The sequence below is a fragment of the Pseudophryne corroboree genome, chromosome 2 (genome assembly GCF_028390025.1).
Source record: "Pseudophryne corroboree isolate aPseCor3 chromosome 2, aPseCor3.hap2, whole genome shotgun sequence".
Lineage (NCBI taxonomy): Eukaryota > Metazoa > Chordata > Amphibia > Anura > Myobatrachidae > Pseudophryne > Pseudophryne corroboree.
The window spans coordinates 816,266,479-816,338,567 of NC_086445.1; positions in this window are offsets into that span (position 1 = coordinate 816,266,479).

Genomic DNA, 72,089 nt, shown 5'->3' on the forward strand with positions numbered 1-72,089 from the left:
GAACGTTCTCATGGCGATCCTCGCAAGCACCGAGTTATGCCTCAAGTACAACCTTCTCCCTCCACTTCTGATGAGCCTATGCAAGTAAATAGGTTCCGCTCAACTCCTGAGGAGCAGTCAAGAAGATTACGGGAAAGACTGTGTCTGTACTGTGCTACTGCTGGTCACATGATTGGTTCCTGCCATCGCGTTCGGGAAACACCAGATCCTAACTTGTAAGGGAGGAGTCAAGTTAGGATCCTTATACAAAGCTCCTTCTTGAGAACTTATCCTGCCAGTAACTTTGGAAACACAGAGTGGATTACATGCCTTCTCAGCTTTTATTGACTGTGGTGCTGCTGGGAACTTTATTACACAGGCTGCAGTCAACAAGATCCATCTTCCTGTCTCCAGATTATCTCGCCCAGTCTATCTTACCACTGTGGATGGTAGCCGTATTGTTGAGGGGTCCATCAGTCAGCAAACTAAGCCTGTGGTCTTAGGGTTGGGCTTTCTTCATTCTGAGATCATTGACCTGTTGGTCATTCCTAAAGCCACCTATGAGATAGTGTTGGGTATGCCTTGGCTTCAACTTCATAACCCTCAAATTGACTGGTCTACACTACAACTAACAGCATGGAGTTCCTCCTGTTTCCATTCCTGTTTAGCTCAAGTTCGTCCCGTGAGATCTTGGGGGTTGAAACCCCAGTGTGAGATTCCTGAGGCCTACAAAGAATTTTCTGACGTCTTCAGTGAAAAGGCCGCTGATGTTCTGCCTCCCCATCGGAAATGGGATTGTCCCATCGATCTGATCCTGGGGAGAATGCCTACTAGAGGACGGACATATCCTCTTTCCGTTCCAGAAACTCAAGCCATGAGTGAATATATTAAAGAGAATCTACAAAAAGGATTCATTCGTCCTTCTTCATCTCCAGCAGGACCAGGGTTTTAATTCGTGAAAAATAAAGACGGAGGACTACGTCCCTGCATTGACTATAGAGCTTTTAATGAGATTACCATCAAAAACACAGAACTGTTTGACAGAATTAAAGGAGCCAGTATCTTTACCAAATTAGATCTTCGTGGGGCATATAATCTCATTAGAATCCGGAGTGGCGATGAGTGGAAGACCGCTTTTAACACCCGTGACGGCCACTATGAGTATCTCGTGATGCCCTTTGGATTAAGTAATGCCCCAGCTGTGTTTCAGAACTTTGTCAACAAAATTCTTTGAGATGTTCTGTATAAATACGTGGTAATTTATACCTTGACAACATTCTGATTTTCTCCCAAGATTTAGCCTCTCATCGTCAACAGGTAAAAGAGGTCCTTCAACACCTACGTCAGAATCATCTTTATGGAAAGTTGTCTAAGTGTACCTTTGAAGCTCCTTCAATGCCCTTCATCGGGTATATAATCTCTGGTTCAGATCTCCGAATGGACATTGTTAAATTGGAAGCAATAGAGAACTGGTCTCTTCCTACTTCGCTCAAGTTTGTTCAACGTTTTATTGGCTTTGCCAATTATTATAGAAAATTCATTAGAGGATTCTCTACCCTGATAGCCCCAATTACTTGCCTCACACGGAAAGGCACAAATCCTTCTCAGTGGTCAGAAGAAGCTCTGGCTGCTTTCCAAAAGATCAAACAAGCTTTCATTTCAGATCCTGTGTTACAGCAACCAGATATCAACAGACCCTTCGAGTTGGAAGTGGATGCCTCAACACTTGGCATTGGCGCGGTGTTGTCCCAAACCAGCGACGATGGTAAGACTCACCCTGTGGGTTTTTTCCCATAGATTTCTACCTGCTGAGATAAACTATGCCATCGGTGACCAGGAGCTCATGGCAATAAAGCTGGCCCTGGAAGAGTGGAGGTATCTTCTGGAGGGCGCAAAGTTTCCTATTACCATCTTCACCGACCATAAGAACCTTCTTTATTTGAAAGCAGCGCAGTGTTTAAATCCTCGTCAAGCAAGGTGGGCTTTATTCTTTTCTCGTTTTAATTTCAAGTTACAGTTCCGCCCTGGTTCTCAGAATGTTAAGGCAGATGCCTTGTCATGCTCCATGAGTTCCATGGAGGAATCTTCTGAACCAGAATCTCATCCAGTTCTCGACCCCGTAGTGTTTGCTTCCACAGAAGTGTTTCCTGTTCTGCCTCCTGGCAAGATGTTTGTTTCTCCTGAGCTTCACCCAAATCTCCTTTCATGGGCTCATATTTCAAAGTTTACTGGACATCCTGGGGTCCTAAAGACTTACAAGTTTTTATCTCAGTCCTATTGGTGGCCTCATATGAAAGCTGATATTCAGGATTTCGTGGCTTTGTGTACCAAGTGTGCCCAGCACAAAGTTCCTCGTCAGTCTCCTGCTGGTCAACTGTTACCTTACTCCATGCCAAGTCGTCCCTGGTCTCACCTATCAATGGATTTCATCTCAGACTTACCTCCCTCCAAAGGGTATGATACCATCTGGGTAGTGGTTGACAGGTTTTCAAAGATGGCCCATTTTGCTCCACCTATGGGGTTGCCTTCTGCTCCAAAGCTCGCACAAATATTCCTATGTGAAATCTTCAGGTTACATGGACTCCCAACGGAAATTATATCTGACCGTGGTGTTCAGTTTGTGGCAAGATTTTGGAAGGCCTTATGCTCTGCTTTACAAGTTAAACTCAAATTCTCTACAGCATATCACCCTCAAACAAATGGGCAGACTGAAAAGGTAAACCAAGAGCTTGAAACCTTCTTGAGACTTTATATTTCCTCATCACAGGATGAATGGGTAGATTTATTGCCTTGGGCAGAGTTTGCTCATAACTTTCGTTACCATACAGCCACCAATACTACTCCTTTCTTTGCAATTTACGGTCAACATCCAAGAGTTCCAGATTTCCAAGACCTTCCAGTTGTCGATGTTCCTGCAGCCACTTCAGCTCTTCTGCAGTTCTCTCAGGTTTGGGCAAAGATTCATCTTTCTCTCAAGAAAGCATCTCAACAGTACAAGGTCTTTGCTGATCGGAAAAGACGAGCAGTTCCCAGTCTAAAGTCAGGTGATAAAGTCTGGCTATCTACTCGTAATCTCCACCTCAGAGTTCCCTCTATGAAGTTTTCTCCGCGGTTCATTGGTCTGTTTCCAGTTGAACGAGTGATTAACCCAGTGGCTTATAAGCTGAAATTGCCTCCTTATTTGAAAATACCAAACTCATTTCCTATTTCTCTCCTTAGACCCCTGATTCTTAACCGTTTTCAGAAAGCTCTTCCAGCAGCTCCGAGAATCCAAACTCATCGGGGTGTTGAGTACGAGGTTGAGAGGATACTGGACTTACGTTGTCTGTATGGTCGTCTACAGTACCTGATTGACTGGTCCGGGTATGGTCCTGAGGGGAAGAGTTGGGTTAACACCACTGATGTCCATGCTCCATGGTTAGTCCAAGCTTTTCAGAGACTGTTTCCTTCCAAGCCTCGTGGGTGTTTGGTGCCCACCCATAAAAGGGGGGGACTGTCAGGAACCAGCATTCAGTGATGTCTGACTTACCGGTGCGCTGGTGTGCAGGCCTCTGGAGATCACTGCCCCAGTCTGTGGCCATATGAGCATCCTGTCTGCGGTGCGCAGTACCCACTGTTGTGTTGCACCCCTGAAGTCCATTCTGCGGGTGTCCTCCTGTGTACCGGCCATCTGTTCAGTATGGACTCCACCATGACACTTGCGGTCAGCTGACCGGAGAGCACCCAATCCTGTGCTGTGATTGCTCACATGATCCAAGTATCCAATGACTGCCGACCAGGGGGTATAAGTCCAGAGCACTGGCTCAGTGTCATCACCTTGGACAACGCGTCACATTGCTGCATAGCGTCTCCTGGTCTCCGTTCCTGTTTCCAGTTTCCAGTCTTCAATTCCTGTTTCCAGTTTCCAGTCTTCAACTCCTGTTTCCTGTTTCCAGTCATCTCCAAGTGATCTCCCGGTTCCAGCATTCCTGTAGAACTACAGGTCCCAGCATTACATCAGCTCCAGCTTCTGCTACAGTCAGCTTCCACCGTTTGCAGTAGAGACTTCTCTCCAGGTGCTATCCATTGTTTTCACCTGCATTGTGCTTTGATATCTGGCACTCAAATAGCATCTCTTCATATGCATTTCATGCCGTCTCCTGCTTAAACCTTGCTTGGTTATGGACTTGCATTACTATTGACTGTGTGGAGAATTATTGCTGGGTTTTAATCAAACTGTGGGAGTGATCACCATCAGATTGCTAATTCAGTTTCCAGACTGATTCATCGCATGTGTTTCTGCACTGGTTCCCAGACCAGCTGAATATCAGTGACTGTATTATTGTTGTCAGCATTCCTGTACCCATCATTTCAAATTCATCTGTTATAATCCGTGAGCATTTAATAAACATCATTGTGCACATGCGCAGGAATTATTTACAGCCTCCCAGGTTTCTCCATCGCACTACCACTGTCCCACTAGTGCTCCCTCCGGGGACAGACAAAACCATAGATCTGACACAAGGGAATCTGTAGGAGAATGTGCTGCACAAATCCAGAAACTGACATTTGGAGTTAAGTTGGAATAAAGAGGCATTATTGTCCACCTTTGGAAAAGTGTTGATGACAAGAAAAACTTGCAGTACTCTACAGACTTGCCCTCAGCACTTGATGGCATTATTTTCTAAAAGCTGTTATTTGCTTTTTTCAAAGGGATAATTTATTAACTCCTGCAATTCCTCCAGAGGACAAGCAAATAGGTCACTCCAAATATTTTCCACTGGAATGAGAAAATTGCTTGCAAAACTATCTCTGCCTATATTACAGTCCTCCATGTCATTTAGTAGCCAGTTGTCTCAACTTTCCTGGAAAGGTCAGTACCTACAGTAGTTAGTATATGGGAACCTAGGCTAGGTTCTCTTTGTCCCACCCCAGAACTTTATTTTTTCATAAGATATTCTCACAAAATCTTTCTGTCACTATTCTCTCATGGTCATAAATGGAAAACAGAGAAATGATGGTCAAATCTGGTTCAGTCTAGCAAAATACCATCATGGGTGCAGTTAGGAGTGCTGCAATATTTTTTCTTTCTGGTGGCCATCCCAAAAATTAGCCCCCTTATTCCAAGGTTATGCTTGTTAAAACTAAATGGTCCTGTCCTAAATGAGTACATGGGATACTTGTAAGCCTGGGAAACTACTTGATATAACAGGTAGTTCCAGTAGAAACATTTTCTGCTTTCTTGAAGTACAGTATAAGAAGAATTGCTGTTAAATACACTACCTTTTCGATTGTCAAGTTTCAAGTGGAGAAGCTGTCACAATACAAAGCATAGAACTGTGCTATATATTTTATTCAGGTAAAGACTATACGATGAGATCAGTTCTGTAAGCTAACTGTTCCTTAAATCTAGGCTACATCAAAATGATTCAAAAGAACCTCAAAATTGTTTAATTCAGAATTAATTTTTCTTCATCAGAAGTTGGCTTTTTTTTCATAGAGATAAATATTGAAGAGTCTGTCTGTCCATGTATTGATTGAGGGCTTATTAAAATTTTGTGCAAGAGAAAGTATCAACTTCCTTGATTGCATAAAGGGTGCTGCAATATTCTGCAAGCTTGATTTGTAAGGGGTATATAACTTAATACAATTTAAGTCAGGTGACATGGAAAATCAACTAAATCAATAGGGATGGTCATTTTGATTACTTTTTAATGGCCAGTGGTCTGCCTCAGACCATTAACAAGTAGGAGTGCTCTGCAGCTTAATTAATGAGATCCTCAGAGAATTTCTGTATAATGTGTATCATATATTAAAGCAACATCATTATGTATTCTTTAACTCTTTCCATCATAAACATGGCTTCAAGTTTTCACTTGACTTAGATAACCATCTCTACTGGAAATTGAAAAGTGTGTTTAAACGGAATTCTATTTCTTCTTGGATTATATACAATGGAAAAGTAAAAGACATATAAAATTGTCCACATACTGCTTGCCAACATTTACAAACAATTTATTATGGTATACCTCTCTGTCTGACTTTACTTGCTCACCCCCCCCCCCCCTCCCCACCTGCTTATCTGTTACCTACTTGGCTGTTGTATGGCAAACCGAGGATGAATTCCTAGTATATGCAAGTATACCTGGCCAATAAAGCTGATTCTGATTATTCTTTACCCCTCATTGGTAGCCCCAACCATAGCTCTCACTCACAAGAATGCCAGCTCCAAACATTTGCCCTCTGAGCTGGTTTAAGCTTTTATTCTGTTAAACAGAATATTTCCCTTCTGCCCCAATCCTCAAAACCATTATTGTTAAAGTTGCTGCATTATTTTTTGGGGTTAGAGCTGTCTTATTCAATCAATTGTATATAGTGAGGCTTCATCTCTGTACTTCCTATATAAAAAGTACTCACACCAAGAAAATGTATGGGATAGGAGATAAAGTGCACCCTCTATTAAAATAACTTTGTAAGAGTGAAATAATCTATTAGAAGAATCTGTCTTTTCAGTTATGGTCTAGGCAGATCACAACTTGTTATACTTGCAGTCATTGCAGCCTCTTAACACGCACCAGGCTAGATGGTTTCTTTTCTTTCTCATTTTAATCTTGTGTTTACGTATTGTCTTGAATTAAAAAATAGTAACCCATCTAACATCAAAGCTTCTTCAGAACCAGTAACAGTTTTGGCCTAAACTGTTCAGTAATTGCCTACCCCTCAAATACTTCTCTGAATAATCCACTTGCCAAATCCTTGCATCAAATACATGAACAAGCAACTACCATATATTAAACATTGTTGTCATCACATAGATTTATCATTACTGGATATCTGACAAATCTCTAGCACAGTCTGTAAAGTGAGTTAATTGGTTAATAATTCATCTCTCTCTAGTTTATCTCTCTTCAGGATTTCATAAACACCCCCCCCCCCCCCCCCCCCCATGAATCAAATTACTATTCTATAATATTGTCATCTTGCAAGCAGGGCCCACTTATTGTCTGGCTCATAATACTTAGTCTTGTGTCATTGCTGTACTTTCCTAATTGTTGAGTTCTGTGTAAAATGCTAGACTAGTTACTATATTAATAGGTTAGGGTAATGTATTCAGCATTAGACTGTATTGAACATTAGCAGATCACTCACCTTTAGCAGTCATTACAAATTAATATAATGCATTACTGCCACTTCATTCAAGGTTTTATATTTCACTATTTTTTTTAAATCAAAATTAATAAAGGATATATTTTAAAATGTATTCTGCTAAATGTAAATGCTCCCCCTGAGAATACTTTCTACTTACCCCTAGCCTTTCCAGATAATACAATACAATTTGGGTGGCTGCACCTCCTTTTCCAACCTCTAATACAGTACTATCTATTCTGAGTTGCTTACAAATAAATAATGATGATCATTTTTTTTTCTAAACAACTTTGTTCATCAAATTCTACAATTTGCCAAATATGATGGCAAAAAATACTATAGGCAATTTGTATTACCTCCAAGGTCATAGACTGTGTGAAACATTGAGAGGTCAAAAGCTTGTACAGGTTGAGTATCCCTTATCCAAAATTCTAAATCCCACATTTTTGGGTCCCCTACTGAGATAATGACGTATATATTATATATTATGTGTATGTATAGATATATTATATAGATATATAATATAATATATCTATACACGTCTCATTATCTCAGTAGGGAAACCAAAAATGTGGGATTTTGAATTTTTGATAAGGGATACTCAACCTGTATCACATACTTTCCAAATATATTGCATATGGAGTCCATAAAACTTACAAAAGCCACCATCTCCTCTTCTGACCTAAAAAATAATAAAGTCACCTAGTTACACATTGAGACTGTTCTATAAACAAAACTGTGATACAGAAAATGAAAGTTGCTTATAATCAATGTATTGGCCAATCACAGCTGCATGTAAGGGAGAGCTTCATCTAGACATGGAAATACAACAAAGAACTCCCCTGGCACACTGCAATGGGCCAGCAAAATAGACACCCATCCTACATGATAATAAAATACAGAGAGCTCAGTCACACATTTGCAAATATGTAACATGCCACTCACCACATCAAGGTGGAAGTTGCATCTTTCACTGACATACAGTAGTTAACATTTTGTAAACTTCAAGAATGTATATTTCTGCTAACGTTTTATTAAAATTATGTTGCTAAAAAATCATGTTGTTGACATTAACATTTTTGTAATGCAATTCTGCAAATCTTACATACAGTAACGAAATGTTCTCAGTTTTGTAGTGTTTTTGCAGCGGGAAATATTTCACAGCAAATACATACAATAACATTAAAACTACAGTTTATATGTGAAACTGCTTTGTGAATAAAATTGTGAAGCAGAGATGGGTGATGTCATATTATATGGAAAAGTTACCTGTAAATGGCTGTAAATATATCTTTTGACGATACCCCAAAAGCTCTTTCATACTGGATTTTTCCTTCTCTGAAACACAATAAACAGTTTTATTATTATTATTATTATTATTATTAGTAGTAGTAGTAGTATTACTATGGTTGCCAAAAAATTCCGTTCAATGTTTATGGTTACTCATTTTGTTATGCCAATTATGTAGCTTAACTAATATTTAACAAGCGCTACTTTAGCTTTCTTTCTTTTGCAACCAAAAGCGGTGTTTTTTTCTACAAAATGCGCATTTTATTGTCATGTGTCATCCAGTCCTCAAATTTTATTAGCAAAAGAAAGTATTGGGTCATTCCAAATTTAAAGTAAGCGAATTCTAAAGTAAAACTTTTTTTGTATTATTTAATCCCTTTTAGTTAACATTTTAAAGGGTCTATTTACTAAGCCTTGGATGTAGATAAAGTCGATGGAGATAAAGTCCCAGCCAATCATCTCCTAACTGCCATGCCACAGGCTGTGTTTGAAAAATGACAGGAGCCGATTGGCTGGTATTTTATCTCCAGCGACTTTATCTCCATCCAAGGCTTAGTAAATAGACCCCTAAATTCTTAATTATATTTTTACAATTTAAGATGTAGAATTAAATACCAGTTTGTAGTTATGAACTCAAGCATCCAGAGAGTTAGGGAAATGGTCGACAATAACAATATCAATACTCATAATGATGACACCACAATATCAACATTTATGATGATGACATTGTTAAAATGTCCATAGGCTATGTGTCAACATTCCCAGAATGTTGACAGGTGAAATACCGACATAGGGCCTCATTCAGACCTGGTCGCACGCATGCTGTTTTTTGCACTGCTGCGACCAGGTAATCGCCGCCTACAGGGGAGGGGGTTAAGGGCTTTGCAGGGGTGCGATGGGCTGTGCAGTGAGCTGCACAAACAAACGTTTGTGCAGTTTCTGCACAGCCAAAGGACTTACTCAGATGCTGCGATGATCAGGGCTGGCTGTGGCATCAGGAACCCTCCTCCAGAATGACTGGGCACACCTGCGTTTCTCCGGACACTCCCAGAAAATGGTGAGTTTCCACCCTGGAACACCTTCTGCCTGTCAATCTTCTTGCGATCGCCAGCGATCTCTTTCTTCATTAGCTTCGCTGCTGCCCGGTGACCCCCATTGCCGGCTAGCGACACGCCTGCACATTGCTACTCGTGTGCAGGTGCAGTACAGATCCAATCGCACGGCTGCAAAAAAATGCAGCATGCGATCGGGTCTGAATGACCCCCTTGGTCAGAATGTTGAAAATAGCAATGGGCTGTAGGAGAGAGGTTAGGCTCAGGCTGCAGGAAAGCATTGGGTGGGGTTTAGGGTTAGACTATGGAAGGAAGTTAGGGTTAGACACTAGATTGAGAGTTAGATTTAGAGGTTAGGGATAGAGGAGACATACTTACTGGAAGGCTGGAGAATTGGAAGTCTGACCCAGAAGTAGCGATCACATGAACTCTGAGACCCAGAAGACTCAGATGAACTGCTGCAGCCATTGGGAGCAGGTAAGTCACCACTGGGCCACCATGATGAATGTTGAGAATGGCAGTGTCGACATTATGACCATGTTGACATTCTCACGTTGACATGATGAATGTCAACATTATGACTGTCAACATATCCTACCAAACCATAGCTCATATCATTTAAGCTGCTTTCTGTTTATCTAATATTGAATGGAATAAATTCAGCTCAGACAAAAATTTGGCAGTTCTAACAGAGGTGTAGCACAGGGCTTGACAAAATTTTCTAAAATCTAGGAGCCAGGATGAAAGTGCAGGAGCCAGAACACCGTCCTCCCTAAAAAAAAACCTAAAAAAACGAAAAAATAACTGAAACCCAAGTAATCAAATCCCCGCACCCCACCCCGGAGCCACATCAATGAGCAGCTCCAGCCCCCAAAGGAAAACCAACCCCCATAGCCCTATAACAAAGGTTGTACCCCAAGGCAAAGTGTCCATCTGCAGACACAATGCTGTTCCGCTATCCCCCAGGCAAACAACAATGCCCTCCCCACAGCCACATTAATGATCAGCTAACCCCCACAGGCAACCAACCTCCACAGCCACACAACTAAGGGGGTTCCCCCAAGCAAACTATCCCTGGACAAACAATCCGCCACCCCCTTTAGCCACATCACTATCCCCTTTGAAGATGCAAATCTCCGGCCTCGCATAGACCCTCTTCGGCAGCCAGAGCTTGGAAACAGCAGACAGCGCAAACTGGGATGGACAGTCGGAGTATGGACAGACATGGCCAGTATAGACAGACCAAGTAGTCAGTGCAGGCCAGGATGGACACTCATCCCCTGTGCATGAAATTGCTGCCACAATACAGGCATGCCTACATATCTAGGCTGGGGCTGCCGAGGATCTGCTTCCTCCTTGCCTGGTAGCCAAGCAGCAAATCTAGAGGCCATGGCAACCTGGCCCCTGGGATTTGTCAAGCCCTGTCTTAGCATATATGAACATAGAACCAAACATCTGCATTAGCATTAGTTAAGGCTGTCAAAGGGGGACAGTTGAAACTTACTGTACTTTAGCTGTATCATTTATACAATTAAAATAATTTTTAAAAGTTAAAATGGATACTTACAAGCAAAATTGGCATGGTTTTGATTAATGCAAAAAATTTTTTTTTTAAACTGGTACACATTTTAAGAGGGTAGTCTTCAGTTTGCCGGCGGCCGGGCTCCCGACGACCATACCAGCGCTGGAATCCTGACCGCCAGTATACCGACAGCTTTTGTCCCTCTTGGGGGTCCACGACCCCCCTGGAGGGAGAATAGATAGCATGGCGCGTGTATCGCGCCACCGTGCCCGCAGCGTGGTGAGCGCAGCGAGCCTGCAAGGGGCTCATTTGCGCTTGCCCAGCTGTCGGGATTCTGGCGTCGGTATGCTGGCCGCCGGCATAACATACTACATCCACTTTAAGACAGTCAAAAATGTAACTTTGTAATTTTATTAAAGTTGTCATTGTAGTAGTAATATAAAAAAACAAACAATACCAGCTATATAAGTATATTGAATTAAAGAGATCTCTTGAGCAAAAGTGTGGCATTTCATCACTGAGCACCTTATATAACAATATTTTATTTTTCCAGATACCCCTGCCCTGCTTTTTGTGAGGGGGCATCTGCTTTTGCACTGAAGTAAACAAGGAAGAAAAATAATTTTGGTAATAGTGGGGCAGATGTATCAACCTGGATAAGGCATAAGGAAGTGATAAACCAGTGATAAATGCAAGGTGATACACGCACCAGCCAATCAGCTCCAGTATGTAAATTCATAGTTAGGAGCTGATTGGCTGGTTTGTTTATCACCTTGTATTTATCACTGGTTTATCACTTTTTTATGCCATCTCCAGGTGAATACATCTGCCCCAATATTCTCTGTATAAATCTATAGCTCTGGAGCAAATACTGTGGGGATGACACAAAAAAACAAAAATGTGGCCACTAAAGTATAATTTTTGCAGCATCTACTGCATATTGTAGTTTGGAAGCATATACAGTAGAAGAGGGGTATAGGATCTACAGCAATACTGAATTTCCCTAGTAAAAATAATTGACCATCAGTATAAGGGGTTAGATAATGAAACAATTTATCAAAAGATTTTCTGATGCTCAGAACGGACATTAGCAGTGGCAAAGTGATTATACAATTGCCCCATCACCAGGCCCGGCGCTACCCGCTCAGCAAAGGGATGCAAAGCAGGTAGGCGCCAGGCAGGAGAGGTGCTCTGCCTGCTTTGCATCCCTGTGCTGCACTTGTGACCGTGCTGCTGCCGGCTGCTGTGCCTGTCACATCGTTTGAAAGGCAGCGGCGCCGGCTGCTTGAGCCTCCTCCTACACTGCCCCCTCCTGCAGTGTCCATGTCTTGTCTGAAAAGGGGGCGGAGCTAGAAGGCGCTGAGGGGCAGAGCTACACGGGACCAGGCTTCAATGCAGAGGAGGACAGAAACTGCTTGTGCTACTATAAATCCTGCCAGCCAGCAAGATGGTATGTTGAGGGAGAGAGTGAGTGAGTGAGAAAGTGTGTGTGTGTGTGTGTGTGTATATCTATGTGTGTGTGTGTATCTACAGTGTGTGTGTGTGTGTACTGTATCTATGTGTGTGTATCTACAATGTGTGTGTGTGTATCTGTGTGCGTGTGTGTGTATCTACAGTGTGTGTGCGCGTGTGTGTGTGCAGGGCTGGATTAAGGCAGATGGGAGTCCAGGACAATGAAGGTTGTGGGGGCTCCCACTATTGCTGGCAAAGCCTCTCAAACCCCCCCCACCTAATCCGTAACATGCACCCCTTCTATTAATCCTGCCATGACCCCATAAAAGTTTGGGGGTAAATGCTTCGGTCTGCTCCACATTTTACCAGTGAGTCTTACTGGCATGTGGTGCCCCTGATGATCTGGAGGAATAGGTAGGGAAGTAGCCTCCCCCCACAAGTGGATGGGTCCCCCTATTCTGTGCGTGGCAGGTACTACTGTGTGAGTGTGAAGGAGGTTGCGCCGCCCTGGCATATCCCTATAGCCGGGAGAGGGGGGACGCTCAGCACCAGAGCATGCAGCAGCAGAGGAGAGTGAGATGAGCGGCGCTGCTCTCACTGCTGCCAGGGAGAAGCCACCGCTTCTGCAGCAGGATACAGTCATATATAGGGAGCAGGCAGGCAGCCAGGGATGGCACTCCCCTCTGCACAGGACTCTTATAAGGCAAGTGGGACACTGGGACAAGCAGAGGGAAACTCCTCCGATTCCAAACGCGCTGTGTCTTGGGGCCCCTGGATGGCCACCGCTGTTACCCCTCCCTTAATCCGGCCATGTGTGTGTATCTATGTGTGTGTGTGTGTGTGTTAGGGAGGCATAATTTGTATTAATGGCACTTCTGAGGGCATTATATGTAACCAACGCTACTACAGGGGCTATTATGTGTATAAGCGCCACTACACTGGGCCTATTGTGTGTATCAGTGGCGCTACTACAGAGGCTATTATGCGTATAAGCGGTAATACTACTACAGGGGCTATTATGTGTATAAACAACACTTCTACACGCGGGGTAATGTGAATAAGATTGTGCTACTGTGTGGCGTAATTTGAAATGGGAGTACTATTGTGTGGTACCACCCCTTCCTTGTGAGAACACACCCCTTTTTTGCCACACGCTGTCCCTTTGTAAACTATGGGAGGGCGCAAATATATTATAAAATGTTCTTTTGTTTTTGCTGTGGTGCGCTCCCTGGGTTAAGATGGATATTCTTACTTATCGGTCAGTCTCTAGGGTCATATATGTTCATTGGCGCTTAGAGATAAACGGATCAATAAATCACAGTCTCCGCTTTTCCACAAAAACACTTCAACAGTTCCCCAATATAGGGATTTTATCAATCAGTGTGTGGGGTTATATAAGTTCATCAGCCTTAGGAGATGGGACGAAACTAACAAATCACAGATTCCTCTTCTCCATCTAACATCAGGGTCCCAAAAAATATAAAGAGAAGGTTCGCATATGGTGAAGTACAGTAATTTTATTCGACAGATGTGCAAATATGCTAAAAATTCTTCAGTGCAAATGTGCTACCAATAATATGGTTATCTAATGTGCAAAATATGCTGAAACAAATTCTTGGTTGCTGCAAATCCCGGGAAGTAACCTTCCATGCGCTTCTGGGTGGGCTATCTGACACCCACACAATCTGGTACGCAGGTCCACATAATTTGTGGTGGATTCTTTTCATTATTTATACAGTATGCTGCTCTATTCATATGCTGCTATATGAGTTATATGTTTTGCCTATTTGCACATTGGATAACCATATTACCTGTAGCACATTTGGATTGAAGAATTTGTTGAATTTATATAACCCCACACACTGATTGATAAAATCCCTATATTGGGGAACTGTTGAAGTGTTTTTGTGGAAAAGCGGAGACTGCGATTTATTGATCCGTTTATCTCTAAGCGCCGATGAACATACATGACCCTAGAGACTGACCGATAAGTAAGAATATCCATCTTAACCCAGGGAGCGCACCACAGCAAAAACAAAAGAACATTTTAAAGCTATTCAAGGGACTGAGGTGACCGTCCTGTCTGTTAGGTTGCTGCACCGTTGTATTGAAGCGCCATCTGTACATTTGTTTTTTATGCAAATATATTATAGTTTGCAGGGGGGCGCCGAACATCCTAGCACCGACCCTGCCCATCACACACAAATATAAACCATGTATTCCTAACTTTGGCCCTCAAGGCACAATAACAGTCCAGGTTTTAGAGATATCCATGCTTAAGCACAGGTGACTTATTTAGTGCTTCCGTTATTTTGATTTAACCATCTGTGTGCCTTGAGGACAGAGGTTGGGAATGCCTGGTCTAGACCATGAAATGCATTGGCTATAGGAAGCATATTTTGATTCTGTTTAGTTGCATATATACAGTGTTTAAAAAAATAAGTTAGAGTACTATTTATCAAAGTGAGTCGAGACCTTGAAATGTGTCTTTTTAAAAACAAATGATTTTGTCCCCATATTGTAATAATCTTTTAAAGCCACAAAACAACTCCTAAACATCCAAGGTGGAAAGATTAAGGGGCTACTTCAGACCTTATCGCTGCTGTGCATTTTTGCACAGTGGGCGATCACATCTGAACTGCGCATGTGCCGCAGATTGACATAATATTTTATACAGTTCTTTCATTATACCTTTCATCTATGGGCTGACATGCTCTAGGGGTGCCACATGTATTGTTTAGAATGCAATTCCACCAGGAAATGCCCCCCTTTATTGACTAGGCTGGGACTGGCATCACAATATGAATGGGGTACCCTAGATTACAAATGTTCCTGTTTTAGTGTGAGCAGCCAGGAGGACCCCACTCTCATTGTCACCCTGTATTGGTGGTAAGCAGCCCAGGATATAGCCCTGGAGATGATGACTAATCATTTTAGAGTAGTAGACAAGCTTTTCTTATTTATTTATGTATTTATTTATGTATTCTTCTTTTTATACTATACAGCAGTAACCAGTAAAGACATGTGTTGATGATGATGATGATAATGATGATTTATCTAATCTTTACCTTCCAGAGTGATATCATTTACAATATCGCCCAGTGTGTATACTGTAGACCTATCATTTTTTCATATCAAGTGGCCATTCCAAGGAACTGCGATGGGTGCAGTTTGTACCCCAATGTATGCAAATATTTATTTAAGCTGGTGGATGAGAGAAATGGGGCAATATGTAATAGCCTGTGTGATGCAGGCTCTTTGGGAGTTTCTGAAAGTCTGCCCAAACCAGGTCGGTTTTGCCATGTAACTGATTGCCGCTTTAAAAATATGAGCAGACTCAAAGAAATTCCAAAACAGTCTGCATCTTGGAAGCTATTACATATTGCCTATGGTCTACAGAAAAGAGACATACTAGTTGTGCCAAGTGGTTCGTATCTGTCATCAAATCCTATGTTTCTATGTTTAGTGAAGCCAATGAGGGCTATATACTATATTTATCTATCTGTGCAGCTTTGCTATACAGGCATTGCCATCATTGTATGGGAAGACCCACAGGATATATTAGTGAAGTTTATTAAAATCTTACATTTAAATTATTTAAATGTTAAACTACAGTAACATACATGATCAGTGATCAAGAGGTTGAATTTCTTGATCTTAAAATTTACATTTGATGAACATCAGAACATCTATTTACATAGGAAGTCCACTGCTACAAATAGTGTTTAACATCATAGTAGTGCACACGTCCCACCAGTACAAAGATATCCCCAAAGGGGAGTTTTTAAGACTAAGGTGGAACTGTTCAAACAAATCAGATTACAATACCCAATCAGTCTTATTAAGTCAGCGGCTGACTTATAGAGGGTATATTAGACAAGCTATTAAACAAACTAAATATGAAGCCAGAAAAAAAAGATCATCAGGAACTGATTTATCCTAGTAGAAAGGAACTAAATGAAAAGCATAATAAAATGAGATGTGTTGGGAATTGTTGTAGAAAGTAGAGATGATCGGGTTTGGTTCCATGACACTAGCGCACGCAGGGGGGGTTTCCGAGTACCTAGAAACCCCCCCTGCCACCGCTCCATCAACATAAGTGACTGATTTTTTTGGGTGGTAGGGGGAGAGACAGAGAAGCTGGGTCAGTGCCAGTAGTGGAGCTAGCGGTGGGACCGCCCACCGATATGAAAGGACCCTCTGCCGGCAGCATTATAACGAGTCAAACTGACTCATTAGTACGCTGCCGCTCCACTCTGTGGTGGACGCCGAGGACAAATTTCCGGCCGGAGGAGGAGAGGGTGAAGGAGGAGGGACCTCATCTCTCCCCGACTCTGTGACAGTCGGGCTGGACCCACAAGTTGTCTGGCAGCCTGGCGCTCACCCTCTCCTGCCCCATCGGCACCATTAGCACAGTCTCTGCTAAATGGTGACACAGGCAGCAGTGCTTCGTAGGTAACTGCAGCATGGAGGGGGGAAGATTTGGTGCATAATGACGGATGGTGTGTACAGTGGGGGAATGAGATGCTCAGTGTGGGATGGGGGATGGTGTCCACAGTGTGGGTTGGGGAGCACAGTGAGGGATGATGTGCATAGTGTGTGTGTGTGTGTTTCCCAGACTGCAAGTTGCCAGCCAGATCCTGGGGACTGTGTAGGTGCTGTGGGGGAGGCAATGGCCCATCTCACCCACTATCTCATTGTCACCCTTTCACTCTCATCCACTGCCTTCTGCTGTTGCCCACTGCCTCTCCCTGCCTTACTCTGTCACTCAGTGCCTCCCAATGTCACGCTCTGCTTTTCATTGTCACCTTCTGCCCTCCTCTGTTACCCACTGCCATTCTGCTGTTACCCTCTGCCTCTCCTTGTCACCCTCTGCCTTCTGGTGTCACCCTCTGCCTGTCATCCACTGACTCCCCAGTCACCAAATTACTCCCCAGTCACTCACAGCCTCTCCCCTGTTACTCACTGCCTCTCTGTGTCACCTTCCCTGTGCCTACCTCTCCCTGTCACCCTCTATGTCACCCACTGACCCCCCAGTCACCACTTGCCTCTCCATCATCAACAGCCTCATCCGCTGTCATCCACTGCTATTCCTTAGTCCCCTACTGCCTCTCTCAATGGCGCAGAGGACGGAAGGTCCAGAGCATATTTTTGCACATGGGCCCACCACTTCCAAGTTAAGCCACTGAGTGATACTGCAGCTGCCTCTCTCTCATATCCACAGAGATGGCTGAGCTGGAAGCTGGCTGAATCACCCAGAAATGAAGACTCAGATACCTGCAGGCAGTCCAACATTTTTCTTTATAATAACATTCATCAGGAATACCCTGATGAAGGTTATTATAAAGTGAAATGTTGGAGTGGCCTGCGGGCACCTTTGAATCTTAATTTCTGGGTGATGATGAGTCTGTGAGTGCCACCTTTATTATACTGTATATTACATTACTGTTGGAAGGCCCCACGGCAGGTTACAGAGTGTGTACTTCCTTAGTATCTTCCCCCTTATGCTTGGCTCCACCTCCTCTTTGGAAACCCCCCTTAAGAAATCCTGCATTTGCCCCTGCATGAGATCCAAACCCCCTGAATTCCACACTCTGAGCCCAGATCCGAGCCCGGCTCTGGACTTCCCACTAGACTCAGAAACCAGAATGAGGCAAAACTTCATTATTCCGCTGTCGGATTCTCCCGGGATTTGGATCCCATATAAACAGCCGCGCGTCACCGCCATTTTCACTCTGGACTTGGAGAGCGAAGGAGACAGACCTCTGTCTCTCTCTGTGGGTGGTGGCATCGGGTGGGGTTAGTGAGTGCTCTGTAGGGTGCTGCTGCAGTCACTGTGGTGTACCTGTGCTGTGTTAGGGGTGCTGTCCTGGTTGTCCTGGCTGTCACTGGTGTTTCATGTGCTGCAGCTGTACATAGGTGTTGCTGTCCTGGCTGTCACTGTGTTTTATAGGGTGCAGGGGCACTGTCCTGATGTATGCTGGAAAATATAGAGGTGCTGCTGGCCCTGTGTGTTGTAAAAATTCAGGGGTGCAGTTGTTAAAAATAAAAAGCACACTGCTCCTGTATGCTTTAAAATACAGGATTACTAATGGCCCTGTATGTTGTAAAACATCAGAGGTGCAGTTAAAATGAAATGCTGTAAAATATAGGGGTGTTGCTGTTCAAATAACTATACTGGACCTGTATGTTGTAAAAATTGAGAGGTGCAGTTGTTAAAAATTAAAAGCACACTGCTATATGCTGTAAAATATAGGGGCGCCGCTGGCCCTGAATGTTGTAAAAATTCGGAGTGCTGTTAAAAATTAAAAGCACACTGCTGTATGCTGTAAAATATAGGGTTACTAATGGCCCTGTATGTTGTAAAAAATCAGAGGTGAAGTTGTTAAAACTGAAAATCACACTGCTATATGCTATACAACATAGGGGTTCTGCTGGCCCTGTATGTTGTAAAAATTCAGTGGTGCAGTTAAAAATGAAAAGCACACTGCTGTATGCTGTAAAATATAGTGGTGTTGCTGTTCAAATAACATTACACTGGCCCTGTATGCTATAAAAATTCAGGGGTGCAGTTGTTAAAAACTAAAAGCACACTGCTGTATGCTGTAAGATATAGGGGTGCTGCTGGCCCTGTATGTTGTAAAAATTCAGAGGTGCAGTTATTAAAAATTAAAAGCACACTGCTGTAAAATATAGGGGTTGTTGCGGTTCAAATAACATTACACTGGCCCTGTAGGTTGTAAAAATTCAGGGGTGCAGTTGTTAAAAACTAAAAGCACACTGCTGTATGCTGTCAAATATAGGGGTGCTGCTGGCCCTGTATGTTGTAAAAATTCAGAGGTGCAGTTGTCAAAAATTTAAAGCACACTGCCCTTGTATACTGTAAAATATAGGGGTGTTGCTTTTCAAATAACATTACACTGGCCCTGTATGTTGTAAAAATTCAGAGGTGCAATTGTTAAAAATTAAAAGCACACTGCTGTTTGCTGTAAAATATAGGGGTGCTGCTGTTCAAATAACATTACACTGGCCCTGTATGCTGTAAGGGGCACTGTTCTGTGTGCTGTAATAATAAGAGGGTGCTGTCCTGTAAAATGGAGAGCAACAATTTTTAGGAAAAAATGGAAGAAGATCAGAACCACTTCCAGTTCCTAGTACTAGTGCTGAAGCTGCTGCTGCCACCAGTCATGACGTTGATGATGCAATTCCATCAACGTCGTCTGCTAAGGCCGATGCTCAATGTCATAGAGGGCATGTAAAATCCAAGAAGCAAAAATTAATAATCAGAAAAAAAGAAATTATATGACGAGAAACATAAAATTGACAATATACAATTCACGACACGAAGTGGCAAAGAAATGCTAAGGCCTTGTCCTATGTTCTTGACTGGAAGCTTAGCTTCTCATGAGGATTGAAGCCCTCATCCCTCTTGAAAAATTAAAAAAGTTAAGCTTGTTAATTCACAGGAAAATACAACTGTGCGTTCAGAGATATCACAAATCCCCAAAGAGAGTCCATGTGTGTCCGCGGTTGCGATGTCTAAGCCTGAACTTCACAAGACTGTATGAAAAGAGGAGGCTCCTACCACCATTTGCATGCCCCCTGCAAGTGCTGGGAAGAGCACCGCCAGTCCAGTTGCTGATATCAGGATTTTGGTACATACCAATAAATCCCTTTCTCCGATTCCACAGGGGCCACTGGAGTGCAGATACAATTGGGAGATAGAAGGCAGTAACTGGGAGCTGGCACTTTAAATTTATAACCATGTGACTAGCTCCTCTCCTACTGTGTCCCCCCTCCAAACCAGTCTTAGTTACACCTGTGCCCGAGGAGAGCTGGAAAAGACCAACGTCAAAGTAGAGGAGGTTCGCTAAGCCAACGAAAACAAGATAATACCACGGAAACCTGGAAACATAGTGATAGGGTAACAGGAACAAAACGTGCCATCACACAGTGACACGAAACCCGATAGGTGTAGAAGTAGGAAACAGCGCTGGGTGGGTGTCCAGTGGCCCCTGTGGAATCGAAGGAAAGGGATTTATCGGTAAGTACCAAAATCCTGATTTCTCCTTCATCCACTAGGGGCCACTGGAGTGCAGATACAATGAGGACATCCCAGAGCTCCCAAGACGGGAGGGAGAGCACTGAGATTCCTGCAAAACTGGTAGGCCAAACTGTGACACAGAGGCCACAAAAATGTCAAATCCGGAAAATGTGACAAACGTATGATGTCCTAACTAAGCGGCATCGCAACATAAAGCATTCACGGAAACCCCATGGGCGGCCACCCCCGAAGGTCCACCAGAGTGCGTGGAGTGTGCCGAAATGGAAAACAGAGGCCCTCGAGCAACCGCCAAATAAGACTGTCTGATGGTCAGCCAAATCCAACGGCCCAATGACAGTTGGGACCCCGGCCATACAGGACGGGAGCATCGGACAAAACAAAGACGAAATCAAGTTGCCGATTCATATGAAAAGCGGACATCACCCCTGGAAGAAACGATAGCTGAGTCTGAAGCTCAGCCATAACCCAATTCGAAAGGGAGGTTGCTGGTAGAGAACTCCCTGCAAGAAAACCCGAACTTCTGGCCGCAAGACTAATTACCTTTGGAAGAAAACCGAAACAGTAGAGACCTGAAACTCAGGTCAACCGAGTCAAAGCGCAGCCGAGCAAACCACCCGGAGAAACCCAAGAAGGCGGTTAAATGAAAAACCGAAAGGAAAAACCCTCGTCATCCACATCAGGATACAAAAAGTTTCCAAAAGTGGCAAAAGTGAGACAATGTAACTGACTTCCGAAATCGGGGCCCAGTAAGTATAACCGAACTAGGTAACTCCTTCCTTCTGAGAAGGTCTTGTGAATGGCCACCCCATTAAACAAAACCTGTGGAATACCGAACAAAGAAAAGGACTCTGTTGAAGTAGACCATCCCGCAGAGGTAGGGGCCAAGGCTCCTCTACTGACAACAGGTGCAGGGTGGATTTCCAAGTCTTGTGTGGCTAACCCGGAGTACCGGGAGGACTAGCGCACATCCTCCCTTTATGCATTGCAGAAAGTGAGGTAGTAACAGAAAAGGAGGAAAGATAGACAAACCAGAAGCTCCAAGGAGCCATGAGGGCATCTCCGGCTACTGCAGCCCGAGCTCACGTCCAAGAGTAGTAAAGGGGCAGTTGAAGAATCAGTTGGAACGCCATGAGGTCGATCCGAGTTCTCCGCCAACAGCCGACCAGCTGACAAAACCCCAGGTAATGTCCACTCACCCGGGTGTTTGACCTGGAATGAAGATCGTTGTCCTTTGTTCAGAGGAGGATGCAGGTGACCTCTCTCAGCGCCGCACTTGGCTGAAGAGAGATAGAGAGAGAGAGAGAGAGAGGAACTAGTCCAGAGGAAGGAAAAATCCTCTGATGGACCGAGTTGAGAACAGTCCCTAAACACAGAAAAACAGTACGAGGAGCATAAATGGAACCCGTGTCGAATCAGAAGATCCTGGATCCTCCGGATATTCAGAAGCAACCTAATCTGCAGAGTGGGTTTCCAGCAGTAGATTATCCAGTTAGGGAACAAACGTCACTCCCTGCCTTCGAAGTAGGGCCAACCTGTGACCTTCATGAACACGGTGGGAGCGGAAGAGAGACCGAACAGAAAGGTCTGAAAGTGGAAATGAATATCCTGTACTACTAATCGGAGAAAAGCCCAATGAGGAAACTAGTAAACAGGCATCCCTGATGACTAAGGACGCCTAAACTCTCTTTGCTCCAAACTAGCAATTTTAAGTTCAGAATAGGCCTGGCCAAGCCATCTGGCTTCGGCACGGAAAAAAGAAAACAAAAAACAAAGGCCTGAGAAAGTGCCCCAATTCCAATGATGTTGGGAAACAGGGATCAGCACCCTTGCGGTGAGAAGCATCTGGAACGCCACCTGTAGTACGACTCTGTCGTCGGAAGCCGGCAGACCTGTGGTGAGGTACCACTGAGGCGGTTGGACTCCAAAGTCGAGTATGTATCCGCCCGTGATGACAAACCTAACCCAAGCATACCCAGGCTTCCCAGAAAAACAACCGACATGCGCCCACCCTGGGATCTCCCAGGTGGGAGGAAGGGCCGACCTGCAGTGGGTGTGTTGGAGGACCTACAATCTGACTAGTCCGAGGATGCTGAACCTCTGCCTCGGCCTCTTACTTCGAGATCCCTTGGTGACGGAGATACCGTCCTGTCATGGACTCGAAACCCGGAAGGGGTAGGGAAAGATCTAAAGGAAAGATCGGTATAGGTCCATCTTGGAGCTGGAGCAGCACTAGGGGAAAGAAAAGTGGACTTACCCAATGGCCTGAGAAATCCAGGCCGAAAGATCCTTCCCGACCAGGCCTGTGATGAACCACGCCACTGCTGCCCATTAGGATTCAATATCCGCCTGTCACTGTCGCAGCCCTAAAGGTCATCGGGTTAAGACAGACCGAGTGGAAATTCAGACTCCGAGCATAGAGACTTCCTTGGAGATCTCAAAAGAACCTAAAGCAGAATCGTAACTCTGATCCACCCAAGGAATCAGTTGATCCTGATGTAAACCTCCAGAGGATAATTGTTTTACAACCTACCTGCTCCGGACAAGGTAGAACTGCTGCTGCCGCATATTTCTCTCAGATGGCTCCCTCCGTAAGGTAGCCCCAGGAATTGGCAGCTTTGTGGACCGGCGATACATTGAGGGGTATACCCTTGGAGATGTCCGTTATAGTTTCCTGCTATCTGCGGGGAAAGGACAGGAAAACCAACCTTGTTTGATACCTGAAATTGTGTATTCGGATGTCTCCAGGCCGCCGACCAAAGCACAACCAGCTAATCCGAAACTGGACAAGTCGCTCCCGTCTCTTCATTGGCGCCTCCCCCAAGGGACATGAAGCGCTCCTTTACCTGCAGCACCAGACGAACTGCTGTACAATGCGCCTCGCATCCTGTACATCTCTCGCCTCCCCCAAGAGAGGCCTCTCATCCACAGAGTCGTCCTTTTAGAAACCTGGAGAAGAGAAATGACAGACAGGGTCTCTGGTTAACCGCGACATTACCTGCATAAGCTGAGCTGTTCAAACAGGAGCGTCCTGCAGCTGCATTGAGGGCTAAAGAGATGGTTCCACCGTACAATCCACACCTAACAGGGATTTCACTGCCTGTCCTGGGTGATACGTTCAGTAAAACGAAAAGAGAAAAGGTGGGTTAAAGCAGTGTAGCACTCTGTACTGTCTGCACCATAACGTGCAGTGACAGACACGTTTCCTTAAAGTTGTATTTTATTGGGATTCAAACCCGGGTCTCCGTGTACAGATGTCCCCGCTACTAGCGTACTAAGCCACAGCGACTATTTGTCTGATGCCACACACATTCCCCAAATTACAAACAGCATTAGTACCAAGTGAAACAAGGGAATAATAAAGGGAAGGCAACACCCGCCCTGTATGTAGTGTTCTGCTAAATCAGGAAGAACAGGTGCAATACATGTTTCTCGGAAGCTTCGCTGGCTGTCCCAAATGACGATTAGCCTGTGATAAAAGCTGGGGGAAAATGTTATGCGGCAAGTTGTTATTATAATAAATTTGTGCTGGAAGTTTATAGTTCTATCAACTATATACGTGAACCTATACAGTGAACCTAACTAGGTAGTCTATAAAGATGACTATGAAAAAACAACTCACTGCAAAGATTAGATGAGGTCTCCCCTGCAGGGAGGAAATGGCCGCCAGTGCATGCAGAGCCACAGGAGCAGCCGGGAGCTGAGGCCCCTGTCGGGAGTAAGCTCCGCTCCCCCAATGGCACCCAATATAAACTGATCAAACCTCAGTGCCAACCTAGCGGCAAGCACCTGCATCCCCCTCCCACAATACGAGCAGCGGCCGGGGAGCCCGCTGAGCAAAGAAGGATTAAGCTCCGCCCCCCTAATGAGCATTCTGAGAAAGAACCCCATTCTGAGCACCTCTGTCTGTTGGCGTGGCCGACTACCTGCGTTTCTGGGTACTCACCTTCACTGACCTTAGCACTAATGAAGAATCCTGCCCTCACCCGAGCCGCTCGGCGCTGAGATCCTCTTGACAGGCACGATGCGGGTGGTGGGGCTGGATTAGTGCATGCTGAGGGAGCGCGACGCACTCTCTACCCTGGGTCCGGCTTCTGCAACTGCAGCGGTAAGCGCCCTGCATCCCCCGCCGGCAAAGCATGCCGGGGAGCGGGGAGTGCTGTGCCCACTGCACAGAGCGGGAGTTAGCTACGCCCCCCCATAATGGTGCCAAATTTAAAATTAAAGAGCGCCACCAGCGGTTTCATGCGCTGGCTCGATGAGCCGTGCTGAGTGGGGAGCGAGCTAATGAGCGGGCTCAGGGGCGGATTGGGAACAAAAAGCGGCCCTGGAAAAATTTGTACTAGTGGCCCCAGATGGGCAGCACCAGAGGTGTAAGGGCTAGCCTTGGCAGCAGCACCCTCCCCCCAAGACTTTCCAGATAGTGGGCATGTCCAGCATCAAGGGGGAAGTTAAAAATAAATAAAATTAAATATTATGAGCACATTATTTGATACACCTTCAGAATTTAGGAAACTATATGATTCTTTAGAAAGATATATTTTCTTGCTTATTACACAAACCGTATCCCAATCACTATTCACTCAATCTTATATGTCAGCCAAGCAGGCAGACAGAGCATACACTAGATCATCTGCAATCACAGGTTAAGTGGCAAAGTCATTTTCATATATGCAAACATCTTATTCATTATGTCTATAAAAAGGACCACATGTCCTCAAACAAAACAGGCCCCGTGGGTGCATCGGCCCACCGGGAATCTTCCCTGTAAACCCTATGGCCAGTCCGCCTCTGAGCGGGCTAATGAGTGGGCAGGGGGGAAATAGTAATACATTTTAGTGAGCCCCACTGGGATCTGAACCCGTCAGTCTGTGTAGTAGCACAGGCCATTAGACCACTCAGCTATTTGCTTCCTCTATTGCTTAATAAATGAATATAGCAGCTTAAAATTTCTAAAGTCACCCTGCATCCCCCGCCGGCATGGAGAGCTAGGGGGTGGGGGGGAGCGAAGGGAGCTGAGCACGCTATGTAGAGCGGCATTAAGCTCCATCCCCCTGTAATTGCGCCGAATTTAAAACTGTAAGGGCGCCTCTGTGAAGCAGCGATCCGCACCAGGGACAGCGTTCAGAAATGGGAGGAGGAGGAGCGGGTGGACGAATTCAAAGTTTTTGTACTCACCGCTGCTGCTGCTTGATGATGGAGTGACCCCGACACACGCCGCATGCAGCGGTGTTCAGCCACTCATACTAACTGCTGCCTTGCTGCCAGAATCTTCTGCCGACGGAGCGGCCCCGACACGAGCCGCACCCAGCGGTGTCCGCCAGTCTCCGGAGAGCTCAGTGTCTCCTTCAGCCGGGGCTCATCCCGAGACGCATGCAGCTGCGATGGGACCCCGCTGGCAGCTCCCGCGGTGCAGACTGGCAGTGGCAGAGCTGCCAGTCTGTGAGTGTAAGAAAGAAAAAGAAAAATAATAAAAAATAATAAAAAACTCTTCAGAGAAGACCCAAGTGCTCCCTTGGGCACTAAACTAAGACTGGCTTGGAGGGGGGACACAGTAGGGGAGGAGCTAGTCACATGGTTTTAAAGTTAAAGTGGCAGCTCCCAGTTACTGCCTACTATCTCCCCATTGTATCTGCACTCCAGTGGATGAAGGAGAAATTGAGATTGAGGATGTCACTGTAGACATACACCAGGATGAGGAGGCTATAGGTGTAGCTGGTGCTGAGGAGGGAGTTGACGATGAGGATTCTGATGGTGATGTGGTGTGTTTGAATAAGGCACTAGTGGAGAAAGTTTATGTCCGTTGGATGAGAAAGCCCATTGTCATGTCTGGGCAAAATACCAAAAAAGCCACCTCTTCGGTGTGGAATCATTTCTCCACAAATCCGGACAACAGGTGTCAAGCTGTGCGTTGCCTTTGTCAATCCGTAAAAATAAGTAGGGGTAAGGATTAGTGATGAGCGGGTTCGGTTCCTCGGAAACCGAACCCCCCCGAACTTCACCCATTTTACACGGGTCCGAGGCATACTCGGATTCTCCCGTATGGCTCGGTTAACCCGAGCGCGCCCAAACGTCATCATCCCGCTGTCGGATTCTCGCGAGATTTGGATTCTATATAAGGAGCCGCGCGTCGCCGCCATTTTAACTCGTGCATTGGAAATGTTAGGGAGAGGACGTGGCTGGTGTCCTCTCCGTTTAGTAATGTTGCTGCAAATATTTGTGCTTATTGCTTAATTGTGGGGACTGGGGAGCAGCTGTATTATATAGGAGCTAGTACAGTGCAGAGTTTTGCTGATCAGTGACCACCAGTTTTATCCGTTCTCTGCCTGAAAAACGCTCCATATCTGTACTCAGTGTGCTGCATATATCTGTGCTCACACTGCTTTATTGTAGGGACTGGGGACCAGCAGTATTATATAGGAGGAGTACAGTGCAGAGTTTTGCTGACAGTGACCACCAGTATATATAGCAGTACGGTACGGAAGGCCACTGCTCTACCTACCTCTGTGTCGTCAAGTATACTATACATCTAGATTCTATATCTGTGGTGCATTTTAGTTTTGCAGTTTGCTGACAGTGACCACCAGTATATATAGCAGTACGGTACGGAAGGCCACTGCTCTACCTAACTCTGTGTCGTCAAGTATACTAGCCACCTAGATTCTATACCTGTGGTGAATTTTAGTTTTGCAGTTTGCTGACAGTGACCACCAGTATATATAGCAGTACGGTACGGAAGGCCACTGCTCTACCTACCTCTGTGTCATCAAGTATACTATCCATCTAGATTCTATACCTGTGATGCATTTTAGTTTTGCAGTTTGCTGACAGTGACCACCAGTATATATAGCAGTACGGTACGGAAGGCCACTGCTCTACCTACCTCTGTGTCGTCAAGTATACTATCCATCTAGATTCTATACCTGTGGTGCATTTTAGTTTTGCAGTTTGCTGACAGTGACCACCAGTATATATAGCAGTACGGTACGGAAGGCCACTGCTCTACCTACCTTTGTGTCGTCAAGTATACTATCCATCTAGATTCTATACCTGTGGTGCATTTTAGTTTTGCAGTTTGCTGACAGTGACCACCAGTATATATAGCAGTACGGTACGGAAGGCCACTGCTCTACCTACCTCTGTGTCGTCAAGTATACTATCCATCTAGATTCTATACCTGTGGTGCATTTTAGTTTTGCAGTTTGCTGACAGTGACCACCAGTATATATAGCAGTACGGTACGGAAGGCCACTGCTCTACCTACCTCTGTGTCGTCAAGTATACTATCCATCTAGATTCTATACCTGTGGTGCATTTTAGTTTTGCAGTTTGCTGACAGTGACCACCAGTATATATAGCAGTATGGTACGGAAGGCCACTGCTCTACCTACCTCTGTGTCGTCAAGTATACTATCCATCTAGATTCTATACCTGTGGTGCATTTTAGTTTTGCAGTTTGCTGACAGTGACCACCAGTATATATAGCAGTACGGTACGGAAGGCCACTGCTCTACCTACCTTTGTGTCGTCAAGTATACTATACATCTAGATTCTATACCTGTGGTGCATTTTAGTTTTGCAGTTTGCTGACAGTGACCACCAGTATATATAGCAGTACGGTACGGAAGGCCATTGCTCTACCTACCTCTGTGTCGTCAAGTATACTATCCATCTAGATTCTATACCTGTGGTGCATTTTAGTTTTGCAGTTTGCTGACAGTGACCACCAGTATATATAGCAGTACGGTACGGAAGGCCACTGCTCTACCTACCTCTGTGTCGTCAAGTATACTATCCATCTAGATTCTATACCTGTGGTGCATTTTAGTTTTGCAGTTTGCTGACAGTGACCACCAGTATATATAGCAGTACGGTACGGAAGGCCACTGCTCTACCTACCTCTGTGTCGTCAAGTATACTATCCATCTAGATTCTATACCTGTGGTGCATTTTAGTTTTGCAGTTTGCTGACAGTGACCACCAGTATATATAGCAGTATGGTACGGAAGGCCACTGCTCTACCTACCTATGTGTCGTCAAGTATACTATCCATCTAGATTCTATACCTGTGGTGCATTTCAGTTGCGCGCAGTATATATAGTAGTAGGCCATTGCTATTGATACTGGCATATAATTCCACACATTAAAAAATGGAGAACAAAAATGTGGAGGTTAAAATAGGGAAAGATCAAGATCCACTTCCACCTCGTGCTGAAGCTGCTGCCACTAGTCATGGCCGAGACGATGAAATGCCATCAACGTCGTCTGCCAAGGCCGATGCCCAATGTCATAGTAGAGAGCATATAAAATCCAAAAAACAAAAGTTTAGTAAAATGACCCAAAAATCTAAATTGAAAGCATCTGATGAGAAGCGTAAACTTGCCAATATGCCATTTACGACACGGAGTGGCAAGGAACGGCTGAGGCCCTGGCCTATGTTCATGGCTAGTGGTTCAGATTCACATAAGGATGGAAGCACCCATCCTCTTGCTAGAAAAATGAAAAGACTTAAGCTGGCAAAAGCACAGCAAAGAACTGTGCGTTCTTCTAAATCACAAATCCCCAAGGAGAGTCCAATTGTGTCGGTTGCGATGCCTGACCTTCCCAGCACTGGACGGGAAAAGCTTGCGCCTTCCACCATTTGCACGCCCCCTGCAAGTGCTGGAAGGAGCACCCGCAGTCCAGTTCCTGATAGTCAAATTGAAGATGTCACTGTTGAAGTACACCAGGATGAGGATATGGTTGTTGCTGGCGCTGGGGACAAGGAGAATTCTGATGGTGAGGTGGTTTGTTTAAGTCAGGCTCCCGGGGAGACAAATGTTGTCTGTGGGACGAATATGGCCATTGACATGCCTGGTCAAAATACAAAAAAAATCACCTCTTCGGTGTGGAATTATTTCAACACAAATGCGGACAACAGGTGTCAAGCCGTGTGTTGCCTTTGTCAAGCTGTAATAAGTAGGGGTGAGGACGTTAACCGCCTAGGAACATCCTCCCTTATACGTTACCTGGACCGCATTCATCAGAAGTCAGTGACAAGTTCAAAAACTTTGGATGACAGCGGAAGCAGTCCACTGACCACTAAATCCTTACCTCTTGTAACCAAGCTCCTGCAAACCACACCACCAACTCCCTCAGTGTCAATTTCCACCTTACACAGGAAAGCCAGTAGTCCTGCAGGCCTCATTGGCAAGTTTGACGAGTCCTCTCCTGCCTGGGATTCCTCCGATGCATCCTTGAGTGTAACGCCTACTGCTGCTGGCGCTGCTGTTGTTGCTGCTGGGAGTCGATCGTCATCCCAGAGGGGAAGTCGGAAGACCACTTGTACTACTTCCAGTAAGCAATTGACTGTCCAACAGTCCTTTGCGAGGAAGATTAAATATCACAGCAGTCATCCTGCTGCAAAGCGGATAACTCAGGTCTTGTCAGCCTGGGTGGTGAGAAACGTATGTCCGGTATCCACCGTTAATTCACAGGCAACTAGAGACTTGATTGAGGTACTGTGTCCCCGGTACCAAATACTATCTAGGTTCCATTTCTCTAGGCAGGCGATACCGAAAATGTACACAGACGTCAGAAAAAGAGTTACCAGTGTCCTAAAAAATGCAGTTGTACCCAATGTCCACTTAACCACGGACATGTGGACAAGTGGAGCAGGGCAGACTCAGGACTATATGACTGTGACAGCCCACTGGGTAGATGTATTGCCTCCCGCAGCAAGAACAGCAGCGGCGGCACCAGTAGCAGCATCTCGCAAACGCCAACTCGTTCCTAGGCAGGCTAAGCTTTGTATCACCGCTTTCCATAAGAGGCACACAGCTGACAACCTCTTATGGAAACTGAGGAACATCATCGCAGAATGGCTTACCCCAATTGGACTCTCCTGGGGATTTGTGACATCGGACAATGCCACCAATATTGTGCGTGCATTACATCTGGGCAAATTCCAGCACGTCCCATGTTTTGCACATACCTTGAATTTGGTGGTGCAGAATTATTTAAAAAACAACAGGGGCGTGCAAGAGATGCTGTGGGTGGCCCGAAGAATTGCGGGCCACTTTCGTCATTCAGCCACCGCGTGCCGAAGACTGGAGCACCAGCAAACAGTCCTGAACCTGCCCTGCCATCATCTGAAGCAAGAGGTGGTAACGAGGTGGAATTAAACCCTCTATATGCTTCAGAGGATGGAGGAGCAGCAAAAGGCCATTCAAGCCTATACATCTGCCCACGATATAGGCAAAGGAGGGGGAATGCACCTGACTCAAGCGCAGTGGAGAATGATTTCAACGTTGTGCAAGGTTCTGCAACCCTTTGAACTTGCCACACGTGAAGTCAGTTCAGACACTGCCAGCCTGAGTCAGGTCATTCCCCTCATCAGGCTTTTGCAGAAGAAGCTGGAGACATTGAAGGAGGAGCTAAAACAGAGCGATTCCGCTAGGCATGTGGGACCTGTGGATGGAGCCCTTAATTCGCTTAACCAGGATTCACAGGTGGTCAATCTGTTGAAATCAAAGCACTACATTTTGGCCACCGTGCTCGATCCTAGATTTAAAACCTACGTTGTATCTCTCTTTCCAGCAGACACAAGTCTGCAGAGGTTCAAAGACCTGCTGGTGAGAAAATTGTCAAGTCAAGCGGAACGTGACCCGTCAACATCTCCTCCTTCACATTCTCCCGCAACTGGGGGTACGAGGAAAAGGCTAAGAATTCCGAGCCCACCCGCTGGCGGTGATGCAGAGCAGTCTGGAGCGAGTGCTGACATCTGGTCCGGACTGAAGGACCTGCCAACGATTACTGACATGTCGTCTACTGTCACTGCATATGACTCTGTCACCATTGAAAGAATGGTGGAGGATTATATGAGTGACCGCATCCAAGTAGGCACGTGGGACAGTCCGTACGTATACTGGCAGGAAAAAGAGGCAATTTGGAGGCCCTTGCACAAACTGGCTTTATTCTACCTAAGTTGCCCTCCCTCCAGTGTGTACTCCGAAAGAGTGTATAGTGCAGCCGCTCACCTTGTCAGCAATCGGCGTACGAGGTTACTTCCAGAAAATGTGGAGAAGATGATGTTCATCAAAATGAATTATAATCAATTCCTCCGTGGAGACATTCACCAGCAAATGCCTCCAGAAAGTACACAGGGATCTGTGATGGTGGATTCCAGTGGGGACGAATTAATAATCTGTGAGGAGGGGGATGTACACAGTACACAGTGAAAGGGGTGAGGAATCGGAGGATGATTATGAGGTGGACATCTTGCCTCTGTAGAGCCAGTTTGTGCAAGGAGAGATTGATTGCTTCTTTTTTGGTGGGGGTCCAAACCAACCAGTCATTTCAGTCACAGTCGTGTGGCAGACCCTGTCTCTGAAATGATGGGTTCGTTAAAGTGTGCATGTCCTGTTTATACAACATAAGGGTGGGTGGGAGGGCCCAAGGACAATTCCATCTTACACCTCTTTTTTCTTTCATTTTTCTTTGCATCATGTGCTGCTTGGGGACAATTGTTTTGAAGTACCATCCTGTCTGACACTGCAGTGCCACTCCTAGATGGGCCAGGTGTTTGTGTCGGCCACTTGTGTCGCTTAGCTTAGTCACACAGCGACCTTGGTGCGCCTCTTTTTTTCTTTGCATCATGTGCTGTTTGGGGACACAGTGGCGCACCCAGGGGGGGTTTCCGAGCACCCAGAAACCCCCCTCCACTTTTTTTTTTTTTTTTAGCTGCATTAGTATTATTAATGGCTGTCTAGTGTCCTCTGCAGCCTGCTGTCTTCCTGGTGGCACTTGTAAGTGCAATAAAAGTTTACTTTATTTTAATTATAGTACATATATATCCATGTGCATACATATATACACATGTATATACATACATATAAACACACACACATATGATATATATACATGTGTATATATATGTGTACTGTATGTGTGTGTACATATATATATATATATATATATGCATGTTTAATATGCTATGTATATGTGTATATGTATGTGTGTGTGTGTGTGGATGTGTGTGTATATATATATATATATATATATATACATACACTCACACAGACACACTAGTTTTACGGACCCAGCATATACTGGGTCACCTCAGTCCGCACCCCCGTGATTGGCTCCGCCCAGTTTTGGAACCCCCCCCCATGCAAATCCTGCGTTTGCCACTGGGACAATTTTTTTGAAGTGCCATCTTGTCTGACACTGCAGTGCCACTCCTAGATGGGCCAGATGTTTGTGTCGGCCACTTGTGTCGCTTAGCTTAGTCACACAGCGACCTTGGTGCGCCTCTTTTTTTCTTTGCATCATGTGCTGTTTGGGGACTATTTTTTTGAAGTGCCATCCTGCCTGACACTGCAGTGCCACTCCTAGATGGGCCAGGTGTTTGTGTCGGCCACTTGTGTCGCTTAGCTTAGCCATCCAGCGACCTCGGTGCAAATTTTAGGACTAAAATAATATTGTGAGGTGTGAGGTGTTCAGAATAGACTGAAAATTAGTGTAAAATAAGAATTTACTTACCGATAATTCTATTTCTCATAGTCCGTAGTGGATGCTGGGGACTCCGTAAGGACCATGGGGAATAGCGGCTCCGCAGGAGACTGGGCACATCTAAAAGAAAGCTTTAGGACTATCTGGTGTGCACTGGCTCCTCCCCCTATGACCCTCCTCCTAGCCTCAGTTAGGATACTGTGCCCGGACGAGCGTACACAATAAGGAAGGATTTTGAATCCCGGGTAAGACTCATACCAGCCACACCAATCACACCGTACAACCTGTGATCTAAACCCAGTTAACAGCATGATAACAGAGGAGCCTCTGAAAGATGGCTCACAACAATAATAACCCGATTTTTGTAACAATAACTATGTACAAGTATTGCAGACAATCCGCACTTGGGATGGGCGCCCAGCATCCACTACGGACTATGAGAAATAGAATTATCGGTAAGTAAATTCTTATTTTCTCTAACGTCCTAAGTGGATGCTGGGGACTCCGTAAGGACCATGGGGATTATACCAAAGCTCCCAAACGGGCGGGAGAGTACGGATGACTCTGCAGCACCAAATGAGAGAACTCCAGGTCCTCCTCAGCCAGGATATCAATTTTGTAGAATTTTACAAACGTATTTGCTCCTGACCAAGTAGCTGCTCGGCAAAGTTGTAAAGCCGAGACCCCTCGGGCAGCCGCCCAAGATGAGCCCACCTTCCTTGTGGAGTGGGCATTTACAGATTTTTGGCTGTGGCAGGCCTGCCACAGAATGTGCAAGCTGAATTGTACTACAAATCCAACGAGCAATAGTCTGCTTAGAAGCAGGAGCACCCAGCTTGTTGGGTGCATACAGGATAAACAGCGAGTCAGATTTCCTGACTCCAGCCCTCCTGGAAACATATATTTTCAGGGCCCTGACAACGTCTAGCAACTTGGAGTCCTCCAAGTCCCTAGTAGCCGCAGGCACCACAAATAGGTTGGTTCAGGTGAAACGCTGAAACCACCTTAGGGAGAAACTGAGGACGAGTCCTCAATTCTGCCCTGTCCGAATGGAACATCAGATAAGGGCTTTTTCAGGATAAAGCCGCCAATTCTGACACGCGCCTGGCCCAGGCCAGGGCCAACAGCATGACCACTTTCCATGTGAGATATTTTAACTCCACAGATTTAAGTGGTTCAAACCAATGTGACTTTTGGAACCCAAAACTACATTGAGATCCCAAAGTGCCACTGGAGGCACAAAAGGAGGCTGTATATGCAGTACCCCTTTTTACAAACGTCTGAACTTCAGGGACTGAAGCTAGTTCTTTTTGGAAGAAAATTGACAGGGCCGAAATTTGAACCTTAATGGACCCCAATTTCAAGCCCATAGACACTCCTGTTTGCAGGAAATGTAGGAATCGACCCAGTTGAATTTCCACCGTCGGGCCTTACTGGCCTCGCACCACGCAACATATTTTCGCCAATTGCGGTGATAATGTTTTTGCGGTTACATCCTTCCTGGCTTTGATCAGGATAGGGATGACTTCATCCGGAATGCCTTTTTTTCCTTCAGGATCCGGCGTTCAACCGCCATGCCGTCAAACGCAGCCGCGGTAAGTCTTGGAACAGACAGGGTCCTTGCTGGAGCAGGTCCCTTCTTAGAGGTAGAGGCCACGGATCCTCCGTGAGCATCTCTTGAAGTTCCGGTTACCAAGTCCTTCTTGGCCAATCCGGAGCCACGAATATAGTGCTTACTCCTCTCCATCTTATCAATCTCAGTACCTTGGGTATGAGAGGCAGAGGAGGGAACACATACCCTGACTGGTACACCCACGGTGTTACCAGAGCGTCTACAGCTATTGCCTGAGGGTCCCTGGACCTGGCGCAATACCTGTCGAGTTTTTCCCAACGGTTTATAATCATGTGGAAGACTTCTGGGTGAAGTCCCCACTCTCCCGGGTGGAGGTCGTGCTGAGGAAGTCTGCTTCCCAGTTGTCCACTCCCGGAATGAATACTGCTGACAGTGCTATCACATGATTTTCCGCCCAGCGAAGAATCCTTGCAGCTTCTGCCATTGCCCTCCTGCTTCTTGTGCCACCCTGTCTGTTTACGTGGGTGACTGCCGTGATGTTGTCCGACTGGATCAACACCGGCTGACCTTGAAGCAGAGGTCTTGCTAAGCTTAGAGCATTGTAAATGTCCCTTAGCTTTATTTATGTGAAGTGATGTCTCCAGGCTTGACCATAAGTCCTGGATATTCCTTCCCTGTGTGACTGCTCCCCAGCCTCGCAGGCTGGCATCCGTGGTTACCAGGACCCAGTCCTGAATGCCGAATCTGCGGCCCTCTAGAAGATGAGCACTCTGCAACCACCACAGGAGGGACCCCTTGTCCTTGGTGACAGGGTTATCCGCTGATGCATCTGAAGATGCGACCCGGACAATTTGTCCAGCAGGTCCCACTGGAAAGTTCTTGCGTGGAATCTGCCGAATGGGATTGCTTCGTAGGAAGCCACCATTTTACCCAGAACCCTTGTGCATTGATGCACTGAGACTTGGCTCGGTTTTAGGAGGTTCCTGACTAGCTCGGATAACTCCCTGGCTTTCTCCTCCGGGAGAAACACCTTTTTCTGGACTGTGTCCAGGATCATCCCTAGGAACAGAAGACAAGTCGTCGGAACCAGCTGCGATTTTGGAATATTGAGAATCCAACCGTGCTGCAGCAACACTACCTGAGATAGTGCTACACCGACCTCCAACTGTTCCCTGGATCTTACCCTTATCAGGGAATTGTCCAAGTAAGGGATAACTAAAATTCCCTTCCTTTGAAGGAATATCATCATTTCGGCCATTACCTTGGTAAAGACCCAGGGTGCCGTGGACCATCCATACGGCAGCGTCTGAACTGATAGTGACAGTTCTGTACCATAAACCTGAGGTACCTTTGGTGAGAAGGGTAAATTTTGACATGAAGGTAAGCATCCTCGATGTCCCGAGACATCATGTAGTCCCCTTCTTCCAGGTTCGCAATCACTGCTCTGAGTGACTCAATCTTGAATTTGAACCTCTGTATGTAAGTGTTCAAAGATTTTAGATTTAGAATCGGTCTCACCGAGCCGTCCGGCTTCGGTACCACAACAGTGTGGAATAATACCCCGTTCCCTGTTGCAGGAGGGGTATCTTGATTATCACCTGCTGGGAATACAGCTTGTGAATGGCTTCCAAAACTGTCTCCCTGTCAGAAGGAGACATCGGTAAAGCCGACTTTAGGAAATGGCGAGGGGGAGACGTCTCGAATTCTAATTTGTACCCCTGAGATATCACCTGAAGGATCCAGGGGTCTACTTGCGAGTGAGCCCACTGCGCGCTGAAATTCATTGAGACGGGCCCCCCACCGTGCCTGATTCTGCTTGTAAAGCCCCAGCGTATACTGAGGGCTTGGCAGAGGCGGGAGAGGGTTTCTGTTCCTGGGAACTGGCTGATTTCTGCAGCCTTTTTCCTCTCCCTCTGTCACGGGGCAGAAATGAGGAACCTTTTGCCCGCTTATCCACGAAAAGACTGCGCCTGATAATACGGCGTCTTCTCATGTTGAGGGGCGACCTGGGGTACAAACGTGGATTTCCCAGCTGTTGCCGTGGCCACCAGGTCTGAAAGACCGACCCCAAATAACTCCTCCCCTTAATAAGGCAATACTTCCAAATGCCGTTTGGAATACGCATCACCTGACCACTGACGTGTCCATAACCCTCTACTGGTAGAAATGGACAACGCACTTAGACTTGATGCCAGTCGGCAAATATTCCGCTGTGCATCACACATACATAGAAATGCATCTTTCAAATGCTCTATAGGCAAAAATATACTGTCCCTATCTAGGGTATCAATATTTTCAGTCAGGGAATCCGACCACGCCAACCCAGCACTGCACATCCAGGCTGAGGCGATTGCTGGTCGCAGTATAACACCAGTATGTGTGTAAATACATTTTAGGATACCCTCCTGCTTTCTATCAGCAGGATCCTTAAGGGCGGCCATCTCTGGAGAGGATAGAGCCCTTACAAGCGTGTGAGCGCTTTATCCACCCTAGGGGGTGTTTCCCAACGCACCCTAACCTCTGGCGGGAAAGGATATAATGCCAATAACATTTTAGAAATTATCAGTTGTTATCGGGGGAAACCCACGCATCATCACACACCTCATTTAATTTCTCAGATTCAGGAAAACTACAGGTAGTTTTTCCTCACCGAACATAATACCCCTTTTTGGTGGTACTCGTATTATCAGAAATGTGTAAAACATTTTTCATTGCCTCAATCATGTAACGTGTGGCCCTACTGGAAGTCACATTTGTCTCTTCACCGTCGATACTGGAGTCAGTATCCGTGTCGGCGTCTATATCTGCCATCTGAGGTAACGGGCGCTTTAGAGCCCCTGACGGCCTATGAGACGTCTGGACAGGCACAAGCTGAGTAGCCGGCTGTCTCATGTCAACCACTGTCTTTTATACAGAGCTGACACTGTCACGTAATTTCTTCCAACAGTTCATCCACTCAGGTGTCGACCCCCTAGGGGGTGACATCACTATTACAGGCAATCTGCTCCGTCTCCACATCATTTTTCTCCTCATACATGTCGACACAAAAGTACCGACATACAGCACACACACAGGGAATGCTCTGATAGAGGACAGGACCCCACTAGCCCTTTGGGGAGACAGAGGGAGAGTTTGCCAGCACACACCAGAGCGCTATATATATACAGGGATAACCTTATATAAGTGTTTTTCCCCTTATAGCTGCTGTATATTTAATACTGCGCGTAATTAGTGCCCCCCCTCTCTTTTATAACCCTTTCTGTAGTGTAGTGACTGCAGGGGAGAGACAGGGAGCTTCCCTCCAACGGAGCTGTGAGGGAAAATGGCGCCAGTGTGCTGAGGAGATAGGCTCCGCCCCCTTATCGGCGGCCTTATCTCCCGTTTTTTTATGTATTTTGGCAGGGGTTAAATGCATCCATATAGCCCAGGAGCTATATGTGATGCATTTTTTGCCATCCAAGGTGTTTATTATTGCGTCTCAGGGCGCCCCCCCCAGCGCCCTGCACCCTCAGTGACCGGAGTGTGAAGTGTGCTGAGAGCAATGGCGCACAGCTGCAGTGCTGTGCGCTACCTTGTTGAAGACAGGACGTCTTCTGCCGCCGATTTTCCGGACCTCTTCTGCCTTCTGGCTCTGTAAGGGGGCCGGCGGCGCGGCTCTGGGACCCATCCAAGCTGGGCCTGTGATCGTCCCTCTGGAGCTAATGTCCAGTAGCCTAAGAAGCCCAATCCACTCTGCACGCAGGTGAGTTCGCTTCTTCTCCCCTTAGTCCCTCGATGCAGTGAGCCTGTTGCCAGCAGGTCTCACTGAAAATAAAAAACCTAAACTAAAACTTTCACTAAGAAGCTCAGGAGAGCCCCTAGTGTGCACCCTTCTCGTTCGGGCACAGAGATCTAACTGAGGCTTGGAGGAGGGTCATAGGGGGAGGAGCCAGTGCACACCAGATAGTCCTAAAGCTTTCTTTTAGATGTGCCCAGTCTCCTGCGGAGCCGCTATTCCCCATGGTCCTTATGGAGTCCCCAGCATCCACTTAGGACGTTAGAGAAATTATGGTTATTGAGGTTAATAATACTATGGGATCAAAATGACCCCCAAATTCTATGATTTAAGCTGTTTTTGAGGGTTTTTAGTAAAAAAACACCCGAATCCAAAACACACCCAAATCCGACAAAAAATTTCAGGGAGGTTTTGGCAAAACGCGTCCGAATCCAAAACACGGCCGCGGAACCGAATCCAAAACCAAAACACAAAACCCGAAAAATTTCTGGTGCACATCTCTAGTAAGGATGTTAACCACTTAGGAACATCCTCCCTTATATGTCACCTGCATGTTATGTGTGCAGCGGCTGCAAATCTGTCAGTTCTGCTTTCTGCATTGATTAGCACCTGGATCCAGCTGCTCCCTTCTGTTGTTCTCGTTTCCTAACAACTGATCATCTGGACTTCATTATTTGCAACTTCAGCCTGACTATCATATGATTGGTCTGTCTCCCTTTAACTAGGGAGTATCCACATACTACTGTGCCAGTGATAGAGTTCAGTATCAGAGAGTATTAGAGCCTGTTCCTATGTGCTCAGCACGTGGCCATTGCACGGTATGCAAGTTCCCAGTCTCCTGTGTCCTGGTAACTGGTCCCAGTATTCCTGCCAGTCCTGCACCCAGTTCATCTTGGACCTGTATCTACTACAATTATATATCCAGTGTGTCCTTCTGCTTTAAGATATCTGTGCACCATTCCAGCCAGTCCTGCACCTTGTCTCAGTAATCCTGCACCTGTCCAGTTTTGCAAACAGCAGTCTAATCACTCAGACCTTTCTGCATGTTCATCTCCATTCAGTACCTGCAATTCTGTATCCAGACTCCAAACAAACCCCTGTGAATACTGCCAAATTCCAGCTCTGCTATCCAGAACTTTCAGCCTGCAAGTTTAAGTTTCTCTCTGTGTCCCAGTTTAGCTCTCAAACCTTGTGGACTCCTGTGCAGATAGCAGGTGACCCAGGCAGAGGGCCGTGACCTGCACATCAGGGGCAGCGAAGCCAAAATCCCCTTGCTGGGTTCCCTGGTGAACACCCCCCGGTGTGTTAGACTCCGCGCCTCTGCTCTGGGTCGTGCCAACCACCTGGTGTCTGCTTCCAGAATACAGGTGCTTCCAAACATCATAACACTGCAGCGCATTCATCAGAAGTCATTGTCATTTCAGAATCTTTGGGTAAGAGCATAAGCAGTCCACTGACACCCAAATCCCTTCTTTCTGTTGTACCCTAGCTTTTGCAAGCCACACCACCAACTCCCTCAACGTCAATTTCCTCCTCAGTCAGGAATGTCAGTAGTCCTGCCGGTCATGTCACTGGCATGACTGACAAGTCCTCTCCTAACCGGGATTCCTCTAGAGCATCCTTGAGTGATACGCCTACTGCTGCTGCTACTGCTGCTGTTGTTGCTGCTGGGAGTCATCCCAGAGGGGAAGTCAGAAGACCACTTGTACAACTTCAACTAAGCAATTGACTGTCCAACAGTCCTTTGCAAGGAAGATGAAATATGACAGCAGTCATCCTGTTGCAAAGCGGATTACTGAGGCCATAACAACTATGCTGGTGTTAGATGTGCATCCTATATCTGCCATTAGTGCAGTGGGATTTAGACTGTTGATGGATGTAGTGTGTCCCCGATACCAAATCCCATCTAGATTCCACTTCACTAGTAAAGCAATTTCCGGACTGTACAGGGACATTAAGAAAAGTGTCCTCAGTGTCCTGAAAAATGCGGTTGTACCCAGTGTCCACTTAACCACGGACATGTGGACAAGTGTAGCAGGGCAAACCAAGGACTACATGACTGACAGCCCACAGCAGTGGCACCAGTAGCAGCATCTCACAAATGCCAACTCGTTCCTAGGCAGACTACGCTGTGTATCACCGGTTTCTGTAAGAGGCACACCACTGACAACCTCTTACGGAAACTGAGGGACATCATCGCACAATGGCTTACCCCACTTTGACTCTCCTGGGGATTTGTGATTTTGGACAATGCCACCAATATTGTGCGTGCATTAGATCTGGGCACATCCCATGTTTTGCACATACAATTAATTTGGTGGTGCAGAATTGTTTGAACAATAACAGGGGCGTGCAAGAGATGCTGTCGGTGGCCCGAAAAATTGCGGCCCACTTTCGACATTCAGCCACTGCGTGCCGAAGACTGGAGCGCCAGCAAACACTTCTGAACCTGCCCTGCCATCACCTGAAGTAAGAAGTGGTAATGAGGTGGAATTCAACACTCTATATGCTTCAGAGGATGGAGGAGCAGCAAAAGGCCATTCAAGCCTATACATCCACCTATGATATAGGCAAAGGAGGGAGAATGCACCTGACTCAAGTGCAGTGGAGAATGATTTCTGTGTTGTGCAAGCCTTCAAACTTGCCACACGTGAAGTCAGTTCAGTCACTGCCAGCTTGAGTCAGGTCATTACCCTCATTAGGCTTTTGCAGAAGCATCTGGAGAAATTGAATGAGGAGCTAATACGGAGTGATTCCGCCAAGTATGTGGGACTTGTGGATGGATCCCTTCATTTGCTTTGCCCGGATCTAAGGGTGGTCAATTTGTTGAAATCAGAGCATTACATTTTGGCCACTGTGCTCAATCCTAGCTTTAAAGCCTACATTGCATCTCTCTTTCCAGCAGACACAAAGCTGCAGAGGTGCTGGTGAGAAAAATGCAACTCAAGTGGAATGTGACCCGTCAACTGCTCCTCCTTCATTTTCTCCTGCAACTGGGGCTGCAAGGAAAAGGATAATATTTCTTAGCCCACCCGCTGGCAGTGATGCACAGCAGTCCGGAGCAAATGTTGACATCTGGTCCGGACTTAAGGACCTGCCAACGATTACTGACATGTCTACTGTCACTGCATATGATGCTGTCACCATTGAAAGAATGGTGGACAATTATATTGGTGACAGCATCCAAGTAGGCATGTCAGACAGTCAGTACGTATACTGGCAGGAAAAAGAAGCAATTTGGAGGCACTTGCACAAACTGGCTTTATTTTACTTAAGTTGCCCCCCCACCAGTGTGTACTCCGAAAGAGTGTTTAGTGCAGCTGGTAACCTTGTCAGCGATCGGCGTAAGAAGTTACTTCCACAAAATGTGGAGAAGATGATGTTCATCAAAATGAATTATAAATTCCTCTGGAAAGACCTTTACCAGCAATTGCCTCTATAAAGTACACAGGGACCTGTGATGGTGGAATCCAGTGCGGACGAATTAATACTCTGTGAGGAGGAGGATGTACACACTGATAGGGATGAGGAATTGGAGGATGAGGATGACATCTTGCCTCTGTAGAGCCAGTAAGTGCAAGGAGAAATTGACTGCTTCTTTTTTGGTGGGGGGATTAATTGCTTCTTTTTTTGTAGGGGCCCAAACAAAGCAATCATTTCAGCCACAGTCATGTGGCAGACCCTGTCACTGAAATTATTTGTTTGTTAAAGTGTACATGTCCTGTTTATACAACATAAGAGTGGGTGAGAGGGCCCAAGGACAAGTCCATCTTGCACCTCTCTTTTTTTCTTTGCATTATGTGCCACAAACTGCTATCCTGTCTGCCACTGCAGTGCCACTCCTAGATGGGCCAGGTGTTTGTGCCGCTTAACTTAGTCATCCAGAGACCTTAGTGCAACCTTGTGGCCTAAAAACAATATTATGAGGTGTGAGGTGTCCAGAATAGACTGGAAATGAGTGGAAATGAATGTTATTGGGGTTAATAATACCGTAGGCTCAAATTACCCACAAATTCTGTGATTTTTAGCTGTTTTTGTGTTTTTTTTTAAAAATCATCCAGATCCAAAACCAAAACCGAAAGAGTGGTTTTGGCAAAACCAATACAGATCCAAAACATGAGCGGGGATCCAGATCCAAAACCACAACATAAAACACGAAAGTGCCCTCCGCACATCTCTAGTAGAATGTGACAATAAATAAAAGAACATAATTTAAGACCAATGGCATGTCCTATTATTGGATAAGGATCTATGACCTCTCATTAAAAGTAAGATAGAGGAGGAGGAGGTCCCCAGATACGAGGGATGGGTTTGTCCATAGCCACTTCTTTTCACATCATTAAAAACTACCAACGGTGAAGAGTGCAAACAAATGCAGCTCATGTAAAGCCTGCCAATATATGGTGAATAAGATGCAAATCCAGAAACTATTTATTTAGCTTTACACAATTAAGGCAGTGACGTGGGGTGAAGTGGATGGCTACATAGGCACACATGGGGATGGGTGTTCATGCTGAGAGCCTGTCTTACCCACTTCTCACTGTAACTCTACCCTCACTGAACTAAGCTACAGTTTCCATTGAGTCTCCTACTTGCATCCCTTTGTCTTCTCTTGCTGCTGCTGACTGAGTTTCGACTACAGTGCACTTCTTTTTAACATGACACATCCAGGTGTCCATCAGAGCAGAAAGCCCATCTCCCACTAAGTGGCATGCCTCTATAAGCTCCCTTTCTGTGCAGCTTAATGCCCATGGTGTGGTCCCGCCCCCAGCTCTGCAAAGCAGTGTCTGACTGTAGAACTGAAACAGAGCTGTTGCTGTCTCATCTCTCTGCACCTCCAGGGACCTCCACAAAGCTGGTGAGTGCTAGCTTTAAAAACGATTACAATAAACATGTTATTATGTTATAAATATCTTCTTTGTATAATTCTAACCGTTTTTATATAAAATCTCAAGAGTTTGACAGGGAGTTTGACAGGGAGGCTCTGTCTCCCCTGCCTACCCTGAATGTACTTCCCTGGATTAAAGGAATACTTCACTTGTAATACAAAAGGAGTGTTTTATTGTATTATTTTATCAAGTGTCCTTGTAAGAAAAGGTACGTGGAAATGACCATGAGACCCCTCAAAAATGGGTTTTAGAACACATTGGGAACGTACATAATGCAGCTACAGACTAGAGATGAGCGGGTTCGGTTCCTCGGAATCCGAACCCCCCCGAACTTCAGCCTTTTTACACGGGTCCGAGGCAGACTCGGATCTTCCCGCCTTGCTCGGTTAACCCGAGCGCGCCCGTACGTCATCATCCCGCTGTCGGATTCTCGCGAGGCTCGTATTCTATCGCGAGACTCGGATTCTATATAAGGAGCCGCGCGTCGCCGCCATTTTCACACGTGCATTGAGATTGATAGGGAGAGGACGTGGCTGGCGTCCTCTCCGTTAGAATAGATAGAGACACTTGAGTTGATTTACTACTAACTTAGTAATTTTGGGGAGCATTAGTTAGGAGTACTCAGAGTGCAGAGTTTTGCTGATAGTTACTAGTGACCACCACCAGTTTTATTTATTATTTAATATAATCCGTTCTCTGCCTGAAAAAAACGATACACAGTCACATACCATATCTGTGCTCAGCCTCAGTGTGCTGCATGATAATATCATCTATGTATATCTGACTGTGCTGAGTGCTCACTGCTCACACAGCTGAATTGTGGGGGAGACTGGGGTGCAGTTATAGCAGGAGTACAGTGCACACTTTTGCTGCCAGTGTGACTGACCAGTGACCACCAGTATATTGTCTGCCTGAAAAAGTTAAACACTCCTGTGGTGTTTTTTTATTTTATGCTATAAACGCATTCTGCTGACAGTGTCCAGCAGGTCCGTCATTCATTATATTATATAAATATTTACCTGCAGTAGTGTTATATTTTTTTTGTTCATCTCTATCATCTTTATCATCTCTATATTAGCAGACGCAGTACGGTAGTCCACGGCTGTGGCTACCTCTGTGTCGTCAGTGCTCGTCCATAATTGTATACCTACCTGTGGTGGGGTTTATTTTTCTATCTTCTTCATACTAGTAGTTTAGGAGTCTGCTGACAGTGTCCAGCAGGTCCGTCATTATATTATATATACCTGCAGTAGTGATATATATATATTTTTTATATCATTATCATCTCTATACTAGCAGACGCAGTACGGTAGTCCACGGCTGTAGCTACCTCTGTGTCGTCAGTGCTCGTCCATAATTGTATACCTACCTGTGGTGGGGTTTTTTTTTCTATCTTCTTCATACTAGTAGTTTAGGAGTCTGCTGACAGTGTCCAGCAGGTCCGTCATTATATTATATATACCTGCAGTAGTGATATATATATATTTTTTATATCATTATCATCTCTATACTAGCAGACGCAGTACGGTAGTCCACGGCTGTAGCTACCTCTGTGTCGTCAGTGCTCGTCCATAATTGTATACCTACCTGTGGTGGGGTTTTTTTTTTTATTCTATAAACGCATTCTGCTGACAGTGTCCAGCAGGTCCGTCATTCATTATATTATATAAATATTTACCTGCAGTAGTGTTATATTTTTTTTGTTCATCTCTATCATCTTTATCATCTCTATATTAGCAGGCGCAGTACGGTAGTCCACGGCTGTGGCTACCTCTGTGTCGTCAGTGCTCGTCCATAATTGTATACCTACCTGTGGTGGGGTTTATTTTTCTATCTTCTTCATACTAGTAGTTTAGGAGTCTGCTGACAGTGTCCAGCAGGTCCGTCATTATATTATATATACCTGCAGTAGTGATATATATATATTTTTTATATCATTATCATCTCTATACTAGCAGACGCAGTACGGTAGTCCACGGCTGTAGCTACCTCTGTGTCGTCAGTGCTCGTCCATAATTGTATACCTACCTGTGGTGGGGGTTTTTTTTCTATCTTCTTCATACTAGTAGTTTAGGAGTCTGCTGACAGTGTCCAGCAGGTCCGTCATTATATTATATATACCTGCAGTAGTGATATATATATTTTTTTTATATCATTATCATCTCTATACTAGCAGACGCAGTACGGTAGTCCACGGCTGTAGCTACCTCTGTGTCGTCAGTGCTCGTCCATAATTGTATACCTACCTGTGGTGTTTTTTTTTTTCTATCTTCTTCATACTAGTAGTTTAGGAGTCTGCTGACAGTGTCCAGCAGGTCCGTCATTATATTATATATACCTGCAGTAGTGATATATATATATTTTTTATATCATTATCATCTCTATACTAGCAGACGCAGTACGGTAGTCCACGGCTGTAGCTACCTCTGTGTCGTCAGTGCTCGTCCATAATTTTATACCTACCTGTGGTGGGGTTTATTTTTCTATCTTCTTCATACTAGTAGTTTAGGAGTCTGCTGACAGTGTCCAGCAGGTCCGTCATTATATTATATATACCTGCAGTAGTGATATATATATATTTTTTATATCATTATCATCTCTATACTAGCAGACGCAGTACGGTAGTCCACGGCTGTAGCTACCTCTGTGTCGTCAGTCACTCGTCATTCATAAGTATACTAGTATCCATCCATCTCCATTGTTTACCTGAGGTGCCTTTTAGTTGTGCCTATTAAAATATGGAGAACAAAAATGTTGAGGTTCCAAAAATAGGGAAAGATCAAGATCCACTTCCACCTCGTGCTGAAGCTGCTGCCACTAGTCATGGCCGAGACGATGAAATGCCAGCAACGTCGTCTGCCAAGGCCGATGCCCAATGTCATAGTACAGAGCATGTAAAATCCAAAACACAAAATATCAGTAAAAAAAGGACTCAAAAATCTAAAATAAAATCGTCGTCGGAGAAGCGTAAACTTGCCAATATGCCATTTACCACACGGAGTGGCAAGGAACGGCTGAGGCCCTGGCCTATGTTCATGGCTAGTGGTTCAGCTTCACATGAGGATGGAAGCACTCAGCCTCTCGCTAGAAAAATGAAAAGACTTAAGCTGGCAAAAGCACAGCAAAGAACTGTGCGTTCTTCGAAATCACAAATCCACAAGGAGAGTCCAATTGTGTCGGTTGCGATGCCTGACCTTCCCAACACTGGACGTGAAGAGCATGCGCCTTCCACCATTTGCACGCCCCCTGCAAGTGCTGGAAGGAGCACCCGCAGTCCAGTTCCTGATAGTCAGATTGAAGATGTCAGTGTTGAAGTACACCAGGATGAGGAGGATATGGGTGTTGCTGGCGCTGGGGAGGAAATTGACAAGGAGGATTCTGATGGTGAGGTGGTTTGTTTAAGTCAGGCACCCGGGGAGACACCTGTTGTCCGTGGGAGGAATATGGCCATTTACATGCCTGGTGAAAATACCAAAAAAATCAGCTCTTCGGTGTGGAAGTATTTCAACAGAAATGCGGACAACAGGTGTCAAGCCGTGTGTTGCCTTTGTCAAGCTGTAATAAGTAGGGGTAAGGACGTTAACCACCTCGGAACATCCTCCCTTATACGTCACCTGCAGCGCATTCATCATAAGTCAGTGACAAGTTCAAAAACTTTGGGCGACAGCGGAAGCAGTCCACTGACCAGTAAATCCCTTCCTCTTGTAACCAAGCTCACGCAAACCACCCCACCAACTCCCTCAGTGTCAATTTCCTCCTTCCCCAGGAATGCCAATAGTCCTGCAGGCCATGTCACTGGCAATTCTGACGAGTCCTCTCCTGCCTGGGATTCCTCCGATGCATCCTTGCGTGTAACGCCTACTGCTGCTGGCGCTGCTGTTGTTGCTGCTGGGAGTCGATGGTCATCCCAGAGGGGAAGTCGTAAGACGACTTTTACTACTTCCACCAAGCAATTGACTGTCCAACAGTCCTTTGCGAGGAAGATGAAATATCACAGCAGTCATCCTGCTGCAAAGCGGATAACTGAGGCCTTGGCATCCTGGGCGGTGAGAAACGTGGTTCCGGTATCCATCATTACTGCAGAGCCAACTATAGACTTGTTTGAGGTACTGTGTCCCCGGTACCAAATACCATCTAGGTTCCATTTCTCTAGGCAGGCGATACCGAAAATGTACACAGACCTCAGAAAAAGACTCACCAGTGTCCTAAAAAATGCAGTTGTACCCAATGTCCACTTAACCACGGACATGTGGACAAGTGGAGCAGGGCAGACTCAGGACTATATGACTGTGACAGCCCACTGGGTAGATGTATTGACTCCCGCCGCAAGAACAGCAGCGGCGGCACCAGTAGCAGCATCTCGCAAACGCCAACTCTTTCCTAGGCAGGCTACGCTTTGTATCACCGCTTTCCAGAATACGCACACAGCTGAAAACCTCTTACGGCAACTGAGGAAGATCATCGCAGAATGGCTTACCCCAATTGGACTCTCCTGTGGATTTGTGGCATCGGACAACGCCAGCAATATTGTGTGTGCATTAAATCTGGGCAAATTCCAGCACGTCCCATGTTTTGCACATACCTTGAATTTGGTGGTGCAGAATTATTTAAAAAACGACAGGGGCATGCAAGAGATGCTGTCGGTGGCCAGAAGAATTGCGGGACACTTTCGGCGTACAGGCACCACGTACAGAAGACTGGAGCAACACCAAAAACGCCTGAACCTGCCCTGCCATCATCTGAAGCAAGAAGTGGTAACGAGGTGGAATTCAACCCTCTATATGCTTCAGAGGTTGGAGGAGCAGCAAAAGGCCATTCAAGCCTATACAACTGACCACGATATAGGAGGTGGAATGCACCTGTCTCAAGCGCAGTGGAGAATGATTTTAACGTTGTGCAAGGTTCTGCAACCTTTTGAACTTGCCACACGTGAAGTCAGTTCAGACACTGCCAGCCTGAATCAGGTCATTCCCCTCATCAGGCTTTTGCAGAAGAAGCTGCAGACATTGAAGGAGGAGCTAACACTGAGCGATTCCGCTAGGCATGTGGGACTTGTGGATGGAGCCCTTAATTCGCTTAACAAGGATTCACGGGTGGTCAATCTGTTGAAATCAGAGCACTACATTTTGGCCACCGTGCTCGATCCTAGATTTAAAACCTACCTTGGATCTCTCTTTCCGGCAGACACAAGTCTGCAGGGGTTCAAAGAACTGCTGGTGAGAAAATTGTCAAGTCAAGCGGAACGCGACCTGTCAACATCTCCTCCTTCACATTCTCCCGCAACTGGGGGTGCGAGGAAAAGGCTCAGAATTCCGAGCCCACCCGCTGGCGGTGATGCAGGGCAGTCTGGAGCGACTGCTGATGCTGACATCTGGTCCGGACTGAAGGACCTGCCAACGATTACGGACATGTCGTCTACTGGCACTGCATATGATTCTCTCTCTATTGAAAGAATGGTGGAGGATTATATGAGTGACCGCATCCAAGTAGGCACGTCAGACAGTCCGTACGTATACTGGCAGGAAAAAGAGGCAATTTGGAGGCCCTTGCACAAACTGGCTTTATTCTACCTAAGTTGCCCTCCCACAAGTGTGTACTCCGAAAGAGTGTTTAGTGCCGCCGCTCACCTTGTCAGCAATCGGCGTACGAGGTTACTTCCAGAAAATGTGGAGAAGATGATGTTCATTAAAATGAATTATAATCAATTCCTCCATGGAGACATTCACCAGCAGCAATTGCATCCACAAAGTACACAGGGAGCTGTGATGGTGGATTCCAGTGGGGACGAATTGATAATCTGTGAGGAGGGGGATGTACACGGTGATGAATCGGAGGATGATGATGAGGTGGACATCTTGCCTCTGTAGAGCCAGTTTGTGCAAGGAGAGATTAATTGCTTCTTTTTTGGTGGGGGTCCAAACCAACCCGTCATTTCAGTCACAGTCGTGTGGCAGACCCTGTCGCTGAAATGATGGGTTGGTTAAAGTGTGCATGTCCTGTTTATACAACATAAGGGTGGGTGGGAGGGCCCAAGGACAATTCCATCTTGCACCTCTTTTTTCTTTCATTTTTCTTTGCGTCATGTGCTGTTTGGGGAGTGTTTTTTGGAAGGGCCATCCTGCGTGACACTGCAGTGCCACTCCTAGATGGGCCAGGTGTTTGTGTCGGCCACTTGGGTCGCTGAGCTTAGTCATCCAGCGACCTCGGTGCAAATTTTAGGACTAAAAATAATATTGTGAGGTGTGAGGTGTTCAGAATAGACTGAAAATGAGTGGAAATTATGGTTATTGAGGTTAATAATACTTTGGGATCAAAATGACCCCCAAATTCTATGATTTAAGCTGTTTTTTAGGGTTTTTTGAAAAAAAACACCCGAATCCAAAACACACCCGAATTCGACAAAAAAAATTATGTGAGGTTTTGCCAAAACGCGTTCGAACCCAAAACACGGCCACGGAACCGAACCCAAAACCAAAACACAAAACCCGAAAAATTTCCGGTGCACATCTCTACTACAGACATGAGAAATTTTAAATAACTAACCTCTGTAGCATGATCTTTCCTTCCTGTTCATAATTAAAACCTCAGAACCCTGAGAGCTTTTGAATTGAAGAAAGTACAGATAGGTCTAAGAGAAGGAAATCTCACCTCTAAACTTTTGCAGAGGGAAAGAAAATGGATCTTTGAGTTTTGATCTTTGGGGGTAATTCCAAGTTGATCGCAGTAGGAATTTTCTAGCAGTTGGGCAAAACCATGGGGGGTCATTCCGAGTTGTTCGCTCGTTATTTTTTTCTCGCAACGGAGCGATTAGTCGCGAATGCGCATGCGCAATGTCCGCAGTGCGACTGCGCCAAGTAAATTTGCTATGCAGTTAGGAATTTTACTCACGGCATTACGAGGTTTTTTCTTCGTTCTGGTGATCGTAATGTGATTGACAGGAAGTGGGTGTTTCTGGGCGGAAACTGGCCGTTTTATGGGAGTGTGTGAAAAAACGCTACCGTTTCTGGGAAAAACGCGGGAGTGGCTGGAGAAACGGAGGAGCGTCTGGGCAAACGCTGGGTGTGTTTGTGACGTCAAACCAGGAACGACAAGCACTGAACTGATCGCACTGGCAGAGTAAGTCTCGAGCTACTCAGAAACTGCACAGAGAAGTATTTTCGCAATATTGCGAATCTTTCGTTCGCAATTTTGATAAGCTAAGATTCACTCCCAGTAGGCGGCGGCTTAGCGTGTGCAAAGCTGCTAAAAGCAGCTTGCGAGCGAACAACTCGGAATGACCCCCCATGTGCACTGCAGGGGGGGGCAGATTTAACATGTGCAGAGAGAGTTAGATTTGGGTGTGGTGTGTTCAATCTGCAATCTAATTTGCAGTGTAAAAATAAAGCAGCCAGTATTTACCCTGCACAGAAATAAAATAACACACCCAAATCTAACTCTTTCTGCACATGTTATATCTGCCTCCCCTGCAGTGCACATGGTTTTGCCCAACTGCTAAAAAAATTCCTGCTGCGATCAACTTGGAATTACCCCCAATGTGCACTGCAGGGGGGGCAGATATAACATGTGCAGAGAGAGTTAGGTTTGGGTGGGTTATTTTGTTTCTGTGCAGGGTAAATGCTGGCTGCTTTATTTTTACACTGCAATTTAGATTGCAGATTGAACACACCCAACCCAAATCTAACTCTCTCTGCACGTTATATCTGCCTCCCCTGCAGTGCACATGGTTTTGGCCAACTGCTAAAAAATTTCCTGTTGCGATCAACTCAGAATTACCCCCTTTGATCACTAATGAACTTAATGAAAACATTCACTATGGCGAACTTTTTGGGAAAACAAGATTTTGACTATCATCTGGGATATATAGTCTCCAAAATAAGCCTTAATTAATGTAAAGGGGGTTTACTTTCTTTCCTCCCTTATAATAATCAGGCTTTAGACTAAAATTTAATTGTATTATATACCCCTTTCACACCTCCAATGCCAGATCCCACCCGGGAATTGGAAACGGGTCCTTGCCGGGTGGGATCTGGCATTGGACGCTGTTGCTGGCTTCCCTGACCCGGCAATATGCCGGGCGGATTGCCATAGCGGCGGGTGGCAGAGCTGGAAGCGGGAGCGGAGGCGGCGATAGGAGATGAGCTCATCTCCGTGCCGCCTCTCCCCACTGTAGTGAACGGGTCCCAGATCGCATCGACCCGGGAGCCCGTTTACGCTGCTATTGACCCAGTATTCAATAACACTACTTTATTCCCTGGTCGAATTGCCGGGTCAGGCGACCCGGGATTTTGGCTATGGTGCTTTCACACCGCACACTGACCCATGTCGACTCGGCAAAATGCCGGATCGATACCGGGTTATTTGTGCGGTGTGAAAGGAGTATTAGTATGATATAGGCAAGCCTCTTTGGTCTCTGCTTTCTTGATATGATAAGTAATAGAGATGAAACAGTTTGCTTAATAAAAGTGTAGCCAGTGCCAGCGCTAACCGCTCAGCAAGGGTATGCAATGCAGGGAGACGCCGGCCAGGAGAGGCGCTCTCCCTGCTCTGCTACCATGCTGCTGTCTGTCCTTTGTTGCTGCCTGCTACCGCAACCTGCACCTGTCAGATTGTGTGACAGGCAGCGGCGCCAGCAGCCAGCGTGAACAGTGAGTGAAGCGCGCCCTTCACTCTCCACCTCCGCTCCAGCCAGCTGCACTTGTTGGAAGACCCGGCGACAGGAGGCTACTACGGATACAGATGTACCGGGCCTTATGTTTCCGAGAGGTCCCGGTACATTTCAGCAACCCTCCCAGTGAAAAAGCTTCCTGACAAACTTCTTTGGCTGCACCGCGGTCACGTCAGTGAGCACCGCGGCGCCAGCAACAGGAGACGGAAGTGACTTCTCCCAAATACTTTTGCGCCGCGCTCTGGCAGGGAGCGGTGGGGGGGATTGAATAATAGAGTCCTGTCTGCCCAGATCCTATCCCTCTGCAGCGCTATTCAGTGCCTGGCTGAAGTACAGTAGACGAACTGAGGAAAAGCATGAAAGAAGAGAAACAGGGTGAATAACATATAAGCCTCTGTATTCCCGTAAGCTGTGGGCACAGTGGGGCATACTGTATGATGTTTTTTGGGCACAGTGGGGTGTATTATGTGATTTTGGAGGTGTACTGGGGAATAGAATGTCAATTGGGGACACAATGGGCCCAATAATGTGAATTGTGGGCACTATGATGCATATCATTTGAATGAAGGACTCTTTTGGGCATATCATGTGAATTGGGTACTCTAGGGCATATCACGTGAATTGGGTACTCTAGGGCATATCGTGATTTGGGGGCACTGTGCAGCATATAATGTGATTTGGGGACCCTGTGCATCACATAATGTGAATTATGGACCTGTATGACAAGTGAATTGGGGGTACAATGGGGCAGATAATGTGACTTGGGGGTACGGTGTGGCATATAATATTAATTGGGGGCACAATGGGGCCAATAATGTGAACTGGGGGTGCGTTGTGGCATATAATGTGAATTGGGGGCACAATGGGACCAATAACGTGAATTGGGGGTGCATTGTGGCCCTGCCTGTCGGATTCAGGAAAACAGCAGCCAGGGAGACAGCAGTGGCAGCCGGCCACCTCAGTGGCTAATGGGGGCAGAGGGGGTGGGGGCAAAAATAATATGGGGGCTGGCAGTGTAAAAATCTGATTAAAGGGAGGCAGGGTTTGGCACAGGGGGGGAAACTTTGTCACCCTGTGCATGAGACACTGTCCTACTGTTCTGTGAATATGTACCACTGACACCCTGTATATATGTGCCACTGTCACCCTGTTTGCTCCTTTGTCATCCTGTGTATTGCCCTGTCACCCTGTGTATATGTGCCACTGTCACCCTGTGTATGCCCTTCTGTCACCATGGGTATGTCCCTGCCACCTTGTGTATATGCCTCTCTGTCACTCCATGTATATGTGCAACTGTCACCTTGTGTATGCCTTTCTGTCACCGTGTATATGTGCCACTGTCACCCTGTGTATGCCCCTCTGTCACCAGATGTATGTCCCTCTGTCACCCCATGTATATGTGCCACTGTCACCCTGTGTATGTCCTTTTGTCACCCTGGGTATGTACCTGTCACCCCCTGTATATATGCTACTGTCACCCTTTGTATGTCCTTCTGTCACCCCGTATATATATACCACTGTCACCCTGTGTATGGCCCTGTCACCCTGTGTATATGTGTCACTGTCACCCTGTGTTTGCCCTTCCGTCACCATGGGTATGTCCCTGCCACCTTGTGTATATGCCTCTCTGTCACTCCATGAATATGTGCAACTGTCACCCTGTGTATGCCCCTCTGTCACCCTGTGTATGTCCTTTTGTCACCCTGGGTATGTCCCTGTCACCCCCTGTATATATGCTACTGTCACCCTTTGTATGTCCTTCTGTCACCCCGTATATATATACCACTGTCACCCTGTGTATGCTCTTCTGTCACCCTGTGTATGTCCCCCTCTATATATGTCACTGTCACCATGTGTATGCCCCTCAGTCATCCTGTGAATATTACCCTGTGTTTATCCCTCTGTCACACTATATGTCCCTGTCACCCCTTGTGTATATGCCACTGTCACCCTGTGTATGTCCCCCTCTATCACGTTCCTTGTAAGCGCATACACCTTTATTTGCAACGCGTGCTTTCGGCGCGTGCTGTCCCTTTGTAAAGTATAGGGGTAGGGCGCAAATTTCTAGTTTGCAGGTGGGCGCCAAACAACCTAGCACTGGCCCTGAGTGTAGCCCACACTTAATAGCATAGTTTTATAGCATACATTTGCACGTTTCTCACTTTTTTATTCATTATTATTACACTCCTCATTTCTATATTTTTAGTACTTATCACCTTTCAAAATAATAAAGGTAATATTGCATTCCTTCCTTTTTTATATATGTACCTATACATTTCACTACTCATTTGATGTTTTGCACAGTCACACTGTACTTTTACATGTTTTCTCGTCTTCAACATGCATATTTAATATTTATTTTTTTATGTTATTTGATAACTATTTTTAACATACTTTCTACATACAGTATATACTATATATAAGTATTTTTTTAGTAAATGTGGGGTAATAGGTTACTTAATAGCAACGTTGATTTAATTTCATTGATTGTTGGAATATATACTTATGATGCAATGGATAATTGTTACTATTTTTATGATATAGATAATTTAAAATGGTTTGTTCAATTTCACTACATTTTTATTTAAGTCTAGTGGGATGATATTCTAATTGGAGTACACATTATGACATCATCATAATAAACAATTACACACATAGGCAAGGGCGTTTCTACAGAGGAGGGGGCCCGTGTGCACCTCCGGGTGGGCCCCCTCCTCTGAACGGCGCTGTAGACTCCAGCAATGTGCCGGAGTCTACTGCGCATGCGCAGGTCTCCGGAAACATGGCGTCTGCCATGATCCGAAGACCAATTTGGCTACCCCGCATGCACGGCGGCCATTTTGGCAGCGATTTCCACCGCAGATGGTGCGCTCGCTGCTGGACTTCGGTTAGTTAAGTATTTAAATGGGTGCAATGTGTGCACCCATTGCACCCATTATAGAAACGCCAATGCACATAGGGGACTTTTCAATTAGTGCTGGTATTTCGACACTTTTCGACAGGAATAGGTCAAACTTGCATTCGACCTATTCAATGCAAGTGCTGTTTTTCCAACTTTTGGAGAAACCGGCACTTGTCGAAAACCACGTGGATCGGTGGATTCGACAAAACCGTGGATTAGCCGCAGATCCACGGGTTTTGTCGAATTCGCTGCCAATTCCGACAAGAATTTGTCCCATTTTTTACAATGCTGATCCGTCGGAGAGGATCTGACATACATTGAATACCCCCCTTAATGTACTATACCCTATGTGAAAGTATGTGTGCAAATCATCTGATATTACATTAAATCAGGGATATCAGGGGTTAACTTTCACCCCTATCCTGACATCATGTAGTTAAAATTTTTAATTTGTGGAAATGCTCTTTAACAAAGCATTTCCTATGAAAAACATGCATCAAACAAACTAATTTGACGGGCACCCTCATTTTTCCATAGATAAATTGATGGTTGAGCTAATGTGTCCATTGGCTGTCAGCAAATCATTGATTGTAATTTTTCACAACTTGCAGAGGTTGGATCTACTACACTGTATTTATATTTATTTACTGTATGCTACTAGATTAGGACATTCTGTTTGCATACCAGGTGCTGTGGCTGTGTGCGGGAGACCACAATTGAGATCCTAAATGTCGTTCTGCATATAACATACTCTTGCCACATCAGCACGGAATTAGGTTATTCTGTTAGCATACCCTGTGATCAGTGGCATAACTACAAATTTTGCTTCCATCATAATATCGAAAATGTCCCTCTCAAAATGGCCTCCTCCTCCTCTAGCATCCATAATAAAGGTGTCCTCTGAGGCAGCGGCCATTTTGGGATTGACATCTCTCCCACAGTGCTGCTCCTCAGGCCGGTGGCTCCTCTTTACTGCACTGATGGCAGCCTGGGACAGTTGTCCCCACAGTACCCCCCTGCATACCTCCCAACATGACCACTTCCGGGAGGGACAGAATGCTCTGCTCCTGGACTTCCCTCTTAATTTATGATCGCTACCACCTGTGCTGAAACACCTTTCTTATCCATTAACCTGTTCAAAACAGGTGCCAGCAATCATACATTAAGTTAAGAGAAAAGTCCAGAAGCAGAGCATTTTGTCCCTCCTGGAGAGGGTCATGTTGGGAGGTATGCCCATGGCCCACAAGCCACACAGTGCTTCCAAGCCACTGTGGGGTATGCGGGTACTGTTGCTAGACCACTGCTGGTGATTGTGTCAATGAGACAGAGGGGCTCATTCCGACCTGATCGCATGCTGCTGTTTTTTGCAGATCAGAACTGCGCACGCGTATGTACCGCAATGCGCAGACGCATCTTACGGGTACAAAGCGGATCATTGCTGGGTGATGGATTTAGCGAACAATCCATTCGCACAGCTGATCGCAAGAAGACTGACAGGAAGAAGGCATTTATGGGTGTCAACTGACCGTTTTCAGGGAGTGGTTGGAAAAACGCAGGCGATTGATCTATTGACAGAGATACATACAGTACCATATACAGTAACACAGCAAAGTGAAATTCCAGCGAAGGATAGTATATAGAGCAGTTTAAGCACTAATTGATCTCACCTTTACAGCTGGCATACAGTACAAATAATTTATCTGCACTTAAATTAAAAGGAATCAGCAAAATAACCTGACAGCAGTTATAATTACAAGAAACTAGCAACATTATTGCAGTTAATGCTGTTACAAATGCTAATCTGCTACATGACAAGATACAATTAGGGTGGCCAATCCCGGGCCATTTTTTCAATCCCGTGATTTGGTTTCTTTTCAATGTGTTATGCCCAGCCCACATAACTCACCCTCGTCTGGATGGGTGGGGGGTAGGTCCACTTGCTGCGGGGAGATGAGGAGCAGACAGTGAGGTCTGGGCGGGGGGGCGGCTGGCTACGCAGTGTGACCTCTGACTTCACGTCATGCTATGCAGTGCACAAAGATTGGATCTCAGCCAATTATTGGCCAAAATTCCATGATCCCACCAATACCGATCCCGGGATTTGCCACCGTAGATACAATACAATAAAGTATGGTGCTGTTGTTTCTGTGATATTACTCTTGTTAGTAAGCAACTGATAAGAAGGTATTGTGGATCAACCTGATCCTGCTGCTATTTTTATAGAGGACTATTGATAACAGACGGTATAGGAAAATAGCAATATTCCACTATTGTGGTATTTAATTCCCAAAAATGCATACCATGCTCTTTCCACGAATTGTGATAATTGCATTAGTAGCTTATTATTTATTCGACAGAACATCAGATGTTATACCATATTTGGGTGCCTGTTTTTTTTTCTCATACAGTATGTAATATTTCTCTAAAGTCCTAGAGGATGCTGGGGACTCCGTAAGGACCATGGGGATAGACGGGCTCCGCAGGAGACATGGGCACTTTAAGAAAGAACTGAACTCTGGGTGTGCACTGGCTCCTCCCTCTATGCCCCTCCTCCAGACCTCAGTTTTACACTGTGCCCAGAGGAGAATGGGTGCACTGCAGGGAGCACTCCTGAGCTTCCTGCTTAGAAAGCATTTTTGTTAGGATTTTTTCTCTTTTTACAGGGAGCACTGCTGGCAACAGGCTCCCTGCATCGAGGCACTGGGGAGAGAGGAGCAGACCCACTTAAATGATAGGCTCTGCTTCCTCGGCTACTGGACACCATTAGCTCCAGAGGGGGTGAACACAGGTTCGTCCTGGGCGTTCACTCCCAGAGCCGCGCCGCCGTTCTCCTCACAGAGCCAGAAGAAACGAAGTCAGAAGACGTCTCAGGCGGCAGAAGCCTTCAGAGCTTCACTGAGGTAACGCACAGCACTGCAGCTGTGCGTCATTGCTCCACACACCTCACACACTCCGTTCACTGTAAGGGTGCAGGGCGCAGGGGGGGCGCCCTGGGCAGCAATATAAACACCTCTCTTATGGCAAAAGACTATATACAGGTACAGGTGGGCACTGTACATGTATATAAAAGAGCCCCCGCCATATTTTAGTAAGTTTGAGCGGGACAGAAGCCCGCCGCCAAGGGGGCGGGGCTTATCCCTCAGCACTCACCAGCGCCATTTTCTCTCCACAGCACCGCTGAGAGGAAGCTCCCCGGACTCTCCCCTGCTTGACACACGGTGAAAGAGGGTTTTAAAGTAGAGGGGGGGCACATATTTGGCGATTATACATTACAGCAGCGCTACTGGGTAAACATTCTGTGTTTTTTCCTGGGTCATATAGCGCTGGGGTGTGTGCTGGCATACTCTCTCTCTGTCTCTCCAAAGGGCCTAAGGGGGAACCTGTCTTCAGATAAGAGATTCCCTGTGTGTGTGGAGTGTGTCGGTACGTGTGTGTCGACATGTCTGCGGTAAAAGGCTCTCCTATGGAAGAGATGGAGCAAATGTGTGTGTGTGGTGTCTCCGTCGACAACGCCGACACCTGATTGGATATGTGAAATTAAGTGCTAAGATGAATTTATTACAAAAGATTAGAGAACAGACAGGGAATCTACCCATGTCTGTCCCTATGTCACAGAGACCTTCAGAGTCTCACAACGCTCACTATCCAAAATAATAGACACTGATATCGACACGGAGTCTGACTCCAGTGTCGACTACGATAATGCAAAGTACAGCCAAGACTGGCAGAAAAGTATTCAATATATGATTATTGTAATAAAAGATGTTTTGCATATCACTGATGACTCATCTGTCCCTGACACAAGGGTACACATGTTTAAGGGGAAGAAAGCTGAGGTAAATTTCCCTCCTCTCATGAAGAAAAAGAGCGGGAATCTCCAGACAAGAAGCTGCAGCTTCCCAAAAAGAATTCTCAGGGAGTATCCTTTCCCTAATGGGGCCAGGATACGATGGGAATCTTCCCCTAGGGTGTACAAGGCATTGACACGTTTACCCAAAAAGGTAGCGCTGACTTAACAGCTATCCTCAGGGATCCTGCAGATAGCATGCAGTAAAAGTACTTTGAAGTCCATTTACACACATTCTGGTACACTACTCAGACCGGCGATTGTGTCGGCATGGGTTTATAGCGCTGTAGCAGCGTAGACAGATACCTTATCAGCAGAGATTGAAACCCTAGATAAGGATGCCATGTTATTGTCCCTAGTGTATATATATATATATATATATATATATATATATTTATATGTAAAAGATGTTGTCATATATATATATAAGACATGCCCAAAGAGACGTTAGTCTACTGGGTTCTAGAGTCAACGCTATGTCGATTTCTGCTAGACGTGTCCTGTGGAACATGCAATGGACAGATGATGCCGACTAAAAGAGGCATATGGAGGGTTTACCTTACAAGGCTGAGGAATTGTGTGGAGAAGGGCTCTCGGACCTGGTCTCCACAGCTATAGCTGGTAATTCTGATCTTTTGCCTTATATTCCCTCACAGACTAAGAAAGCACGACATTATCAAATGCAGTCCTTTTGGTCGCAGAATAACAAGAAAGTATGAGGAGCGTCCTTTCTTACCAGAGGTAAGGGCACGGGGCACAGCTAGTTCCCAGGAACAGAAGTCCTCCCCGGCCTCTACTACATCCACCGCATGACGCGGGAGCTCCGCTAAGGGAGTCCGTCCCAGGGGGAGCACGTCTTCGACTCTTCAGCCACATCTGAGTTCACTCACAGGTGGATCCCGGGGCAATAAAAATTGTTCTCAGGGTTACAAAGGAATTCGAAAGGTGCCTCCTCGCCGGTTTTCCTTATCGGACCTACCGGCTTCTCCCCCAGAAGGGAAGATTATATTGAATACAATTCACACATTGTATCTCCAACAGGTGGTGCTCAAGGTTCCCCTCCTGCAACAAGGAAGGGGATATTACTCAACCTTGGCTGTAGTCCCGAATCCGTACGGTTCGGTCAGACCTATTTCAAATTAAAATTTCTGAACCTATACTGGAAATGGTTCAAATTTAAAGTGGAATCGCTCAGAGCGATCATGGCCAGCCTGGAAAGGGGGGATTTGATGGTGTATCTAGACATAAAGGCTGCATACCTGTTATGATTCCAGCACTCTGGTCAGAGGAGATCTTATGGCAAGGACCGGAGCACTGGAACGGAATGCTGGGGAAGGGAGCAGGACAGGAAAATAGCCCCTGGCGCCCTAACTCTGTTGTCTCACCCGTGTTGTCATAAATCCCCTGCGAGACTATGGTTTCTTGAGCCCTTGGCAGCCGCGTTTGAAGGGCGGATTATGTCTGCCCAACTTCGATGCCCCCCGGTCTTAATGAGAGACAAAGGGAAACCCGAGACAGGGTGATAACAAGAGGCCCTCTAACTAAACAACCAGGCCAGGGGCTAAGCAAACTCAAAACTATAATATGTGCGGAGAAACCGCCAGGGAAAAGGACAACCAAAATATCCACTTGTCCAATTCTCCTACCCGGCACCGCCGAGTACCAGAGAGGACTTGTGGAAGCGGAACCCTCTGCAAATGCTCCAAACACAAAATATAAAAGGTAAAGCGGCTAAGCCGCAACACACGGCAGAGCCGCAACTCACGAACACCACTGGATATAAAACGGTGACCAGTCAGGACTCCAGGGAACCAAACGACCTCTTGGGATGAGATGACAACTCCCGAATACCGGACTTCTGAGGACTGGAATGACCAGATACAGCAGGACTGGAAACAGACTCTCAGCAAACAAAGGCAGCATGCAGGAAGCTATTACCGGCGTCTGTGAGAAGCCCTGGGAGTGTATTTAACAAGGAGTCCTCCAATCAGCTGCTAAAGGCTGATTAGAATAAATGCCGTGCAGCTGCCTTGCTGCACGGCCAGAGAGCAGGTGAATATCTAATTTCCTAAAGCCTAGCAACGGGGAACGCGGTCCGCCAGTGGCGTCCCCGTTGCTAGGGTCCGTGTGGCTCAGCGCGCCCGGCGTCTAGCGTTGCTAGGGAGCCGGCGGCTGTACGTGCACGGCGTCTCTAGTTGCTAGGCGCCGGGCCGCGCAGACCATCAAGCGGACCCCGGCGCCTAACAGTACCCCCCCCTTGAGGAGGGGTCAAGGAACCCCTAAAGCCAGGTTTCTGAGGAAATTCCCGAAAAAATGCCCTCTTGAGCCTCGGGGCATGAAGATCCTTATCCAGGACCCAAGACCTTTCCTCCGGACCATAGCCTTTCCAGTGAACCAGAAAATACAGCCGATCCCGGGACAATTTGGAATCGAGAACCTTCTCTACCAAGAACTCCTGTTGTCCCTGTACATCCACTGGAGATCTACCCTGAGAGATCTTCCGAGGAAATCTACTGGAAGAAACGTATTGTTTCAACAGGGAACAATGAAACGTATTTCCAATCCTGAGAGATCTTGGTAAACGTAACCGAAAGGCAACTGGGTTGACTCTTTTAATAATAAGAAATGGCCCAATAAATTTGGGTCCCAGTCTAGCCGAGGATTGTCGAAGCCTGATGTTGCGAGTCGACAACCACACCCTATCTCCCACCTTAAAAGTGCAAGGACGTCGGAGCCTGTCAGAAAATTTCTTCTCTCGAAAGGCCGCTTTTCTGAGAGCAAGGTGCACCTTTTTCCAAATGGCTCTGAGATGGGAGGTTAAGGTAAGCGAGGAGACTGAGGAATGATGAAAAAAAGAATTAGCTCTGGGGTGAAAACCAAAAACTGAAAAGAATGGAGACTCTTTAGTGGAGGAATGACAAGAATTATTGTAAGCAAATTCAGCCAACGGAAGAAACTCGGACCAATCATTCTGGAGTTTGGCTGAATACAAGCGCAAATATTGTTTCAATGATTGGTTAACTCGTTCGGTTTGCCCGTTGGATTGTGGGTGGTAACCGGATGTTAACGACAATTTCATCTTCAATGAGGCACAAAAACATTTCCAGAATTGTGCGATGAATTGTGGACCCCGATCAGAAACAATATCAGTAGGCAACCCATGAAGCCTGAATACATGGCGGAGAAACAAAACTGCCAACCCTTGGGCACAAGGCAATCGGGGAAGAGCAATAAAATGAGCCATTTTACTAAAACGGTCCACTACCACCCATATGACTCGGAATCCGGCTGAAAGGGGAAGGTCAACCACAAAATCCATGGAAATATGAGACCACGGCCTGAGAGGAACATTTAAGGGCAAAGTTGCCCGATGGGCAAGGAACGGGGAACCTTATGCTGTGCACAAACCTGACATGAATAAACAAATTCCTTGACATCTTTAGAAAGACCAGGCCACCATACTGAGCGAGAGACTAACTCCAATGTCTTAGAGACTCCTGGATGCCCTGAAACTTTGTTATCATGGAATTCCGTTAAAACAGTAGCTCTCAAAAACTCAGGGACGTAAAGACGACCAGCAGGAGTAATTCTAGGAGCTTGGTGTTGAAGCTGTTTTAACTGGGTAAATAAATCTTGAGTGAGGCCCGCCCAGATGACCGAAGATGGAAGTATGGGGGTAACAGGATTGTTATTGTGAACCGGAAGAAAGCTACGTGACAGGGCATCAGCCTTAGTATTCTTGGAACCAGGCCTGAAAGTGATTATAAATTTGAAACGCGTAAAAAATAATGCCCAACGTGCCTGCCGGGCATTAAGCCGCTTAGCCGATTCAATGTATTGGAGGTTCTTATGGTCAGTCAATACCGAAATAGTATGTTTTGCTCCCTCCAGCCAATGCCTCCACTCCTCGAAAGCCCACTTTACCGCCAGTAACTCCCGATTACCAACGTCATAGTTGGATTCAGCGGAGGAGAATTTCCTGGACATAAAGGCACAAGGATGTAACTCCAGAGACTCTGGATCCTTTTGAGAAAGGATAGCCCCCACTCCAACCTCCGAGGCATCAACCTCCACCACAAAGGGCAATTCCGGATTAGGATGTCTGAGGACTGGAGCCGAGACAAAGGATTGTTTCAAGGCCTGGAAGGACAACTCAGCTTCACGCGACCAGTTGGTAGGATCCGCTCCTTTCTTTGTCAGAGCTACAATGGGAGCAACCAGGTCAGAAAAAGAATGAATGAACCTCCTATAATAATTCGCAAACCCTAAAAAGCGCTGAATTGCTTTTAAATTGGTGGGTTGCGCCCAACTAAGGATGGCCTGGAGTTTCTTTGGTTCCATGGAAAATCCCTGAGGGGAAATTATGTACCCTAAAAAAGATACTTCCGTGACATGAAACTCACACTTCTCCAGCTTGGCATATAAATGATTCTCACGTAACTTTTGAAGAACCAGATGCACCTGGGTAACATGTTGTTCCATTGATTCAGAAAAAATCAGGATGTCGTCTAAGTAAACGACCACGAATTTCCCTAGGAAGTCACGGAGCACATCGTTAATGAGGTCTTGAAAAACTGCCGGAGCATTGGACAGGCCGAACGGCATCACCAGGTATTCGTAGTGACCCGACTGAGTACTGAAGGCCGTTTTCCACTCATCTCCAGATTTAATTCGGATGAGGTTGTACGCTCCTCTAAGGTCAATTTTAGAAAAAATCACAGCAGAACGTAACTGATCAAAGAGTACAGAAATCAACGGCAAAGGATAGGTGTTTTTAACTGAGATCTTATTCAGGGCTCTAAAATCAATGCAAGGTCTAAGCGAGCCATCCTTTTTCTCCACAAAGAAGAAGCCTGCACTTAAAGGAGATTTTGATGGTCTAATAAATCCTTTCTCAAGGCTCTCCTTTACATAATCATTCATAGCCGCAGTTTCTGGCCCGGATAATGCATATAATCTTCCCTTTGGCAATGCGGCACCAGGAATTAACTCAATAGCACAATCATAAGGCCGATGGGGAGGCAGAATGTCCGCATTGCCTTTGGAGAAAACATCAGCAAACTCCTGGTATTCCACCGGAATGAGTTCTGGAATGATAGCTGCTACTCTGACTGGAAACGTGATACATTCCTTATCACAAAAAGTACCCCAATGTGAAATCTCCCCCGACCGCCAATCAATGGTGGTATTATGAAAGGCCAGCCAAGGGTGACCCAGAACAACTGGAACTGCTGGGCAATGTGTAAGAAAGAACTCGATTTTCTCGGAATGTAGAGCTCCTACTGTAAGTAGTACAGGGGGTGTACGGAGAGAAATAATCCCATTAGACAGCGGACTCCCATCTAAGCCATGCATGGTGACACACCTACCCAAAGGTAACTGAGGAATGCCTAAGGCCTTAGCCCAAGTTAAATCCATAAAGTTTCCTGCAGCTCCACTGTCAACAAAAACCGACACCGAAGAACTGAGGCTGCCAAAGGAAACTTTAACTGGGACTAAAAGGGAGTTATTCGAGGAGATAAGCTGCAGACCTAGTTGAACCCCCTCACAATTCACCTGGTCAAAGCGTTTCCCGACTTGTTCGGACAATTACGAGCAAAATGTCCCTTACCCCCACAGTACAGACAAAGACCAGAATTTTGCCTTCTGGCTCTTTCTTCAGGAGACTGCCGGGAGAGACCCATCTGAATGGGCTCCTCTACGTCTTCAGGAATGGAATATACACACGGACTTGACCTTACAGGTGCTCCTTTTTCAGCCCTCCGCTCTCTGAGACGACGATCAATCTTAATAGAAAGCTCCATGAGTTTATCGAGAGTCTCAGGAGCGGGGTACTGAAGGAGACTGTCTTTTATAGACTCTGATAAGCCGAGGCGAAACAGACTGCGCAGGGCTGGGTCATTCCAGCCACAGTCGTTCGACCAACGGTGAAACTCCGTACAATAAACCTCCGCAGGATTTCTACCCTGTCTGAGAGCGCGCAACTGACTTTCAGCGGACGCCTCTCTATCAGGGTCATCATACAAGAGCCCTAAAGACTCAAAAAAAGCGTCAACAGACAACAATGCCGGATCCTCTGCTCTTAAACCAAATGCCCAGGTCTGAGGATCCCCCTGGAGCAAAGAAATAATAAACCCGACCCGCTGAGATTCAGTACCCGAGGAAGTCGGTCTTAAACGAAAATAAAGTTTACAGGATTCTTTAAAATTAAAAAACTCTTTTCTATCACCAGAAAAACGGTCAGGCAAATGCATCTTTGGTTCAGGGACTACCCTTGGGGAAGCTCGCAAAAGATCTTCCTGCGACTTCACCCGAAGAGAAAGATCCTGAACCATCTGAGTAAGTTCTTGAATCTGGCTGACTAAGAGCTGACCAGGATTTGGCCCTAAACCTGTTGGATTCATGAGGCCGATAAACTCTCACAAAACTGAATGAGAAAAAATTAAACCCCGTTTAATTTTAAGTTTTGGTATGGCCGGTAATAATGTTATGATTCCAGCACTCTGGTCAGAGGAGATCTTATGGCAAGGACCGGAGCACTGGAACGGAATGCTGGGGAAGGGAGCAGGACAGGAAAATAGCCCCTGGCGCCCTAACTCTGTTGTCTCACCCGTGTTGTCAGAAATCCCCTGCAAGACTATGGTTTCTTGAGCCCTTGGCAGCCGCGTTTGAAGGGCGGATTATGTCTGCCCAACTTCGATGCCCCCCGGTCTTAATGAGAGACAAAGGGAAACCCGAGACAGGGTGATAACAAGAGGCCCTCTAACTAAACAACCAGGCCAGGGGCTAAGCAAACTCAAAACTATAATATGTGCGGAGAAACCGCCAGGGAAAAGGACAACCAAAATATCCACTTGTCCAATTCTCCTACCCGGCACCGCCGAGTACCAGAGAGGACTTGTGGAAGCGGAACCCTCCGCAAATGCTCCAAACACAAAATATAAAAGGTAAAGCGGCTAAGCCGCAACACACGGCAGAGCCGCAACTCACGAACACCACTGGATATAAAACGGTGATCAGTCAGGACTCCAGGGAACCAAACGACCTCTTGGGATGAGATGACAACTCCCGAATACCGGACTTCTGAGGACTGGAATGATCGGATACAGCAGGACTGGAAACAGACTCTCAGCAAACAAAGGCAGCATGCAGGAAGCTATTACCGGCGTCTGTGAGAAGCCCTGGGAGTGTATTTAACAAGGAGTCCTCCAATCAGCTGCTAAAGGCTGATTAGAATAAATGCCGTGCAGCTGCCTTGCTGCACGGCCAGAGAGCAGGTGAATATCTAATTTCCTAAAGCCTAGCAACGGGGAACGCGGTCCGCCAGTGGCGTCCCCGTTGCTAGGGTCCGTGCGGCTCAGCGCGCCCGGCATCTAGCGTTGCTAGGGAGCCGGCGGCTGTACGTGCACGGCGTCTCTAGTTGCTAGGCGCCGGGCCGCGCAGACCATCAAGCGGACCCCGGCGCCTAACAGTACCCCCCCCTTGAGGAGGGGTCAAGGAACCCCTAAAGCCAGGTTTCTGAGGAAATTCCCGAAAAAATGCCCTCTTGAGCCTCGGGGCATGAAGATCCTTATCCAGGACCCAAGACCTTTCCTCCGGACCATAGCCTTTCCAGTGAACCAGAAAATACAGCCGATCCCGGGACAATTTGGAATCGAGAACCTTCTCTACCAAGAACTCCTGTTGTCCCTGTACATCCACTGGAGATCTACCCTGAGAGATCTTCCAAGGAAATCTACTGGAAGAAACGTATTGTTTCAACAGGGAACAATGAAACGTATTTCCAATCCTGAGAGATCTTGGTAAACGTAACCGAAAGGCAACTGGGTTGACTCTTTTAATAATAAGAAATGGCCCAATAAATTTGGGTCCCAGTCTAGCCGAGGATTGTCGAAGCCTGATGTTGCGAGTCGACAACCACACCCTATCTCCCACCTTAAAAGTGCAAGGACGTCGGAGCCTGTCAGAAAATTTCTTCTCTCGAAAGGCCGCTTTTCTGAGAGCAAGGTGCACCTTTTTCCAAATGGCTCTGAGATGGGAGGTTAAGGTAAGCGAGGAGACTGAGGAATGATGAAAAAAAGAATTAGCTCTGGGGTGAAAACCAAAAACTGAAAAGAATGGAGACTCTTTAGTGGAGGAATGACAAGAATTATTGTAAGCAAATTCAGCCAACGGAAGAAACTCGGACCAATCATTCTGGAGTTTGGCTGAATACAAGCGCAAATATTGTTTCAATGATTGGTTAACTCGTTCGGTTTGCCCGTTGGATTGTGGGTGGTAACCGGATGTTAACGACAATTTCATCTTCAATGAGGCACAAAAACATTTCCAGAATTGTGCGATGAATTGTGGACCCCGATCAGAAACAATATCAGTAGGCAACCCATGAAGCCTGAATACATGGCGGAGAAACAAAACTGCCAACCCTTGGGCACAAGGCAATCGGGGAAGAGCAATAAAATGAGCCATTTTACTAAAACGGTCCACTACCACCCATATGACTCGGAATCCGGCTGAAAGGGGAAGGTCAACCACAAAATCCATGGAAATATGAGACCACGGCCTGAGAGGAACATTTAAGGGCAAAGTTGCCCGATGGGCAAGGAACGGGGAACCTTATGCTGTGCACAAACCTGACATGAATAAACAAATTCCTTGACATCTTTAGAAAGACCAGGCCACCATACTGAGCGAGAGACTAACTCCAATGTCTTAGAGACTCCTGGATGCCCTGAAACTTTGTTATCATGGAATTCCGTTAAAACAGTAGCTCTCAAAAACTCAGGGACGTAAAGACGACCAGCAGGAGTAATTCTAGGAGCTTGGTGTTGAAGCTGTTTTAACTGGGTAAATAAATCTTGAGTGAGGCCCGCCCAGATGACCGAAGATGGAAGTATGGGGGTAACAGGATTGTTATTGTGAACCGGAAGAAAGCTACGTGACAGGGCATCAGCCTTAGTATTCTTGGAACCAGGCCTGAAAGTGATTATAAATTTGAAACGCGTAAAAAATAATGCCCAACGTGCCTGCCGGGCATTAAGCCGCTTAGCCGATTCAATGTATTGGAGGTTCTTATGGTCAGTCAATACCGAAATAGTATGTTTTGCTCCCTCCAGCCAATGCCTCCACTCCTCGAAAGCCCACTTTACCGCCAGTAACTCCCGATTACCAACGTCATAGTTGGATTCAGCGGAGGAGAATTTCCTGGACATAAAGGCACAAGGATGTAACTCCAGAGACTCCGGATCCTTTTGAGAAAGGATAGCCCCCACTCCAACCTCCGAGGCATCAACCTCCACCACAAAGGGCAATTCCGGATTAGGATGTCTGAGGACTGGAGCCGAGACAAAGGCTTGTTTCAAGGCCTGGAAGGACAACTCAGCTTCACGCGACCAGTTGGTAGGATCCGCTCCTTTCTTTGTCAGAGCTACAATGGGAGCAACCAGGTCAGAAAAAGAATGAATGAACCTCCTATAATAATTCGCAAACCCTAAAAAGCGCTGAATTGCTTTTAAATTGGTGGGTTGCGCCCAACTAAGGATGGCCTGGAGTTTCTTTGGTTCCATGGAAAATCCCTGAGGGGAAATTATGTACCCTAAAAAAGATACTTCCGTGACATGAAACTCACACTTCTCCAGCTTGGCATATAAATGATTCTCACGTAACTTTTGAAGAACCAGACGCACCTGGGTAACATGTTGTTCCATTGATTCAGAAAAAATCAGGATGTCGTCTAAGTAAACGACCACGAATTTCCCTAGGAAGTCACGGAGCACATCGTTAATGAGGTCTTGAAAAACTGCCGGAGCATTGGACAGGCCGAACGGCATCACCAGGTATTCGTAGTGACCCGACTGAGTACTGAAGGCCGTTTTCCACTCATCTCCAGATTTAATTCGGATGAGGTTGTACGCTCCTCTAAGGTCAATTTTAGAAAAAATCACAGCAGAACGTAACTGATCAAAGAGTACAGAAATCAACGGCAAAGGATAGGTGTTTTTAACTGAGATCTTATTCAGGGCTCTAAAATCAATGCAAGGTCTAAGCGAGCCATCCTTTTTCTCCACAAAGAAGAAGCCTGCACTTAAAGGAGATTTTGATGGTCTAATAAATCCTTTCTCAAGGCTCTCCTTTACATAATCATTCATAGCCGCAGTTTCTGGCCCGGATAATGCATATAATCTTCCCTTTGGCAATGCGGCACCAGGAATTAACTCAATAGCACAATCATAAGGCCGATGGGGAGGCAGAATGTCCGCATTGCCTTTGGAGAAAACATCAGCAAACTCCTGGTATTCCACCGGAATGAGTTCTGGAATGATAGCTGCTACTCTGACTGGAAACGTGATACATTCCTTATCACAAAAAGTACCCCAATGTGAAATCTCCCCCGACCGCCAATCAATGGTGGTATTATGAAAGGCCAGCCAAGGGTGACCCAGAACAACTGGAACTGCTGGGCAATGTGTAAGAAAGAACTCGATTTTCTCGGAATGTAGAGCTCCTACTGTAAGTAGTACAGGGGGTGTACGGAGAGAAATAATCCCATTAGACAGCGGACTCCCATCTAAGCCATGCATGGTGACACACCTACCCAAAGGTAACTGAGGAATGCCTAAGGCCTTAGCCCAAGTTAAATCCATAAAGTTTCCTGCAGCTCCACTGTCAACAAAAGCCGACACCGAAGAACTGAGGCTGCCAAAGGAAACTTTAACTGGGACTAAAAGGGAGTTATTCGAGGAGATAAGCTGCAGACCTAGTTGAACCCCCTCACAATTCACCTGGTCAAAGCGTTTCCCGACTTGTTCGGACAATTACGAGCAAAATGTCCCTTACCCCCACAGTACAGACAAAGACCAGAATTTTGCCTTCTGGCTCTTTCTTCAGGAGACTGCCGGGAGAGACCCATCTGAATGGGCTCCTCTACGTCTTCAGGAATGGAATATACACACGGACTTGACCTTACAGGTGCTCCTTTTTCAGCCCTCCGCTCTCTGAGACGACGATCAATCTTAATAGAAAGCTCCATGAGTTTATCGAGAGTCTCAGGAGCGGGGTACTGAAGGAGACTGTCTTTTATAGACTCTGATAAGCCGAGGCGAAACAGACTGCGCAGGGCTGGGTCATTCCAGCCACAGTCGTTCGACCAACGGTGAAACTCCGTACAATAAACCTCCGCAGGATTTCTACCCTGTCTGAGAGCGCGCAACTGACTTTCAGCGGACGCCTCTCTATCAGGGTCATCATACAAGAGCCCTAAAAACTCAAAAAAAGCGTCAACAGACAACAATGCCGGATCCTCTGCTCTTAAACCAAATGCCCAGGTCTGAGGATCCCCCTGGAGCAAAGAAATAATAAACCCGACCCGCTGAGATTCAGTACCCGAGGAAGTCGGTCTTAAACGAAAATAAAGTTTACAGGATTCTTTAAAATTAAAAAACTCTTTTCTATCACCAGAAAAACGGTCAGGCAAATGCATCTTTGGTTCAGGGACTACCCTTGGGGAAGCTCGCAAAAGATCTTCCTGCGACTTCACCCGAAGAGAAAGATCCTGAACCATCTGAGTAAGTTCTTGAATCTGGCTGACTAAGAGCTGACCAGGATTTGGCCCTAAACCTGTTGGATTCATGAGGCCGATAAACTCTCACAAAACTGAATGAGAAAAAATTAAACCCCGTTTAATTTTAAGTTTTGGTATGGCCGGTAATAATGTTATGATTCCAGCACTCTGGTCAGAGGAGATCTTATGGTAAGGACCGGAGCACTGGAACGGAATGCTGGGGAAGGGAGCAGGACAGGAAAATAGTCCCTGGCGCCCTAACTCTGTTGTCTCACCCGTGTTGTCAGAAATCCCCTGCAAGACTATGGTTTCTTGAGCCCTTGGCAGCCGCGTTTGAAGGGCGGATTATGTCTGCCCAACTTCGATGCCCCCCGGTCTTAATGAGAGACAAAGGGAAACCCGAGACAGGGTGATAACAAGAGGCCCTCTAACTAAACAACCAGGCCAGGGGCTAAGCAAACTCAAAACTATAATATGTGCGGAGAAACCGCCAGGGAAAAGGACAACCAAAATATCCACTTGTCCAATTCTCCTACCCGGCACCGCCGAGTACCAGAGAGGACTTGTGGAAGCGGAACCCTCCGCAAATGCTCCAAACACAAAATATAAAAGGTAAAGCAGCTAAGCCGCAACACACGGCAGAGCCGCAACTCACGAACACCACTGGATATAAAACGGTGATCAGTCAGGACTCCAGGGAACCAAACGACCTCTTGGGATGAGATGACAACTCCCGAATACCGGACTTCTGAGGACTGGAATGATCGGATACAGCAGGACTGGAAACAGACTCTCAGCAAACAAAGGCAGCATGCAGGAAGCTATTACCGGCGTCTGTGAGAAGCCCTGGGAGTGTATTTAACAAGGAGTCCTCCAATCAGCTGCTAAAGGCTGATTAGAATAAATGCCGTGCAGCTGCCTTGCTGCACGGCCAGAGAGCAGGTGAATATCTAATTTCCTAAAGCCTAGCAACGGGGAACGCGGTCCGCCAGTGGCGTCCCCGTTGCTAGGGTCCGTGCGGCTCAGCGCGCCCGGCGTCTAGCGTTGCTAGGGAGCCGGCGGCTGTACGTGCACGGCGTCTCTAGTTGCTAGGCGCCGGGCCGCGCAGACCATCAAGCGGACCCCGGCGCCTAACAATACCTTCATGTTTCCATTTATCCACGCCATCAGGCGTACCTGAGAATTGCGGTACAGTATTGTCATTACCAATTTCAGGGTACTTGGCGGAAATGATGGTGCTCCTACGCAAGCAAGGAGTCACAGTTATCCCATACCTGGACAATCTCCTATTAGGGCGAGATCAAAAGAGCAGTTGTTGAACAGCGTGTCACTTTCGCTGACGGTGTCACAGCAACACGGCTGGATTCTCAATATCCCGAAGTCACAGTTGGTTCCTATGACTAGTCTGCCCTTCTTGGGTATGATTCTGGATACAGACCAGAAAGGGGTTTACCTTCAGATAGAGAAGGCCCAGGAACTCATGACTCTGGTCAGGAACTTATTGAAACCAAGACACGTGTCAGGGCATCACTGCCCCCTAGTCCGGGGAAAATCATTCCCTTCGGCAGGTTCCATGCGAGGACTTTCAAATGGGACCTACTGGACAAGTGGTCCGGGTCACATCTACAGATTCATCAGTTGATCACCCTCTCCCCCAGGGCCAAGGTATCTCTCCTGTGGTGGCTGCAGGGTGCTCACCTTCTATAGGGCCGCAGGTTTGGCATTCAGGACTGGATCCTGGTGACCACAGACGCGAGCCTCCGAGGTTGGGGAACAGTCACAAAGGGAAAAATAAAATTTCCAAGGTCTTTGGTCAAGTCAAGAGACTTGTCTTCACATCTTGGAACTAAGGGCCATATACAACGCCCTATGTCAGGCGGAGACCCTACTTCGCGACCAACCGG